Below are 68257 nucleotides of genomic sequence, written 5' to 3' on the forward strand. Positions count from 1 at the left end.
GCTTCCTCGCCGAACTCCTTTTGAAAGAATTCAAAGGGCACCGGTACAAGGCAGATTGGGACCACGTCTCGATCTTGAGAAACCGCCCGCTCAGTTCGTACCATTGAACAAGTCGAGAGCGGAAATTTTCGAACTGCATTCCGATATGTTCGAAAAGCCAAAGCGGATGACGAAATCGGCCGCGCGCCGAAGTCAGGATAATTATTGCTCCTTCCATCAAGACCACGGTCACGATACCGAGGAGTGCCGACATTTGGCTGCAGGTATTGATGTTCTTGTGAAAGCAGGGACGTTAAAAAAATATCAAAGCAAGCAGCCGAAAAAGAACAAGAAGCAGATAGGTGCGAACTGCGCTCCTCAGGATCCGAAAAGGCAACAGGATCCCGAAGACGATGACGAGCCGCAATATGATGGAGTAATCCAGACTATTGACGCTCTCCCAGCCGGGAAGACTAAATCGTCCCTGAAGTCAGAGCGCAGAGGCTTCAATTGAGAGGAGCCAACGCATAAAAGGCTGAAGCAAGACGAAGTGATTACATTTTCAGATGCCGATCCCGTCCCGGCCATCTCTCCTCATCAAGACGCCATTGTCATTCAAGCCGGAGTGGCAAACAAACTGATCCACAGAGTGTTCGTGGATACAGGAGCGTCAGTTAGCATTCTTTTTAAAGAATGTTTCGATAAACTGGAAGTGGATCCAGCTCGGCTCAGTCCGGCTCCGCTTCCTCTGAAAAGTTTCGCCCAGGAGGACACCCGCCCTGAAGGTATTATCAGCCTTCCGATTACGGTGGGAAGAGCGCCTACAAGCTCCAGTACGATGATCGAGTTCTTTGTGGTAAAAGCTCGGTCCCCGTACAACATTATACTGGGAAGAGACTGGCTCAACACAGTTCGGGCCATTTGCTCTACTTATCACCTCACCATCAAGATCCCCACTAAAGGAGGGATAGCGGTCATCCGAGGTGATCAAAAGAGAGCAAAAGAGTGTTTGCAGATTGCGCTATCAAGCATAGCAATCACAGCAGCCGGAGTCAGAGGCAGGCGAAATGACCGAAGTCACACCGGAGCCGAACTCGATGGAAGTTCGGTTATATGAAGATGATCCATCCAGAACGGTGAAGATCGGTTTCGCGGGAACACCTCTACTCCGGGAAAAGACCATCCAGCTCCTCAAAGAGTACAAAGACGTCTTTGCGTGGTCGCCGTTGGACATGACCGGAGTGCCCCCTGAGGTAATTACACATCGGTTAAATATTGATCCTTCAGTCCGGCCTATAAAACAGAAGCAAAGACTCTTTGCGGCAGAAAGAAGTCAAGTCATCCATGACGAAGTCCGCCAATTACTGAAAGCGGATGTGTTATTTGAAGTGAAATATCCTTCTTGGGTGGCCAACCCTGTGATGATCAAGAAAAAAGAGGGAGGATGGCGGATGTGCATAGATTTTACCGATCTAAACAAGCACTGTCCTAAAGATTGCTATCCCCTTCCGAACATAGATAAAAAAGTAGAAGCTTTGATAGGCTTCGAAATTTTTTGTTTTCTTGATTTATACAAAGGATATCACCAAGTTTTAATGGATGAGAGTGATGCTTCAAAAACGGCTTTCATTACTGACTTCGGCATTTTTGCTTACAAAAAGATGCCATTCGGTTTAAAGAATGCCGGAGCCACATATCAAAGGATGGTTGACAAGCTATTTCGGCACCTAATCGGAAAAGAGGTTGAAGTGTATGTTGACGACATAGTCGTTAAAAGCAGAAGCACTTCGGAGTACGAAGACAATCTCAAGTCCACTCTCGACGTGCTCCGAAAAGCCAACCTCAAACTCAATCCCCAAAAATGTACCTTTTTGGTAGATTCGGGAAAGTTTCTAGGTTGTTGGGTTTCAAAGGAAGGACTCAAGGCAAATCCGCTAAAAGTTCAAGTTGTTCAGAACATGGCAACGCCGAAGTCCATACATGATGTGCAAAGGCTAACTGGATGTCTAGCCGCACTGAATAGATTCCTTTCCCAAGCAGCCGAAAAGCAAATGCCGTTCTTCAATGTGTTGAAGAAGGCACCAAAGTTTGAGTGGGGAGTCGAGCAGAAAAAGGCTTTTGACGAGCTCAAAAGTTATTTAGCCGAGCTTCCTATTCTCTCTGCTCCAACAGATGCCGAAGTGATATTCTTATACTTAGCGGCATCAGATCAAACCATTAGCGCGGTGCTTGTACGAGAAGAAGGCCTAAAGCAGCTTCCCATCTACTTTACAAGCCGAGCATTAAGAGGTCCAGAAACAAGGTATCAACCTCTGGAAAAAATTGCTCTGGCATTAGTAAATGCAGCAAGGAGACTGCGGCCATATTTCTATGCTCACAAGGTATGCGTCTTAACCGATCTTCCACTTCGGCAAGTTTTGACTAAGCCTGAAGCATCAGGCAGAATTGCCAAGTGGGCCATAGAGCTGGGAGAACACTCAATAGAATATCTACCTCGGAAAGCCATCAAGGGACAAGCCTTGGCAGATTTTCTTGCAGAGGCAAAGTTCGATCAAGCAATCCCTGTTATTGCCGAACAGAAAAATCCTGCCAATGACGAACTAACACAGCCCCAGGAATCCGAAGTAGAGCCGCCGGACTGCTGGAGTGGATTCGTAGATGGAGCTTCGAATAAGACGGGAAGTGGAGCTGGTATTCTACTTATCGCTCCCGACGGACACGAGGTAACTTATTCACTTCGGTTCTTATTCCCAACTACTAATAACGAAGCCGAATACGAAGCCCTCCTTGCCGGACTTCAATTAGCGCAAAGTCTATTTGTCAAATCTCTCAAAATCCATTGTGATTCACAAGTCATAGTGAATCACATGCTGAGTACAAGTGAAGCCCGAGATGAGAGGATGAAAAAATACTTGGACAAAGCGCAAAGCATTAGCCGAAGTTTCTCTTATTTTCGGATAATCCGCATTCCCAGAGCGGAAAACAGCCGAGCAGATACTTTAAGTAAGTTGGCCTCATATCCGAGCTCAAAGGTGGAGGAATTACTACACCGAAGCATTGATGAAGCTGAGGTACATTCAGTAACCAGCTCGCCGAACTGGATGACGCCGATCTTACAGTATCTAGATCAAGGACAACTGCCCGAGGATAAGAGAGAAGCTCGGAAAATCACATGCCGAGCACTTCGGTATGAACTTCATGAAGGAGTCCTATACAGAAAGTCCTACCTTCAACCGTTATTGCGATGTGTAGGACCAGAAGAGACGGACTACATCCTTAGAGAAGTTCATGAAGGATCTTGCGGTAGCCACATCGGAGCTAGAGCTTTAGCTAAAAAAGTTCTGAGATGGGGATATTATTGGCCAACTTTGGTACAAGAAGCAGTGCAGCTCGTCAAGACATGTACGAAGTGCCAAATCCATGCAAATATCCCAAGGATGCCGCAGACCGATCTATGTGCTATGCAAAGCCCTTGGCCTTTTATGCAATGGGGCATAGACATAGTAGGACCACTACCACAAGCTCCTCGGCAAATGAAATTCCTTATCATTGCCGTGGATTACTTCACGAAGTGGGTGGAGGCTGAACCATTAGCTACGATAACGAGCTCGAAGGCATTGGATTTTGTCTGGAAGAACATAGTTTGCCGATTTGGCATACCCCATATCCTCATTTCGGATAATGGGACTCAGTTCACCGACAAGACATTCAAGAATTGGTGCCAAGAGCTGAATATTCAACAGCGGTTCACTTCGGTCTCTCACCCACAAGCAAACGGACAAACGGAAGTAACAAACCGTATTCTGGTGAAAGGTTTAAAAGCTCGGTTAGAACAAGCCAAAGGACAATGGGTAGAAAATCTTCCTCAAGTCCTATGGTCTTACCGAACTACACCAAAAACCTCAAACGGTGAAACTCCGTACAGTCTGGTGTACGGCACTGAAGCCGTGATTCCGGTTGAGATCGGCATACCCAGTCCCCGAACTCTTAATTTCTCAGCAGAACTGAATGAGGACGGACTGAGAGCCGAACTAGATCTTGCCGAAGAAAAAAGAGAATTGGCCTGCATAAAAGCAGCCAAGTACAAGGAGCAAGTAGCCCGGTATTATAACCAAAGGGTGAAAAAGCTGCAATTTCAAGTGGGAGATCTCGTCTTGAGAAACAATGAAGTAAGCCGAGCAGAAAAGCTGGGCAAACTCGAACCCACATGGGAAGGTCCATATCGGGTGTCAGAAGTCCTCGGCAAAGGGTCTTATAAATTGACTCACATGTCAGGAGAACAAGTACCCCGAACATGGCACATTTCCAACCTCAAGAAGTTCCATTTGTAAGAGACAGTCCGGTCAGTCAGTCTTGTGTCTAGTTCGGTCCTAGGGGTATGTGCTTTCTTTGTTTTTTACTTGTTTTTCATGCTTGTCGTTTTATAAAAGTTTAAAACCTTTTTCGTCTTTTTTATTTGTCTTTATGTGCGTTGTCTCTCTATGTGCGTGTCGTCTCTTACAAATGTTACTGAGGTATCTTGTTCTTTAAAGGCTGATCCCCTTTTTAGAACATGTATTAAAGACAATTGTGAGTCCAAGCTTCTCAGGAAGATACAAGACTCCACAATTCAGCTTAAGAAACAAGCAGTTCGTCTGAAACGAACTGCAAAAAGGGAAAGTCCGATCCGAGCGATAAAACTCGCCAAATTAGGACAAAGGGAAAGTCCGATCCGAGCGATAAAACTCGCCAAATTAGGACACAAACCAAGTCCGGTCAAAGAAGATTTTACTTCATAAGACCACTTCGGTTAACAAAGGGAAAGTCCGATCCGAGCGATAAAACTCGCCAAATTAGGACACAAACCAAGTCCGGTCAAAGAAGATTTTACTTCATAAGACCACTTCGGTTAACAAAGGGAAAGTCCGATCCAAGCGATAAAACTCGCCAAATTAGGACACAAACCAAGTCCGGTCAAAGAAGTTTATTTCATAAGACCGAGGACTAAGTCCGGTCAAGGAAGTTTACTTCATAAGACCAAGGACGAGTTCGGTCAAAGAAGTTCACTTCATAAGACCAAAGACGAGTCCGGTCAAAGAAGTTTACTTCATAAGACCGAGGACGAGTCCGGTCAAAGAAGTTTACTTCATAAGACCGAGGACGAGTGCAATAAATGAAATAAAAAATCGCTGAACTGTAAGTACGCAGTGATAGAAGCGAAATAAAATCGCTGAACTGTAAGTACGCAGTGATAGAAGCGAAATGAAAAAAATTTCATTTATTAAGTCTTGTTCGGCATACAACTCCGCTGCCCTACGAGAAGGCGTTACGCTATTACAAAGGACTATTCTACGTCAGCCTCCCCCTTACACTCATCCAAAATGCCGAAGTGATTCACTTCGCTTTTCGGGGGGGTAGTGATGGGGTACGAACTAAACAACTAAACCCTAATGGCGAGCCCAATAGCAGTGACGGCCCATTAGCCCAAAACCCAAGAAAGAGTATCAGTTCGGCACGACCAAAGAGTTCAGTTCGGTTCGGCACAACCAAAGAGTTCGCTCGCAGCCTACAGCTCGGTAAAAGCCAACCAATCAAGCTCTACTCTCAGATCGGCAAAAGAACCAATCAAGCTCTACTCTCAGATCGGCAAAAGCTGATCGGCAAAGTTCAGCAGTTCGGTCTCAGTATTCGACCGAACAAGGAGATAGTGGACCCATGCAGGACCTCCACGACCTCCACTACACCCACGATCTATCTAGTGGTATGAAGCAGTTGTCAACCTGCAAGCCACGATCTTGGTTCAAATGTATAAATAGAACTTAGATCAGATAGACAAGGGTTAAGCTCTCTAGATATCGAATCTCATATAGCAAGTCAGTATTGTAAGCTGTAATCCAGATCAAGCAATACAAATTTGCCCTCCTTTCTTCCCGTGGACGTAGATTTACCTCAGTAAATCGAACCACGTAACTTTCTGTGTCGTGATCTATATTTATTACCTGCATTTATTACCATCAAAAATTCGCCAATCATCATAGAACTCTTCAACTTTTTCATTGCAAACATACAAAATATGTTTAATCTTTCCTACTGCAACATATGAGTGATATATTTAAAGAAATTGTGTTCTTAAAAGGTGTTAACTTCAAAAGCAACACAGATTCCTACATGACCTTTGAGTTGCCAAAATATTAGGGTTTATGGTTAATATTGGGCTTAAACAATACTGGATATGCATACTTAATAACAAAATTGCAAAAGTGGAATATTGAGATAAATAGACTGTGATCTATTTCTGTGAATGATAACAAAATTTAGGTGCTTATATGGAAATGTTTGTGACTGTTAGTTTCAGAACCTTTATTGAAGAGAATATCTGTTGGAAAATATGTCGAAGATGAGTAATGAAAAGAATTACATATTTAATATAAGGAACAGAGGAGTGTATTCTTGCCTTCCAAAGAGATACATAAATTTGTAAATAAATACTACTCATGCAACATGTAAAGTGAAAGTATTGGATATTGATTAAGAATTGTGGATCCATCTAAGTAGATTTACCTCAAATAACTTCTGAATTTGAAACTATGGCTGTTTAAGTTAATATCATCATAAGCTTAACCTGATTTATCTGAAGTCATTGGTTTCAATGAATGCTTATTTGTAATGTTGTATATACATTTATCAAAATATCATCAAGTAGAGTTTTAGATAGAATCACCATCTATCTAAAATCATGAATTCAGATGTCTATTTGGATAACTATATGAAGATATAGCAACTAAAATCAGTTTTAAAATATTACTAAAATAATTACTTGACTTGTAAAACAGAAACATAGTTTGTGATCTGATTTAATTTGAGTTAGAAAAATCCAGTAAAAAAGTCTAAAAAGAAACAGTACAGATAAGTCTAGCAAAAAAATAGAATCAGTAAGACTTTACAAAACTTATTAAGAGTAAGGCATCAGTTTTTATCTTACTTAGAATTTAAGTATGTCCAAACATGATTCTGCTAAACCATCTCCTTAATTCTCAAGATATATATCAAAAATCAGGAATTCAGATGTCTATGAATATAACAGAAAATGAGTTAGTAAAAAAACCTTTATTGAATAGAATAATGCAGTAGGAAATATTATAAAGAAAGAGTGCAAAAGAGCCTAGCAAAAACAACAAAATCAATAAGCCTTTTACTACATACTAACTGGAATGCATCACATTTTACCTTACTAAAGATTTAACTATATCCAAGAATGATTATGCTAAATAATAGAAAACCCAAAAAAATACATAAAACACATAAATGTTAAGCCAAATAATTAATTCAATAAAAAAAGGCATTAGCCATCATTACAAAAAAATTCATCTTAGAGGTGTTTACTAATACCAAAATAGTAAATGACAAAAATCAAAATCCAGAACTGTTAACTGATGTGACATAGACCATCAACTAAACCTCCAAAGAACTAAAATGAAAGTTATGATAAGTTCAAAAAAGTTGAGCAAAAAATAAAAAACAGATAAACACTTAGGATTCTCCAAAGCTAATCTGCACCAAATAAATCCTGAGTGTAGCTGACAGATGCCTCATCATCATCTTCAATGACATTCACTTTCTTCATCTTCTTCTTGATCTTACCAAAACACACATCATCACAACTATCAAACTCATCTTCCTAGCATCGCTTCACACTTTCTTCAGCAATCCATTCAATCTCATTTTGTTTAGTAAAAACTGATAAATCAGGTGTGACAAAACCCTTGCCAGAAACCTGAAAAAAATACAAAGATGAGAATTTCAGTTAACCAAAAGCATATATAACAGAGGTCAGTTTAATTTTCTTAAAAAAATACCTCTACAATATCAGATCCAAAGGGTAAATCAACCAACTTGGCATCAGTATGACATCAGTATTCAGAACTTGTGAAGCAATGTTCTCAGGAACAAATTTCTCAACAACTTTTGGAATATTACAAATTTTGTTAACTGTATATGGATATCTACGGTATTATTCCTTGCTATTCCTGCTTTGTATCTTAAACAACACTTCTTGACCCAATAGCAACTCCTCAATTTTCCTAGGAACATACTCCATAGCAGAATTCTAAAACAACAAAAAAACACATTAAAATAGAAAATATAACTACTACTGAAATTAAATTATTTTTTTAACAGTGAGATTACCTCCATATTACTCCCTATCAAGTCAGTGACCCTTTTTTCCAATTAGTTGAACCACTTCTCTATCCCACAACAAAAGAGATGCATTACTTGAGTCATCAACAATGTTCACAACAAACCTAAACCTAAAAAAGAGGAAAAGGTTATTGAATTTAATAACTTTACAAAAATGAACAAAAGAAACCAAGTTATTCAAAAAAAAAGAAGAGGCAGATTAATACCTTTTAACAACAACATCAAAAATTCTTAATACAGAAATCACACCTAAACTTCTTGTCATCCAACACTCTGACTTTCTTGACACAAGTCTTACATGCTAAATAATACCATTCTCCAAAATGAGGCTCAATTGATTCCACTTTACCAAAAACCCAATATGATCCATCGTGATGATCAAAATCAGAAATAAACTATTCCAACATTAAAAAAATATAGTCTGGATTCTAAATGACTATATGCATTTAAAAATGATATGTATATAAAAAAATAATTTACAAAGAACATAATATACCTCCAAACAAACAACATCACCAAGAGACTTGACATCAAGGTCATCAAACTCTCTACTAACCCTTACTCCAGTTTGATCCACAATCCCTTGTTCAAGGAAAGTATCATCATGTTTAATCCTACACATTACAATTCACATTTGTTAGAATCAATCACCCTTAAAAAATTAACAATATAGTCTTAACTCATAGGTAACAATACATGTTCCTAAATTCCTTCAGTACATCAATATCAGCATTATCAAAATCTTGAATGCTTGATAATGAGTGGACACACCAACCTCACCTAAAAATATAATAAAGAAACATTAAGACAAATACATGACATCCACAAAACTATAGATAAATAAGATAGAAACACAACCTCTGAAAACATTAGGCTTACAAAACTGCACTATGATTATAGGAACAATCCCTTCAGCCTTGGTCAATTGAGACAGATAAGATTCCACATCGGAATCCCAAATTGTACAGAAAATTTTATTATGGATGTTAAAAAAGTAGCAGAGTTAGTTTCAAAAAGAGAATAATAAAAATAAGTATGAAACATAAAGGTTTAAAATTAGTATGAAACTTACCGCTCATCACTGATTTCAACTTCAATCAACATGTATCTACTTTGCTTGACAACACTTCCAGGGGAAGTAATGACCCCAATGATATCTGCCAAAAAAATGAGATCAATGTACCAATAGATTGAAAAATAAGGTCTGCAATGAATAATATATCAAAACTCTTATACCAAAAAAGGATGTCTGGTCATCATTCTCATTACTTGCTATATCACCTAATGGTTTAAATGAAAACACCATGGGTGGAAATTCATTATCTCTGACTTCATACATCTCAGTCCTGTAATTCATAAAGATTCTATATGGATGATTAGTGGCTTTGATTCTAACGGTGTTGTCCCTAAAAAAGAAGTTTTTTATATAATAGATGCCTCATTCTCTAAGTTTGTGTTCCTGAAGAGCATTTTTTTGGGAATGTGGCTTGAATGTATGTCCCCTAAAAATAAATTAAATAAGATCTTAGGTATTAGATATATATCAGACCTGAAAAATGAAAGAATATATTAGATATATATCAGAAAGCTAAAATATACACTAAGTTATATGTGTATTCTTTTGCAGGTGCAGAATATTACAATGCAAATTCCATACTGCAGATTCCATATAAGATAGAGGATGATGACATAGAGGATCAAATGCAAAACTTATAAATGACAGAAAGTTGGTAATTATTTCTTAACCTATTCAGTTATAAAGAATGTCAAACTTTATAACTTCATAATCTATTTTATACAGTTGAGCCTAATAACTGTTGAATAGGTACATGGCAAAGTAGATTCAAGGGATTATAAAAAGATGGAGAGCATAAAAAAATGAACAGAAAAAAAATTAACTCAGAGGTCAGTTACACTATATTGAACTACAGGCAGCTTGAAATGAGTATGATAAATGAGGTAATAAAGAAGAGTTGCAGAAAAAGAATAATAAAACAGCTAAAGAGAACAGATATAAGTTTAGAATGAACTTTAATATGATTAAAGATTGAATATACCTTAGAATCATGAAAAACAGATTATGTATTGATATCTCTATTGTCATCAGGAAGACCTCCAAAGACACGGACACAACGGACCTTGACAACAGAGTTAGTAATGGCAGTATGAAGATTCTTCAGCAAGGTAACATAGGGCGCCATAGTGGAGACTGTTATACCATTGTGAGATAAAAAAAATAGAGTTCAATAAGATGTCCAGATAGACTCATTTTGATGTTTAATCTTTAGAGGTGCATAATATCACAATTCCATTAGATGACAAATGGAAAACAGGGCAATTGGTGACACATGGCAAAGATGATTCAATGCAATGGAAAAAGTTGAGGACCGAGAAAAAAAGAAAGTACATCATAAAGAAAAAGATCAAAGGTTAGATGTATTAAACTACTCCAGATCTTTCAGTTAAGCACACATTATTTTGAATATTTATGTTTATTCTTTTCAGTTGCAAAAATCAAAATTCTATTAAAGATAAAAGATGTTGACAATGAAGATCAAAAGAAAAAAGGCGAAGACCAAAAAAAAGGAAAAGAACAGAAGATGGCAAATCATCAGAGGTGAGATATACTAAACTAAACTACAGAAACTTCATTATAGTATATGAAGATTGACGTAGTAAAGTAGAGGAAAGTAGAGTTGCAATATAAGAACAAATAATAACTAAAGATACTGCATATATGATTAGGCAGAATAGTTGAGGAGTAGGATAAATAGACAATGGAAGTAACATATACCAAAAGAAGGGAATTCTAAGATAGTGAGGAAGATATTGCAGGGTGAGGAAAAGAGAAGTACAAGAGTGTATTTATAGATGAGACCTTTCAAATAACACAAATAAATTATAATAAAAGAAAATCAGGTATTTAGTACTAACTTTCGAATAAAAAATACATGCAGGAAATATAAAATAAGTTAGTTAATAGAACTACTTAATATATATTCAATCAATGTGGATTTTTATGCATGCTCTATTAATTATAGGGCCCATTAATTGGGTCACCTGATAGCCTCATTAATGACTAATGACAGAAGAGCCACCTCTAATCTTCAAGAAGGAAGAGAGAGAAAGACTGCTGCAACCAATAAAAAAGGATACAGATACAGGCACGCCTATAAGCCTCTTTATATTGTACACTCTACAATGTGGAAAAGAGAAAAGGAAGAAGAAAGAACACAAAATAGGTAACTACTTCCATTTATTAGCTTGAATAAATATATTATTGCCAGATTAACCAAGTAATTCATAATTTATTTTGTTTACAGTAAACCTTAACCAAATAACCAAATAACGCACATACCTTTAATATTTCATAATCTACATTGTGGAAAAGAAAGAAGATGAAGAAGAATTTCCAATTATTTGGTAAGACATTTAGTTTAAACAGCTTTAAGAAGTATATTATATAGACTAACATAATCATCAACATCTGATTTGATCTGCAGGTTATATTAACAAATAATTACATTCAAGCTTGAAGACTTTAACATTACACACAAAACTGTGCAAAATAGAAGAGGAAGAAAGAGCAAAAAATAGGTAACAATATGAATGTATCCCACTTTAAGAACTATATTATTTTCAGATTAAGATACTAATCAACAAATGATTACATTTACAGGATATCTGAATCTTAATCTTAATGGAAAAATATGCAAAACCAAAAACAGGTACTATTCTTATTTATTAGATTTGCAAACTTGGATATTGAAATCAGGACACTCAAAGAATATGAATTCAAGGTCTAGGTTCTTCAATTATATGATTTTAATGCACTACAGATCTATTACACATAACATTAAATGATACATTTTTTATTATGCAGCTTGAAATTCGTAAATTATCACTGAGATACATGTATTAATCACCAGATTTGATACCAAAAATAATTCCATAGAATATATATATATATATCCTAGCAAAGTCCGTACTAATTAATTGTGTTCATCTTATATTGAATATATGCACATCCTACTGATTATATCTTTGCAATTTCTCTTATTCCAACATTCAACATTGAATACATTTTACATAGTTAGTATAAAAAAAAAGTTATAACATTTTTTCTTATTCAAATTTTTTAATGTTGTAAATATATGAAAACTAATATATCTTTTATACTTGTTCAGGTAAGTGAAGCATTGGAATTTGCAGAAGATACTTATCTCAATCACCTTTAAAAGGTGTGATATATTTGTGTTTTTTTACAAAATAGGATTGGGGTTTAATAGTTCAAAAAATAGTGAACTGCACAAGCCAATCAAACTAAAGCTAAAAAAATTCAAATGACAAAAACAGGACAGCAGCATTGGAACCATGAATGAATGACAGAAACAATATTCATAAAAAATGCAATAAAAAAACAAAAAAAGCAGAATTTCATTGTCCCGCCAAAATGCTGTCAGGTGGCAGTCCAAAAAACTCTCACTTTAGATATTGATAGATTCCCAAATACATTCGATTCAAAATAGTTAAATTTCAGGGTAGATTTATGTTTTAATTATGACAAATCGAAAATCGATTGGATTTTATTGACATACAGTTTTTATTTGTCATAAAGAGGCAATAATGATATTACTAATTACAAAGAGGCCAATAAATAGCCATCTTTTATCATATCGTATACACAAACTACCTCTCCAAAATTCAATGTAGAATCATCGAATCACACACATATATACTGATGCTGACAGTGGATACTAATGAAAAGATTAAATTCCAAAGTGAAAAGCATTAAAGAGTAGAACATGATAAAATGAGGATGTTTCTTTACAATTTGGATAATACTTTTCTTATTGATGCTCACCAATTTTAGCCTCCTGAATTCCATTTAATTTTCTTATTGATGCTCACCAATTTAATTTTCTAGAAAAGTTGTTATTCCATTTACTTTTCATTTTTCCCACGCCCTTTTTATGTCATCTTAAATTTACTTGCTTTTCCACATTTGTTTTAAGGGCCTCTCAAGCTAGAAGAACAAGCCATTAGCTAGCATGGAAATACTAGTGTTGTTTCTTTTGGTCTCCACACTCTCAACTGCAGCTGCTGAAGGTACAAATTGCAACATCTTCTAATATACTCCTAGTATATAAAAACAAATATTTTCCAATATTATACACGATTCTTAAATAACAAATTTGAAATTTTGTCAATTTTTTCAATCTTGGCGCCCAGTTACATGCGACAATATTATAAGCGCATGGCCGGAACTAGGGTGGGCTCGAGCCACCCTCATTTTTAAAATATTGTATTTGTATAGACTATTAAATTTGACATTTTTTCTTGAAAAATTTATCTTGCACCCTTACTACATGTGACAATATTATCACTGTATGATCGGATCTAGGGTGGGCTCGAGCCCCCCCTTTTGGGGTTTTCAAAACTCTTACATTTGAAATATTTTCATTAAAAAAAGTTGATCTTCACACCTTTATAAAGGGATAATAGTCGGTTTAGCCCCTCCACACAAGAATTCTTGATCAATCACAGCATTAACAAAACGGTCTCTCTTTGACAGACGTGTTTGTGGGCGTCAACATCGGAGCAAATACCTCGTCGATGCTACACCCGACGGATGTGGCGGCTCTCCTCGAGTCCCACCAAATCAACCACGTTCACCTCTACGACGCGGACCCCGCCATGCTCCTAGCGCTTGCAAACACAAGCATCGCAGTCTCAGTCTCCGTCCCCAACGACGAAATCCCCGACATATCCCAATCCAACTCCACCGCCGCAAAATGGCTCTCCCAAAACGTCCTACCACACTACCCTCACACAAACATCACAACTATCTGCATCGGCACCGACGCCGCCCTAAACGCCCCTTCTCCCCAACGCCCTCAAGCACGTGCACTCTGCTCTCTCATCCGCAAATCTCGAAAAACAGATCAAAATATCAGCACCCCTCCCCTACACAACCATCCTCAACCCCTTCCCTCCCTCCCAAGCCCACTTCAATAAATCCCTAAACCCAATCCTCATCCCCCTCCTCAAATTCCTTCAATCCACAAACTCCCACTTCATGATCTCCATATACCCCTACCTCGAACACGCGCGATCCAACGCCTCGGTCTCGTTAGACTACGCGCTTTTCAAGCCTCTCCCGCCAAACAAACAAGCCGTCGATGCAAACACTAGCCTCCGCTATGACAACGCATTCGACGCGATGGTGGACGCCGCCTACTCTGCGATGGCTAGCCTCAACTTCAGTGACGTCCCTATTACCGCGGCAGAGACTGGCTGGCCGTCGTCCCAAGGCGGCCGGGACGCTGATGCCACGTCAGACAATGCGAGGACCTACAATACGAATCTAGTCCAGCATTTGATGAAGAACAAAAGTGGGACCCCCGGGCATCCCGGTGTCGCGGTCAGCGCCTACATCTACGAGCTCTACGACCTAGCTTCCAAACCCGAATCACAGAATTGGGGATTGTTTGAAGCAAATGGAGAAGCTGTTTATACCATGGAATTCGTGGGCTCGAATGAGACATACTGCGCGGCCAAAGCGGGGGCCGATGAGGAGGACGTGCAGGCGGCGCTGGACTGGGCGTGTGGGGCAGGGGGGGTAGACTGCTCGGCGCTGATGGAGGGGCAGCCCTGCTTTGAGCCGGACACGCTGTCCGCGCACGCCACGTATGCTTTCGACTCGTATTATCAGGCGATGGGGAGGGCTGAGGGGAGCTGCGACTTCAATGGAGTGGCCACCATCACTTCCACAACTCCCAGTAAAATCATACTACTACAAATTAATTTTTTTTAGCAAGATAGTAATTAATTATTATCCTAATCGTTGATGCAGGTCATGGTTCCTGCATAGTTTCTGAAGCTGCCAGGTTTGTATAACTAGTAATCTTCGGATTTAAAAGGTTCATTTGGTTGAATGAATAATTTGTTTGTGCAGTGATAAAAATGGGAGTAGGGTTAACAGCACAGCTCCGGCGGCGGCTATGGATTCGGAGAGCTCTTACTCTTCTGCTAGCTTGGCGAATTATGGTTATGCGTTTTCAGCTACTAGATTTGCGGTTGGATTTATTGCTCTTCTGTTTTGAGGATTTAGTAGTGAAGTTACGTAGAGAGGTGATGCAAAGATACTGTGGTTTTATTTTAAGATTGATTGATTTTGTGGGAATAAAAGTTGTAATTTCAATTTCTGTTTGTGAAATCTCAACGGGCTTTTTACTATCGTTTCATTAGAGAATGAACTATACGATGAATGTAAAGAAATTAGAAGGTACTGTACTAATATATTCTACTCTGCTTTTTTCTTTATTTCATTAGAAAAGGAATGATTCTAGTTAATGTTTCTATTTTCATGGCATTCACGTTTGCTTTGACTATTATAATTTATGGAGTTCAATTTCTTGTTTTTGGTTTGCTTTTTTAGGTAATTCAAGTTTTCTCTTTTTTTAAACAACCTACTCTTGTTTTGTAACATGCCAAATTTGAGTAGTTAGCATAACTAAAAGAATGACCTTTAATTAGGCGGGCCAGAGCAATTAATGTGGGCCTTGCAGAAATGTTAAGAGGCAAACCAAAATGATAGAAATAGATTGTATTGATGCATTTAATCTTCCTAAGGCAAACTGTATGCTTTTCAATGGAGTTCGATAAAGTTCGTGTCTTGTACTGCTTCACAAATAAATAGGTATAGTGTGGCTAAGGACTAATTAGTTTTAGATTTGTTACCTCTTATGTCTATAATATTTTTGCCATTTTATAGATATTTTGAATTTCCATAAAAACAATTGATAGAGTGTACATAGGAATAAGAGTCGCAATTTAAATGCGTGATGAATATTGCAAGTTATTTAAAAACTTTCATGTACAAAGTCATAGTCATAGTCACTCATAGAAAGAATATGATTTATATTTGGGGTGTATGGAATAAAATGGTCGATTTATCATTATTTGTATTGGTGGAAAATTATAAAAAATGTGAAATTTGGTCAAGTTATTTTGTCCCACAATTTTGACTCACTCCGTCCTCAAAGAATATGCACTTTAGGTACGACACGAGTTTTAATGCCAGATTGGTAAAGTAAGAGAGAAGTAGAGAGAAAAAATAATTAAGAGCATCTCCAATGGCGGACGTCCGGTCCGACATCCGCGACGGGCGACCGGGACGTCCGCCATTGTGGCGTGGCAAGTCGGATACAGACGTCCCGTAAGGACGTCGGATGTCCTCGGACGTGCGGGCGACGAGCGGGTGGACGTCCGCCATTGTGGCGTGGGTCGGACGTCCGATATTAATTTTTTTTTTTAAAACTCTATATATATGTAAATTTTTCCCGTTCGTATTCGTGTGAAATTTTATTTCCGTAAACGTAAATTGCTTTATTTGTGAATTTGTGATTTTTTTTATTGCGGGAAGTCCTAGTGGGAAGGGCGGATTGTGCAGGAGAAGTCCTTGTGACGTGGCAGTGGGATGGGAAGTCCTAGTGACGTGGCAGGAAGTGTTTTTGAGAAGTCCTAGTGGATGTCCGAGTGGAACATCCGGGCATTGGAGATGCTCTAAAGTATTGTTAGTGAGGAATGAGTCCCACCACATCAGAGAGAAAATAATTTTTAAAATTGAAAAGTGCACATTTTTGTGGAACTGACTAAAAAGGAAAGAGTGCATATTCTTATGTGACGGATGGAGTATTAGCCTATGGCATAAAGAGTACTATAAATGAACGATTGAAACGGGCTTGCAAAAAATGGACTCATTCGAATCTAAAAAAAGCCCAAACCCAATTCTCATTAAAAACCCTAATTATTGTCCACGTCTCCCACTGCCCAATATAAAATGCTCATTTCCAATATAAAATGCTCATTTCCTCAGCTTATCTTTCATGGATTTCTTTTTATTTTCCTCAATAGTTTGCATCTTCTACGATTTTCTCTGATTTAGAATAAATTCACAGAGATCCTTCGAAAAGATGCCATATAATCGATACCTATGGACTCGCAGTTCCAATTTTCGCAGTGGTTCCTTCGTTTTCTCGTTAGGTTCCACATTGAGGATTTCTTTCAAATCATTTTCCTGCTTTTTTATTTTATTTTATTTTATTTTGGTTTTGGAATTGGCTCGATGATGATTCACTTGCTTTAACCACACCGAAGAGAGGCTGGTTGGTCTGCACATTTTCGATTTGATTTTAGTCAAAAGGAAATTTCTGCCGTTTCACTTTGGATCTGATTGGCGGCGGCTTTATGAATCTTTTATCTATTGATTTAAGATGAGAGCTCTATCGATCTGTTTAAAGTGGGAGGGCAGATCTTTGTGATGAACTACTTCCTTTCGATTATAATCTTATCGGAATTACCGATCAGTTTTCTGATGTGGAAAAACCGTGGCCTTTTACTGAGAGCTTGCTTTTAAATTGTTACTCTCTATTATTTTGAGTGTTGCCTTCTTGTTTTGATATGCTTTCCTTTGGATTTGTTTGCCTCTATTTCTTAAGTTTATTCTTTTTTTTGTGGAGTGAGCTTCTATTACTTAATTTTATGGTGAGCATACATTCAAAGTAGCTACAATTGTTAATATATTTACCAGCTAACCTTTCAAATAAGTATGTGTAATGCTATAAAATTTACAATATGTCACATTTGCTAGCTCATTCCCAATTCGATCAATTGAACAATTAGGCAACAAGGCCTTAATTTACAAAACCATTTGCTGTTAACATTGAAAAATAATTAGTAAATCCACTATCTGCACTAATAAAATAAACAGGAAATTATGTCAAACCATTAAATTTACATGAAGTGATACCCCAAATTCTTGAAACAGCTCTTACGAGATGCACAGTTTGTTAGCTAACCTTACTGTAAAGGAAAATAGTCTATGGAAACGCAATACTAGAAACCAATTAGTTTGATTTGTTTCCAACATGGGATGAACTGATTATTCACATGGTAGATGGAAGAGTAATGTCTTTTTTTTTAATGAAAAATGAAATGGTGATTCATGATTGAGCACAGCTAAGTTGGGAAACAAAAGGACAAAAAGATTGATATTTTGGTTACATGATGGACTTGTTAAATACTACTTATATGTTGGGTTTTTGGACCAATATATCAAACGGGTGTCATGTCAATTTTTGCAAAAAATAGTCAAGGGGGTGCTTCCGGTTAAGCCACTTGTGGAAGATGTGAAAGAACATGAGTATATTTTTTTTGGGATGTTTTCAGTGAGGGGGGAAGCTCCAGATTCGATGCCTTCCTTTTCTCATTCCGGCGCGATTATATTCCAAAATCAACATGAAACTAGTTATTCAATCGAATGAAAGTTACGTTCTTTGGATCGATACAAAGCTATTGAAAGATGGGGGTCATGTTGTCATACTTAATCCACTCTTCCTATTATATTTATTTCTAGATAAATGTATTTCAATCAAATGAGATTTAATATGTATATAATTTATAGTATGCTTAAAATTAAGCTGATAATTTGTATATTTGATTTATGGGTCATGTTAAAATGCATTAACTGCCACATTTACTTTTCTGCACTTGTTTTGTAAAAATGATACTCCCTCTGTCCCACGTTACTTGAGTCGTATTCCTTTTTGGATTGTCCCAAATTACTTGAGTCATTTCCTTTTTAGGTAAAAATTAGGAAATTTTAATAAATAATTAGCTCTAATTAATCTAGCCCTTATTGTAATTAACTAATTAATCTCACCCACCCACCACTCACCCGTAACATTCATTTTTCACCTCCTTTCTCACTCTTCACTCATCCTCTCCAGTTTCTCTCTCTATTCCAATATTGAATCCCTAAATTTCACCTCATCTATGCTAAAAATCTCTACATTGCAGAGGTGAACTCCTATTTTTCACATCCATCTTCGCGACTCTCTATGGCTGAGAGGTGAAACTCTAAATTTTCATTGGGTTCTCTCTTTATTCTCTCCCTTCCGCCTACTCTGCCCTCTTGGTTCTCTCGGATCTACCATGCTCGGCCCGGCTAGAGGATTTGTCAGGGTGGATGGATTAATTCGTGTCTCCCACGCACGCCGATTATAAAAAATTGCATCTAGACGTTTGGTGGTATTTTTGGTGAGATTCTAAAAATTTGGTGAGATTCTAAAAATTTGCAACTAGACTTGTGGTGAAATCTTTAAAATCCAGCATAGATTGACATAATTGTTGGGATGGATACTAGTGTTAGATTTTGTTTGGTTATGTTCTTATGTTATTTGTGCTTGGATTGGATTATGTTATAAGCTTGGGTAGAATTGTGCATTCATCACAAATCTGCATTCCTTAAATTGGGTAGAACTGTGCTTGCATTCCTTACAAAAAGAGCATCAAGCTTCTTTACAAAAACCAATATGCATTCATCACAAATCTGCATCTTTGCAAAATACCATATGCATGTTTTAAAAAAACCATTATATCTCCTTTCTAAAACAACTCCAAAAAGCTCATCTGCCTCATTAAACTTCAATACCCAAAGCTCTGGCAATCATTTCAAGTCCATCAATGCATCCATGGTCTTTCAAATATGAAATGCATTCAATGGCAAGCTCCTTTGGGACTTCTAAGTTATGAGGGAGTTGTGCTACTCTTCTTAAAGCTTCCTTTCCCATATGGGGAAGTTTGTAGCTGTTATGTCCTCTAGCCTTCATGATCTCAACCATGCAACCTTGTAGTGATAGAAACACATTGTCTAATGTTACAGCAGACAGGTCCTCAAATGATTTCTCAACCGCCTTAACCAAATCATCAAGTGTCTTGCATGCAGTCTGCAATTGTAGTGATTGTATTGCTCTAAACCATCCTAAATCATTCACATTAGTGTCGGGTGAGTTTGGAGGTTGCTGCACAAGTTTCATAGTGAAACCATTTTGATTTGCAGCAGCCCTAAAATCAGGATCATCGTCCAGAATGTGTGGCTTTGCATTGTCTTGTTGGATATATATGCACTTACTTGCACCTTCTGGCCATTTTTCAATTATTGCTGGTATGATCTGAATGCATGCATAACATTAGTCTATCATTAAGATATTGATCAAATGCATGTATGTAGTGCGAAAATTAAAGGCATAAAAGTAATGCACATAGTATTACCTTATTGATCAAGATTTCCTTCGTCACAGCCTTTGTTATGCTTTCGATAGGCTTAGTCTCTATAGTTCTTGCACTTCTATTTTTGCTTTTTCTCTTGGCTGGAACTTGTTTTGTGAAAGGAAAAATTCCAATCTTTCCGTCAAACAAAACCTCTCCATTTTCTGAAATTAGTGGTCTAGTAACAGCACACATGAACATAATTTTTGAAATGAACTTTTTGTTTTGACATGTCCTATGTGGCTCAACCTCTCCCGGTGCCAAGTAATATCGTTGAGATCCTTTCGTAATATAGAACCATTTTTCATCTATGTGGACAGTGTTGTGCATGTTCCTAAACTTGATTGTGTTTAATGGAATACTACTATAATATGCATATAGGATTTTTTCTTCTCTCTTGAATTCACATTGGCCCTTTGAAATTTCAAAATCCGATTTCGCCTTTTTTTTTCGCGTTTTTTGTTCTTGTTTTTTCCTTTCATCTTCTCCGTTTGAGTCTTAGAAGTTGTTCTACCGTTTTAGTTTTAATCATCGTCGTGTTTTTGGTCGTTTTCCGGCCACTTTTTATTTTCGTCTCTTTCTCTCTCTAGAACCCCGTCATCTTCTTCGTCTGTTTACGGCGGATCTAGCCGCCTCTTCGTCGTTTTGAGTCTAGTCGTGGTGTTGGTGAGGTCCAAGGAGTCTTTATACCGAATCTGAGCTGTTTTGGTTGAGGTCGGAAAAGCTTCGCCATTTCGTCGTCAATGGCGGATCGGCCGCCAAGGCCGCTACCAACCTCCATCCAACGCTTGGTTTCTGTGTTTGAAAGTGAAATGGATGTAGTGCCTGACCATGCTTCTTCTGAGTCGCGAAATGTGGGGCTCCAGCCTGACGGGAATATTTTGGAAGTCGCCGACGGGAATGTCTCGGAAGCTGCCTATCTCTCCATGACTGAGGAAGAGATTGATGAAGATGATTTGCTTGATTATGATGAGGAATACCAAAAAGAAATGGAAGAACAGAGATTAATTGATGTAAAAAATGGTCATTTTGAGGAAGATTATCTTCCGACGAACATGCCGACGATGACGGCTGAGGAGGCTGCGGCGTTCATCGAACGGTCGTCTAATGCTGAGACGTTGTCCCTTGACACGTACGCCGGTGAGGAGAACGACCAGTCTTCCGAGAATCCGGGGATGAGAGGCAGCGTATCATCGAGAGATGGAGGAGCCGACGCCTTTTCAGGCGAGATGGTACAGCCTCCATGCAGGCCTATTGTTTTTATCATGAGTACCTCTAGCATGGGGAATGAACAAGCCTCTACTGTAAAGGCTACACAAACTACAACAAATCCCATGATTCAAGGTAACTACTCTACTTTTTTGGGCATGGAGCGGCTACTGACAGACGACGTGCATGGAAGATTGAATGGAGAAGCTGCTGCTCTTCTTGATCTCACCGAGAATCGATCCTTGGTGCTGCTGAACACCTCGCTGGATCGTCAAACTGGGCCTCAGCTTCTGGGCTCCGCTCCTCTCTCGCTGGACCAGGTTTGTCTTCCTTCTGGGCCTTCTCTTCCTCTTTTAATTTCGGCCCACTCAAACCCCTCCACTCAGCCCAACACAAACCCCACTTCTTCTTTTCCTCCTTCAACCCAAATCCCCCAACAGCCCAAACCCCCACTCCTGTCAACCAAACCCACATCCCAGCAGCCCAAATACTCACCATCCCCACCCCAAACACGATCCCAAACTCGTTCCCAGCAGCCCAAAGTGTTGCAGCAGCAACAAAAATTTAAATTATCCAAACCCACAGCCCGTTTCAACGTCAACACAGCCCCTGCCTCAAAAAAGAAAACCAAAAAATCAAGCCGTTTATCAACATCCCAGCCAGCTTCGGTCTTAGCCGCAAAAGAGATCACGGCAACCCTCTTTGCCGGAAGTTCCACATCCCAATCTGCCCGGAAACACGCCAGTATGCAACCTTCGGTTTCAGCCTAGAAAAATCCGAGACAACGTTCTTTCGGCCCAGATTTTAATGATGAAGAAATGTTAGAGTTTCCTCCTCTTGAACACACGGGATTGATTCACACGGGGGTCACCGGAGGTAGCTCTTTGCAAGGCAGTCCAGCGGCTGCTTCGAAGCCCTCTTTGCAGCCCCAAAATGCCAACAATCCATGGAAAAATCTAAAGGAAAAGGGACCGACAGAAGAGGCTGCCACTTCGGCACCAAATTTTCACTCCGAGAAACCAAATGAAGGGCAGCCTAACGTCCATTTTGGCCGATCCATGGCAGATGTTCTTCGGTTGGGGCAGCCGGCGGAGGGCCCGATTCTTTTGGACCGAGAAAAGGCGGATAAAAGAGGCGAAGTCCGCATTGTAGACGGTAAACCATGTTTATTTTTTTCGGCTAATGAAACTTCCCTTCTTGCAGGCCGTTTAGGTCCCGCCATCGTCGGGAAATTTTCACACTCCATCCCCCCTGCCCATCAAATCCAAAAGGCACTAGGTAATATGAAATTTATCGGTTCTATGTCGTGGAATTTTTTGAATGCGAAGCATATTTTTATTCAATTATCTGATATGTCTGATTATGTGAAACTTTTGAATGGGCCTAACAACTCCCCTGTTTGGTATGTAGACCATCACCCAATGCGTGTTTTCAAATGGACTCCGGATTTCGATCCTTTTTTTGAGATCCCTATTGTTGCAATTTGGTGTAACATACTTGCTTTGCCTGTTCATTTATTTGAAGAGTCGTCTCTTATTGCGATTGGTGAGATGTTAGGCAAACCTGTACAAGTAGATAGGGCCACTATCACTAGATCCCGTGTCTCATTTGCTCGCATTTGTGTTGAAGTAGATTTGTCACGCCCTATTCTTGATGAGATTGATATTGATATTGCCGGAAAACATGTGACACTGAAAGTGAAATGGGACAAGATCCCTCTTTATTGCTCCGAATGCAAGCACGTTGGTCATTCGGCGACGACGTGTTATGCTTCTGGGAGGCGGCCTATGCCTCCCAAGAGGGACTATTCCCACAGGCCGACCCCACAGAACCGGCCTCCTCCCGACAGACAGGGAGAACCGCATCAGGCAGGCCCTAGTAGCTAGCCTCGGGGCCCGAGGTACCAGCCTTCTGCTAGCCAGCCTACAGAGAGGCCACCCCCAGAGGTTGGACAGCCACGGCGCCAGGACAGGCGCAACCAGGGCGTGGTGATCACAGAGCCGGCACCTGGCCCCGTCTCACACCCTGGGCCTTCTTCAGCAGCCGCAGAGGGTGCACAGGCTGCATGGGACGACGGCTTCGTCGTGCCTAAGAAGAAGTATAAGGGCAAGAAGAAGAATAAGGGCAAGAAGAAACAGGCGAACACCACCTCGACGAGGACATTGTCAGACGGCGAGGGATATCAGGGTATGGAGGGGGATGTTTCCTCGTCAGAAAGGGAGCGGGCCTCTAGATCCAGATCGCCTTCCATCACACGAGGCTTTGGATACGGCCCGTTAGCCATGGTGTTGCACGGAGATAACATGTTCGGGGCTTTGGAGGATTTTCCCTCGGATGAGGTGGACAGTGATGGCCACCAGGATCATATGATTACGGAGGTCTCGAGGATGACGCTTGATGTCACAGATCCAGTGCTGCAGTACATTGGATACACTTCCCCTCCCGCAGAGGGTTCATCAAAGAAGGCGAGGCTTTCGGCCTCGGGAGCCTACTGAGTTTCCCATGTCTTCTCACTTCATGATCTGGAATGCCCAGGGGATAGCGAACGCTACTACCCAGGGCACTTTCAAAAATATGATCGATATGTACAGTGTTTTGTTTGCCGCGGTGCTTGAGCCCCAGACGGATCCTCAGCCTTCCTTCTTTAGTAGGCGTTTTGGGTTGCAGTTTAGGTGTTCGAACACGAACGGCAAGATATGGATTTTTTCTCACAGGGACTGGCAGGTCGAGGTCATTGATGACTCTGAGCAGGTCCTTCACGTCCGAGTTTCTGCTGCAATATTCCCTTTCTCAATCTATCTCTCCGTAGTGTACGCTAAGTGCTCGAGGGAGGGGAGATACGATCTGTGGAATAAGCTCAGGGACATCTCTCTAGCTACTGACGGGGCCCCTTGGCTTGTTGGTGGTGACTTCAACATCTTCTTGTTGGAGGAAGAGAGACAGGGAAGCACGACAGACAGGCATGGGGAGATGATGGACTTCGCCGACGCCGTTGCAGACTGCCAGCTACTGGACCCAGGTTTTGATGGCCCGCCATTCACTTGGACGAGGAGCGGGCTCTGGGAGAGATTAGACAGAGTTCTTCTTGGAGAGCACTGGACGACCGCCTTTGCGGCTACTAGGGTGACTCATTTGCCCAGGATCTCTTCAGATCATGCCCCTTTGCTCGTGCGGTGCCGGCTCACGACTCAGATTCCGAGGCCTTCGTTTAGGTTTCAGAACATGTGGGTTCGGCATCACACTTTCAGGGATGAGATTGCCAGAGTTTGGGCGGCGGAGACGGGCTTCTTCGGCATGCTTAATCTTCAGTTCAAGCTCAGCAGAGTTAAGGGTTTTCTCAAGGGATGGAACAGGGAGGTCTTTGGGAACATCTTTGACAAGCTGAGGGAGGCAGAGGAGGCGGTTGCCGATGCGCAGGCGGCTTACGACGGGGACCCGACAGGGGCCCACAGAAGTGAGCTTAGCCGATGCACCGCTCTCTACGTACTCCGCACTAAGATGGAGGAGGATTTCTGGAAGCAGAAGGCTGCCATTCGGTGGGCGGCAGAAGGCGAAAGGAACTCCAAATTCTTCCATGGGTGGGTGCGACAGAAGCGGGTGAAGTCCCGGATTCACGTCATTCAGGCAGGAGGACAGACTCTCACGTCAGAGGAGGACATCAGACAGTCGGCGGTTGACTACTTCCAGCGGCTTCTCACGTCAGACGTTGAGCACTTGGAGCAGCCGGACCTTGATCTCTTGCGCAGTCTCCCAGAGACCGTGGACCGCGAGGGCCTTTGTGCAGTTCCAGACTACGATGAGGTGAGAGGGGCGGTCTTTGGCATCAGTGGGGACAGCGCCTCGGGACCGGATGACTTCTCGTCTCTTTTCTTCCAGCACTGTTGGGACATCGTTGGAGCAGAGGTGGTGGCAGCAGTGGCGGACTTCTTCTTAGGAGCTCCTATGCCCCGCAGCTTCACAGCCACGACCATCATACTCTTGCCGAAGAAGGCAAGCCCGGCGACCTGGGCAGAATACAGGCCGATTAGCCTTTGCAACGTGACCAACAAGATCATCACAAAGATCTTGACATCGCGTTTGGCGCCGCTGCTTCCTCAAGTTTTGGCGCCGAACCAGAGCGGTTTTGTAAAGGGTCGCTTGCTTAGTGATAATGTGCTCTTGGCTCAGGAATTGATTCACGATATCGGCAGGTCGCTCATTCAGAAAGCAAACTCGCCTAATCTGGCCCTCAAGCTAGATATGGCTAAGGCCTATGATCGAGTGCAGTGGCCTTTCCTCCTCCTGGTGCTTGAGAGGATGGGATTCCCGCCGGGGTGGGTGAGTATGGTCGATCGATGCATCTCTTCATGCTGGTTCTCAGTGCTTGTGAACGGGGCTCCGGCAGGTTTCTTCCAGTCTAAGAGGGGACTTCGCCAGGGAGACCCGTTATCGCCGTCGCTGTTCGTGCTTGCTGCTGATTATCTTTCGAGGAGCTTGAATAGGCTCGTGGACACACATCCCGATATGGAGTATAGATGTGCTAGGCGCGCGCCGGCCATATCCCATCTGTCTTATGCCGATGACGTTATCATTTTTGTCAGGGCGCACAGACAGTCCGTGGAGAGGCTGGTTCATTGTCTCGAGCACTATTCTGCCGTGTCGGGTCAGATGGTGAACAGGGAAAAGAGTCATTTCTACCTCTTTGAGAAGTTCGACGCTTGGGCGGCTGAGGTGGCAGAGGCGAGTGGATTCCAGCAGGGATTCCTCCCCTTCACTTACCTTGGTGTCCCTATCTATAAGGGGGGGCTGAAGGCCCAATACCTTTTAGATATCCGACAGAAGATGGTGGACCGAATTCACAGCTGGTCTCACAGACATCTTTCTCTTGGAGGGCGCCTCGCTCTGATCAAGAGCACCCTTGTCACCATCCCTCTTCACATCTTCCAGGTCCTGAAGCCGTATGAGTATTGGATGAGGGAGTTGGAGCAGATCTTGGCCCGGTTCTTTTGGGGCACGGTTGGGGAACAGAGGAAGATTCACTGGGTTAGCTGGAAGAAGAAGATTTGCCTGCCGTTAGATGAGGGAGGCCTCGGCATCCGTCGTTTCAGCGAGGTCGTCAAAGCTTTCAGCATTAAGCTCTGGTGGAGATTTCTCGCACAGGATTCTTTATGGGCGTAGTTCACTATGCGCAAGTATTGTTACCATGCTAGGCGCGCTTTTATTTCCCCTTACTCTGTGCATGATAGCTCTATTTGGCGTCGCCTCACTCGTATTAGGGGTCAGGTTCATGGTCTCATTAGATGGTCCCTAGGAGAAGGGCAAATTAGTTTCTGGGATGACGTGTGGGTCGGGGATCGCCCCCTTAGGACCTATTGTCCGCCCGGGACTAATTTTCCTGCTGCTGAGGTTTCTAGGTTCTGGCATGATCATACTTGGCATTCTGAAAATCTGCATGATTATTTGGCTTTGTATGGTGTGCCTTTGTATGTGTTGGATCTTATCAGGGCTGTACCGATTGAGGTGGGCAGGCGGGATGTGATGCGATGGAGCCTCACTGGCGATGGCGAGTTCTCGACGGCCTCAGCTTGGGAGCTCATCCGGACACGGTCCCCTAGACATGTCGGACTTCGCATGGTTTGGAATGCTGGGCTGACCCCTACCATCTCTGTCTTCATCTGGCGCCTCCTCCTCCACAGGCTCCCTGTTGATTGTTATGTTCAGGCCCGTGGTATCTCTCTCGCTTCCAAGTGTCTGTGTTGTGTCTCTTCTTTTTCAGTCGAGTCTTTTCAGCATTTGTTTGTGTCGAGTCCTCTGGCGAGATCGGTTTGGGATTACTTTGATGGCTGGTTCCCTTACATTAGCACACACATTCACACGTGCACTGATTTTGCACTTAGATTAGGTTTTTGGTGGAGATCCTCTCACAGGGCCATCGCCTTGCACATCAGCTTCATTATTCCCTGTTTGGTATACTGGTTCATTTGGACGGAGAGGAATAGTTGCAAGCACCGCGGCATTTCTTTTCGTTCTTCCCATGTTATTTGGCAGGTTGTTCGGCATTTGCGGACGTTGGTGGCGGCGGGCGTGCTTCTGCCCATTCATTGGCGCGGTTGCTCTCCGGCTGTCGACTTCATGCCTTCGGTTCCTCCTCGCAGGCGAGTTCTGAGGTCCCTGCAAGTGCTTTGGCATCCACCCGACGATCCTTGGGTGAAGCTGAACACCGACGGGGCCTTTTCTAGCTCGTCGGGACAGGCAGGCGGTGGGGGAGTGGTTCGTGGTTCAGACGGTTCCCTCCTGGGGGCCTTTTGCACGCCCCTCGTAGCTGGGTCGGCCTTCGAGGCGGAGCTCTTAGCTCTTCTTCACGGGCTGACTTTGGCTATTTAGTTCTCATCGCAGGTTTGGGTCGAGATGGATGCGGCAGCAGTGGTCGCGGTGTTCACTTCAGGACGCGGAGGTGCAGCGGATGTGAGACATCACATGGCTCGCATTCGCACTTTGCTCGCTCAGATACAGTTTATGTTCTCTCACATCTTTCGAGAGGGCAACCGGCCAGCAGATTTTTTGGCAGGTAGGGGGGTCCAGACCCCTGCCATCAGCTTCTTTGATGCGGATTCAGCGCCTCGGTATTTGAAGTCGCTCGTGAGGATGGACCAGTTGGGCTATCCGAACTTCAGATTCAGATATCGAGATGGATGACTACTTCACATGGTTCGTGATTTTTATTTATGGTTTTTTTTTTTTTCCTTTGGATTTGGCCTGCTTTTGGCCATCATCCTTGGTATTATTTTGATGTGTAGCTTTGTTATGTTTGTTTTCTAGTTAGTTAGAAGGTTAGTACCCGGTCTGTGGGGATACCATAGTAGCTTTGTTAGCTCTTGTAATTTGTATCTCTCGTGCGGACCGAGTCATTTTTGGGCTTGGTTGATGTATGTTCCTTTGATGGTTTTTGATATATACAGGTTGGGGGTCCGCCTTAACCCCCCACCGTGATGGTGTTTTTTTTTAAAAAAAAAAAAAAAAAAAACCTTAATCTTAGCAGCTTGTTAGGGGCGGTTAAATCAGGGCGTATAGCTGAAGTGTGAGTTCTGATCAACCCTGCTTTCACCCATCTCCAAACTGTTGATTTACTGCATCCTAGTCCAATAGCTATACTTCTAATATTGCATCTTTTAGAAAAGTTCAGACCTTGAAATAGAGTAAGATCAAAGTGAATGACTTTTGAGTATTGTCTAGACTTCTTACCACTTACTAACTGGATTGCTTTTCCACTTTCTCGTTGCTTCTTTGCAGCATTCCAATATCTTGTGCATGTCTGCCTTGATATCGAGAACTTAAGTTGAGCTTCCTTGAGTGTACCTCGTGGTGGTTTTCCTTTGATGCAACGTTCGAGGATGAATTGAACCACTTGGTTTCGTTGTTCCAAGGAGTATTCACGAGGCCTCATCCTCTCTTTTGTTTCTGTTTTGATCTTTCCAGTTTGACAGGATGTGTGAATATCAGATTATGTATTTATAGGCAGTAAATGCTTAAATTAGGCGCCAAGTCTGTAATTGTTTTGCTCTTTCTTTTGGTTCTGCCGCCATTTACAGAATTTGGGAGGTGGATTTGTGCCGCCATATACAGAATTTGGAAGGTGGATTTGTAATCTATTTTTGGTATCACCGCCAAGTAATGAAACTTTATTAGACTTGATTCAACTTTTGGTTCAAATATAAATTGAGTTGTAATCACTGATTTCAAAAACGGGGCATAGAAATTAAATCAATATTATATTTGAAACATCTAATCAACTAATCTACTTAATTAGACAACCACTTAAAACACTAATTACCTATTTCTTAATCTCCGTGCCCAAAAGATATGACTCAAGTAACTTGGGACGGAGGGAGTAGTAAATAGTTAAAGTTGATAAATAGTAAAATAAGAGAGAAGGTATTTTTATAAAATGAGTGCAGAAAAGTAAATGTGACAGTTAATGTGGGATATTTGGATTATAACCCTTTGATTTAATATTTATCTTTATGATTTACTTAATACTAGCTATTAATGTTGATATGATTTATTTCCCTTTTCTGTGCTGGGCGACTCATTGAGCGCGACATGACACGGTATCCACCCTTTTCCTTTTATTTTCTCAATTCAATTCTGAGTTAATTATAAATAGTAGGACATCACATTTTTTTATTCTACCAGTGAAATTTTACACTTTTTCTTCGGGACTCTCACTCTCACTCTCACTATTCCCGCAACAGTGCCCCCACCGGAATCTGCACGATTTCTACTGCCATTTCTTAGCACTGTCCAAAAATCGACTCGTAATCTGGTGGCAGCACGGTTTCAGCCGCCCATCTTCGATTATAGGGCATATGAGGGGATCTTCCCTTCCCCTCCACTCATCGTCTTGCTCGTTGGTAAGCTCAATCTTCTCAACTCTGGGTTTGGGATAAGCAATTTTAAGATCATCCGATTTGGGAGCAGCAGGAATATGAGAGGAATTCTTCTATACATCTCTGTTGATGAAAAATCCACTTCTACTTTCTAGTATCAATAGGGGAATTAAACTCAATTTGTCATTTTGAATGCAAGCAATCAAATTCCATAGAAAGATACTGTGAAATCAAAAAAGAGAATGGAGGACACAATACAAAATTCTGTAACGTGAATAGAGTTCCCGGAGGAATAAATAGAAAGATAGAAAAAAAAAGAAAAAAGAAAAAAGAAAGGAAAGAAACCGAAGCAGAAAAAAGGTTACCGAAATTCATAAAAAGAAATTGCTAAAAAACCGGGGAGTGAATCCTACGTGGAACACTAGTAGCTCACAGCTGCTTAATGAGCCTCCACAATGGGACGGATGTCGCGGCGGACGTCCCGACGGACTTCTCAAAAACACCTTCTGTCACGTCATAAGGATATCCCACTATATAATGACGGACATCCCTAAGGACATCCCGACGGACATCCACAAAAAACAATAAAAAAATCGGGACGTCCGTCGTGTCAACGCAATGGCGAACGTCCCGGAAAGCCGCGGAACTCTCGTGTCCGCAGCGACGTCCGTATCTGTATGTATACTGCCTAATGGCGGACGTCCGACACGCCGATCTGACGTCCATCAGGACATCCACCATTGTGGATGCTCTTATGCATCATATCTTTTCTCATCTTTTTATATCTCTACATATTATAAATAAGTGTAGTATTTGATTATGAGTATATTTTTTGTGGATGTGTGGAATATTATTTTCTCTCTCTTCTCACGATTCTCTTTCCGTCCTTCCTTCCCTATTTCATACTCATGTATTAAAATCACTATTTGATTCAATCCTTCTTTCAATCATACTAAGGATGGTCTTATTTTCTTTATACAGTTCTACATGATCCTTTTGTGCTTTAACTTTTTTAAAAAATTATTATTTATTGGATACAGAAACTCATCTGTTACATTGGGGTGTATGACTGGACTAGAAAATTTTTGTTCAGCATACTTGCATAAAAAATTATTAATGTGATACACCAACTACTCGGTCACTTTATTTAAATAAAATTAATGTTTGATGGAACAAAAAACCCATTTCATTGTTCAAACCTCAAGGCCTAAAAGAACACGCAAGTTAACTTTCAGAATGAACAAATAATAATTTCAGGAATTTCACCTCAAAATCACATTGAATTAATTCTGCGATTAATAAACTGTGAAATAAAGATAAACATTTCATTTAATACTAGAAAAAGCAGGTTAACAAATTCACGCCACTATTTGACTAACATCCAGCTACAGAGCAAAATATAATCCAAACCATCATCAAAAGATAACCACTCAGCAGTTGTGAGCACACCCAGATTGTACAGCTAAACATCTCTTAACAGGTGAATATAAAGACCATCTCTAAGACTGCATTGCCTCCGCATGGTAGCTGTCGAGTTCCTTATCAAGGTCATCTGCAGATTTCTCAACCTTCTTTCTCCATTGTGCTCCTCCACGACCACGGCCCCCGCCACGACCACCACCTCCACGTCCTGTGTTCAAACCTCCACGTCCTCTTTGTCTGGAAAATCATTGACATTTTATTCAAAACATATCATGGAAATTAATCCTATTGCACACAAAACAGCTTGAACTTTTACAGCAATTGGAACACAAGATCAAACAACCAAGAAAAGAACTGTCAACTGGCAGCTTACCCAGTGCCACGATTTGCCGGTGTAAAACCACCTCTTGAACGAGCAGGTCCAGACCTAAAGAACACAGCAAGAATCTGGTTAGTAAACACAAAAAAAATCTTAAACAGGGTAACAGAGAAGAAAATACAAGGAAATATCTAATTTAAAAAGTTTTTAGTCACATACGCCATGACAACTGTCCTCTTCTTTCCATTTGCTCCTCCCACTACATTAACACGAGCTGACATTGGAATCCCTGCATTGGCACCAACTATCTCTATCTTCATGGGCTTTCCATCCAACTGGACATTGTTATAACGTTTGAGTGCTTGAAATGCATCACTCAGCCTTGCAAAAACCACTTCAGCTGAACCCTGTTTGACAATTCATAAAATTATTATTTGGGAGGAGAAATAAAATTATATAATACACAACAGTATCCTATAGAGAAAGTCAACCGTTCTCTAAGCTGGGCTCAAGAAATATGCTTTATGATAAATGTATATAGCCATTCTAATATTAGCAGAACATTATAAGTGACTCAGTGTAACAAGTACTACAACACATATATCGACAAAAATCAACTTACACTTGGGCGTCCATTTTTGTCGAAGTGAATAGCATACCGAATCAACTCTCCAATCTCAGAAAAGAGCTCCTGTGCAGAAGTCTTCTTCAGCATATTTCCAAAAGAGACCATTCAAATATATATAAAATGGCAAATGACAGACAAAACTTATACCCTTATATCTTCATTGGAAACCCCAACATCCAAGTTTGAAATAAATAACTTCGTACCAGCTTCCAACCCTGACAGCCCAACTGACTTCAGACTTTCTTCAACCAGACCACTATGCCATGGTAAGTTCTTGGTTCTGCGGAATGACTGATGCAAGCAAACCAAAACATATTCGAAGTGGAAGTAAATGTCAGCACATGACCGGAAAATATATTTACCGCTCTTGAAGATAAAGTAGGTATCATCAAAGATCCAGGAAGGAGTCAGATGGAAAAGCTCAAAGAAGATTGATTATCTAAGTCCATTGAAAATTGAGATGAATATTAGTCAATATGGGGATGAAGATTTGACGCACATCATGCCAGTGCCATAGAAAAGTGAGAGCTCCAGTTCTCAAGTTCAGCGAAGGAAGCCATCTTTGCAAGATTCCATAAACTGATATTACAGAAATTTCGCCCAAGAGTATTCCACAGTATGGTACGCATCACAAACTCCCCCTCTTATGATTGGCAATACTAACTAAAGAGATCTCGATTTAACAATTATAACAAAAAGTTCAAGCCTCAAAATGTTAGGATTTTAAATGGAAGAACGGCCTTATGTTATCACATAAGATGCTCCTCTAAGTAAGATGATCAGTAGACATCCACTGAATCTCCCACTTTTAACAAACATCTTGCACAGGTGCTGGAAAAAATCCATAGGAACAGAACCATCATGAACTTAGAGCATTCACTAGAATATGATAGCTGTTTCCTTCCAAGGAGCTGTGGGCATCACCAGTGACCAAATATGTCCCAAACCTCTCAAATTTGAATTTATAAAACTAGAGAAGCTTCATTGAGGTACTACATCATAGGAGATTTGTCTATGTAATGCATAAGACATCGAGCTTGCCTTGGCAATACTGTGAGCTGAAGGTCGAGCATTGAGTCCAAGAGGATTTCTGCGAGGAGCACCAAATGGTGTCCTTCCACCACGGGATGGCCCTCCTGGCCCTCCTCTTCCACGCCGTGGCCTGCCTTGCCCTCTGCCTCCTTTAACAGTACTTTTTCTACTCTTTATCATGTCATCCAGAGACATATCCAAAGAGGCCATAGAGAACAAATATGGAGAGTCTTGTCTGAATTTAACGAAAACTGCAAAGCAAAAACAGCAAAGGCGCAACAAATCAGCACGACTTTCAGGCACAATTTTTTTCCTTCTTAAAGTATGCATCAATGAAGTAATGATCAGCCAGAACAAGATCCAGACTCATTAAGTCATAGTTAACACACGCAAAGTTAACAAATTTAGAATCACGCAGAAAATCCGTAGATATCGAGGATTGGTGGGATCAGCACAACAACTAAGGCAGATCAAGGTTGACAACGAAATAAAAACAGGTTTTTGGTTATTTTGTTCAACTAAAACGAAAAGAATGTATATTCCATAAATTAAAATGCAAATCATGAACAAAAACAGATTCCAATTTAGGGTAAATGGAAATAAAATTTGATATTGCAATCAATCTCTACATCAAGATGCAGATCGATAGAAAAAACAGCGAAATCAGAAAAACAAAATTAGTACCTAAAATCAGATCGTAGAAGGCTCCGTCGATTCGTTGGGTTTCAGAAGATCCTCGGCAAGAAAAGTACAAGCACTGGAAGGAAAATCGAGAAATAGGGAGATATGAGGTGAGATGTGAATTCGTGAAGGAATTCGCAGATGAAATTGAGAGAGTTTATGAAGAGAAGCTACTGCTAGGGTTTCAAAGGATGAGAAAAGGGATGCAATACAGAAATTTCTTCGAAATCTGATTTTATAAATAAATCTATTGGGCACTTTCAGTGGGCGATAAGTTTTTGGTATTAATAATTTATGTGTGTAGTCTAAATTTATTCTTGTTCTATGCATATACTCCGTATAATCAATTTAATCTCAAGTATGAAACTTATGTGAATTAATTTTATGATACTCCTATTTAGGCATAGATGAGGCTAATAGATTCAATTGTTATCACAAATGCTATTAGTACACGATTAAAATAATATTTTTTAGAAATATGTACTAACAAATGTACACTACTATATTTTATATTGGTATATTGTAAGAATCATTTAAGTTTACTACTCCTTGTTTGTTTTATTTTATTTTTATTTGATTTATTATCAATATTATTATTATAAAGTCTAAAAATATTATTATAATAATATTATGTAAAAATTCATTTTTATTTTATTTTAATTTAATTTGATTTCATTGGTAAGGTAGTACAAATCTTGATAGACTCTCTTATTAAGTGATCATCCTATTCCATCCGTTACATCAAATATGAGTCATTTTTCTTTTTTGTTTATTCCAATCAAGATGACTAGTTATTAGCAGCTTTATCTATACTTTATTCTCTACATTTAACACACAAAATAAAGTTGCATTGATATTTCTTAGAAATGAGGGAATATAAAAAAAAACTATACTGACATCATCTTAGTTGCAGTCCGAAAATTCTATTTTTTGTTTATTTGACTAAGCGTATTCACCAACGAGCCTAGTAACTATTTTTTCGTACTGATTTGTAGGCATTTCGAAGGATGGAACAACTGATTTGTAGGCATCTCCATCCAAGGGTGATCGATCCCGTGATCATTTGGTCAAAGACGAATGAGTCTCATACCACTTGACCACATGTTCATACCCCTTGGGTTTCAAAAATTCTAATACCTCCATCCCACAATAAGAGTTCCTTTTTGCAATTTTAGTCCGTCCCACGTTAAGAGTCCACTTCATTTTTACTATAAATGGTAAGTAGACCCTACATTCCACTAACTCATTCTACCCACATTTTATTATAAAACTAGTATATAATTTTTTCAACTCATTTTCTTTTACATTTCTTAAAAATCCGTACCGAGTCAAATGTGGACATTTAATGTGGGACGAAGGTAGTAATTTTTTTGTTTGACCATAGGTGTACCGAACCCGCCTTTAGTGAGATCCGATTAATCCTACACGATCTGGTTTACGGACTAAAGCTGAAAGTTTCGGGGTTTGAACCCGCGCTGCTAAGTACGTTATGGGTTTCTATTTTAATTATGATGCTATATCTAACCAATGAAATCAACGTACCTGTTGATACAGAAGTATAGTAGTAATTGGAACTTATAAAAATTAAAATAGAAGCAGGTTTAAAAATGTGAATAACTGACATTAAATACCTCTCCAATATTTTTAGAATAATTCCTAATTGTATCGTTCAATTTTCTACCGCGAAACCGCTGGTCGAAGAAACACACAGAGAATGCGAACGAGAAGCAAGTCGAAGCGGCCGAATTCACCAGGTAATTCCCCCATTTTCAACACACTACATTTCTGAATTTTATTCGGAAGCGGCACTAATAAGATTTAGAGTAATTAATTTTTCCAAACCTGCTATATTTCCGAATCAATTACTCTCCAATGGTGTAGATGAACCCGAAGCAACCAAGGGCAACCGCACTGATGATAATGGTTTGTTCATTCAGTTCATTAAACTAATACTGCTATGTATTATGAACTCAAGTTTCCATTTTAATTTGTGCAACTTTAATGCTTAATTGTATTGCTGCCATATCAGAGACTCTCCCTAATATTTCTAGAGCTGCTGTGGGAAAACTTTTGAAAAGAGCTGAGAAAGGGTTTTTCAAAGAAGATGTTGGTTATCTGCGTCACTGTGAACCAGTTTCACCGGTGAGTTCAGTTATTTTTCTTGTTTCCTTTTCACCTACTTCATCATTCCTGTTTCCCTAAACCCTCTAATTTTATTGGAGTTTGGTCCACAAAAGCAGAACGATTGTAGTAATTACTGTTGGTGTTTCAGTTGAATGCTATTTGACATTATCAAACTGTTGATTTCTGAGAAACAAAACCAATTCTTGACATCAGTGATCAAAACTTGTTAGCTTTTCTATGTTGTTAGGGGAAGCTTGACTCAATTAACAAGTTTTTATGTGTTCTATGATTACTTGAACGTCTTTCAGATGGAGAGATCATCAGAGGAATTTGAGAAAAGACTTATCGGTACAACTGGTGGAGATGATACACCTCAGCCTGAATCTCACGAGTGTGTATCTGACCATCAAACGGATGATGAGGACTATGGTTCTGAATGGGAAGATGGTTCGCTTCATTCATTTCCAGAGGATTTAGTGAATGGAGTTTCTGTTGAGTTTGATGTTTTGCCTGGGTCGGCAAAGCGGAAGCTCATCCGGCGAGCCACTGCAGAAGAAAAGGTAGACTCCATTATTTGGTTAAGCATTCATGACTACTTTTGGATAAGGCACTTTTTGCTGGCTGCATTCTGATACAAATTTTGTTTTGTGACAGGAACTCGCCGAGCTTGTGCACAAAGCTCATTTGCTTTGCCTACTCGGAAGGGGAAGGTTGATTGATAGTGCTTGTAATGACCCTCTCATTCAAGTAATTAGCTTTTCTCTTCATCGCACACAGACATACTTTCGCACAGCATCCACCTGTAGTGTCAAAATGTTATAAGATCTGATTTTTTTTTTCTTTTACTTTTATTTTTCCGGTTTTCTTTTGGTATCGACAAGATAGAGCTACATGTACAAAATTCCCTTGATCAAGAATTCTTTATCATGGCAGGCTTCCCTTCTTTCTCTTGTTCCAAAACATTTACTGAAGATAGCAGATGCACCATATCTTACTGCTAAATGTTTGTCCCCCCTTGTCGATTGGGTATGAACTTTGCTGTGTGATTTCTTTGTCCTTTTTAAAACTGATAATTGAGTTTTGACTTTGCTTTTTTGGCCCTGCTTTGGTGACAGGTCCACAATAATTTCCGTGTTAGAAGCGCAACTTTGGATGAAAAATCATGTGATTTAGCGATGACATCTACGTTGGAAAGCCAAGAGGGGACACCAGAAGTGGTATGGTCTACCATCATGTTTCAGAATTTTTATGCTATCACACGTTTGGAGAAAATGTACATTGAAGGGATGCTTGGGGGCTTATGCAGTCCGGATTCTAGTCTGTCTGTGATCCAAATTAACAATGAAACAAGTTTTAATGCTCTAGAATTCAGATAATTTCTAGATTTGCTTTAGATAGTGAAAGCATCATTAGGTTGTCATCACTTTACTTTTTCCATGCAAACATTCACCATGGATGGGGACGATGTTCTTGAAAATCTAACACATGACGTTTCAGTTCTTTGCTTCACTCTGGTTTTTAGTAAATATGGATATTCTCTGGTTTTTAGTAATAATGGATATTCTCTGGTTTTTAGTAAATGTGGATATTCCTGAAGGATGGAACACTTAGTATTCAAAACCAATATCATGTCAAGAGTGGGTGGCACATGCATTAAATTGGGATGTATTAGATTGTATCCTAACTGAAGGCTTTCATGGGTTATTTCTTCTGCAGGTTACAGCGTTATCCGTGGCGCTTTTTATGGCCTTGAATCTGACCACTAGGTATAGAATTCTGCTTACATGAAGAACTGACTGCTTCGGTTTCTGACTGCAGTCCATTTTGATGAGAGTGGACCTGCTCGCCTTTTTCTTCCCTAATGTTTCTGATTTTACTTCTTGTTTGCCTTTTTGCTTAAATTAATGATGATATTATGAATAATCTTTACTAGAAGGATCAGTTATCTAATTTCCTCACTTTTTGGTTTAGTACATGATCTCTCATGCCTCTTCGAATACATTTTGGCAGTGTCCACTCTTTTATGTTATACTCCAATGGATCATTGCTTTTCTAGATAAAATGGTGCTAGAATGTAAAGGAATTATGCTTCTAGAGTGGTATAATCAGTTTCTTCTTAATCTTCATATTTCAGGTTTGTCTCCATTTTGGATGTGGTCTCCTTGAAGCATGGTGCTGACAAATCAGAGCATCAGTTGGAATTTGGTAGCAAGAGGGAGAGAAATGTATTTAACTCTGCAACTCCAATGGTTGCTGGACCCAGCAATTCTTCCGCTTCTACTGTCAAATCATCTCCTGATGTTGGGCCAAGCTGCAGTCAGACTGCTGGGAGTGGTTCTGGCAGGCGGAAGGCTAATAAATCAAGAAAGGATGGAATTCAACCTCAAGATGCTTCAAGTACCGATAAGCCTAAAGAGAATATGTCAGAGTTGTCAGTATCTGAGACCACAACTGATACTTCTGAACAATGCCCCGTGAAATATGCGAAATTGAAAAGGAAAGGAGATCTGGAATTTGAGATGCAGCTGAAAATGGCTCTTGCAGCTACAGCAATTGGAAGTTCTACCAGTGATGCTGAGGCGTCTAATGTGGTAGAACCATCCAGTACATCTATGATTCTCACTCCGCCTTCTAAAAGGATGAAAAAAATTATAAAAGCTGAACCTGGAACATCCTCGAGTGGAATATCTACAGCTATTGGATCGAAAAAGGTGGGAGCCCCACTTTATTGGGCGGAAGTTTTCTGCAGTGGAGAAAACTTGACAGGGAAATGGGTGCATGTTGATGCCATCAATGCAGTTATAGATGGAGAGGATAAAGTAGAAGCTGCAGCTGCTGCATGCAGAAAATCTTTGAGATATGTGGTTGCTTTTGCTGGAAATGGTGCTAAGGATGTGACACGCAGGTCCAAAATCTTTCATGTTTTTGTTGCTTTGGTAATTTAGTTACATCTCCTCTGTTGCATTATATGTCCCCTCCTAAATTATTTTAACTTGATGAGAAGATATTGTTGCAGGTATTGCACAAAATGGTACAAGGTAGCATCTCGCAGAATCAGCTCAACCTGGTGGGATGCAGTGTTGGCACCTTTAAAGGAGTTGGAGTCAGCAGCTACTGCTGGTATCAGCAATTTGGAATCTGAAGCATCAGGGCTTGAGAAGGTCGAGTATTCTCAAGTAGCAAATGCAGATCATGGAAGCCTACCTCATGCAATCGGAATAGTCGGAGCATCCAGAGAGCTATGTGACATAAAAGTTTCAAAGTCACCTAGGAAGAACAAATGTCCTTCTAACCGGAGCTCCCTAGAAGACATGGAACTAGAAACTAGAGCACTTACCGAACCCCTTCCTACCAATCAACAAGTATGATAGGTTTTTCATCCTTTATTTTCAGTTTACTCAAGTTATCATAATCTGTATTGCTATTTATATAGTAAGATTCTTTGAAATATTCAGGCTTACAGAACTCATCCCTTGTATGTGATTGAAAGATGGCTTAAGAAGCATGAAATTTTACACCCCAAGAGGCCTGTCTTGGGGTTTATTTCTGGCCATGCTGTATATCCACGCACTTGTGTCCAAACTCTTCACACTAAGGAGAGATGGCTGCGCGAAGCACTGCAAGTGAAGACTGGTGAAGTTCCTGCTAAGGTTCGATGTTTTAGGGAGTTTCATGTTTAGATAAATCTGTCAATTTGATCAGCACGAAAAGTTTATGAAATTTACATTTTTATTCCATTTCAATTAGGTACTTAATCGCTGTTTAAAGTCTATCAAAGAAGAAGCTCTGGATGATAATCACTATGCAGCTGTGGATCATCTAGAGACTACCACCGCTCTTTACGGGAAGTGGCAGACTGAACCACTGTGTGTTCCTCGAGCTGTTAATGGGATTGTGCCAAAGGTCAATTTGTTTTTCTGTTTTGAAGTTATGCTAAGCTTTTAGAGATTGGCACCCCTTTACATATGTTCTTAGATTCAATCATTCCTCAATAATTGGCTTGCCTATATGAAATTCATGCTCAAACTGCGATTAACAGTGACCTCAGTTGCAAAATTTGTCCTGCAAGTTTAACCTGCTTAAGTGAAATTGCAGTATTTGTATTTTATCCTTATTGTTTTCCCTCAGTAATCAGATTGGTTGTTAGGGCTTATTTCTCAACTTCAATTTCTAGAATGAGCGTGGTCGAGTGGATGTCTGGTCTGAGAAATGCCTCCCACCGGGCACAGTCCATCTGCGCTTGCCAAGGGTGGCGCAGGTTGCAAAAAGGCTAGATATTAACTATGCTTCTGCTATGGTTGGATTCGAGTTCAGAAATGGCAGGTGTGTTCCATCATTCGAGGGTATCGTGGTTTGTGAGGAGTTCAAGGATGCTGTTCTAGCGGTGAGTGCACACTATCCACTTTTATACTTTGATTGAACTGGTTGTAAAAACTGTCAACACCTGCACACATGTCTCCTCTGTTGTCTGCATTGTCTCAGCGTTTGATTGTAGCAACTGTTTGCTGCATTTGATGGGAAGTTTGTTTAATTGCCAGGCATATGTAGAAGAAGAAGAGAGAAGAGAGGCTGATGAGAAGAAAAGGAAAGAGGCACAAGCGCTTTCGAGGTGGTATCAGCTTCTTTCCTCCATTATTACGCGACAGAGATTGAACACACTCTACGGAAACGGAGGAGCATCATCGCAGTCCATCGATGAGATCCCAAAACCGAGTGATAAATGCCCTAAAACAGCTACAGCTACAGCTACCCAGAAAAGGAAGGCATCTCCAATACAACAAGTGAACCTGACACCCACAGAAGACCACGAGCACGAGTTTGTTGTGGAAGAGCAGGCAACCAGCGATGGTCTGATGCAAATAAAACGATGCCATTGTGGGTTCTTATTACAGTTTGAGGAGTTGTAGAAAGTTGTTGGCCCCGTGCAATTTTTCACTGAACATGGTGGCTAATGTTGTAACAGCTGGTGTGCCAATGCTGATTTAGTAACATAAGTATTCGGAGATAATATATTTTTTTGGTTTGATGATAACAGATGTTTGTGATTGTGATTGTGATTGTGTGTTAAATTTCTAACAGCAGCCATATCGCAATCAAGAGAACCAATCATCACAGTGATTACAAGAAAGGATAAAGAAGTTGATGAGTTTTTCAACCTCTAATCAGATTTAAGCCAGAACAATTCCAAGACATTAACGGATTGCATTTCATAACTAAATCTGCAAGATTTTCTGTACAGCTACTGTGTTATCATTGTCCCCATGTCATTGAATGGCAATAACAGGGACATAGAGATGCATCTGGTCGATTAGTGGGTGACGGCGTCCCCACCAATCCGAATTTCACACACACACACAGAGATTGAGAGAGAGAGAGAGAGAGAGATGCTGCATCTATGCACACTTCCTTATCAATGACACTCGAATCTAATCTCACAAGAACATAATCAAATCAAATCAAATCAAATAGGCTAAAAGGGCACTAGCCTAAGGCTTCTAAAATTACATTTCACTTTTCACCACTACTCACACAGCAAAGTGTTGACAGATCAAGATTCTATGGTGGGCCTAAGTCTTCTAGATAAGGACATGATTGATTGTATATGTGCCACAATCTAAGGATAAATGATCAAACCCAAACAGCATCTTATGTCCAAGAAAACTAGCACCACACAAGTGTCGTACCTAACAAATCTGAGATCTTTGACCCTTCACTATTAGCTGCAGATTAGCTTCGCTTCCTCATCACAGCCGTTCATATTGGTTGACAACCATAATCCGATGTCGAATCAGTGAATCACACTATGGTACATCAGCATATATACCCAAATCACATATCACAATATCTACTTAGACATTCACATAATACAGATATCACACACTAGATATATGCCAATGTCGTGTACTTAACAAATTCAAAGAAGGACCACACCCACATGGTAATAATCAACAAATGCCCAGCAGCCAGCAAAGAATCAACAGCAGTAGATTTCTTAGAATAGCCCACCTTTTCAAGAGAAAATGAACTACTTCATGGTTACACAGAGGATCCACATGCAATACCAACGGTTGTCGGAGAATGCATGTGAGTAAATGTAACAGTACACACAACCACCAGAAAATTCAAGTGAACCCTATCGAAACAGCAAGTTCTACCAGAACGAGACAATCACTAACCAAATATACATCGAGGCTACACTACACACAAACACTAAAAGTTAAAAAGCACAATTTCACCTCTAAGATAAACTTGAGCCACCATCTCAGACCTCAACACCAGTCTGAAATGGCTGCGGATTCACCTTTCTCGGCCTTCCCCTAGGCCTGCCAGTTTTGGAGATGCTCGGGGCAGCTGATGGGGGCTTGGGGTTCTTGGGGACAGGTGGTGCATTAGGGTCCTTCCTCGGCCGACCCCTAGGCCTAGGAGAGGCCGGGGTGGCGCCCGGAGGAAGGGGCTCCTTTGGCTTCGGGGGTCGGCCTCTACCACGCTTGAGAGGTGCATCGGGGCCGGGCTTTAGATAGTTGTTCTTGATGAACAGAAGCTCCCCACTGTCCTTCATTCTAGTCAAGTGATTCGATAACAACTCAGCATGCCTCGGAGGCATTTCTCCGTACTTGGATTCCATGTATTTGGAGATCGATGACTTGTTAGCACCCTCCGCTTGTTTCAGTGCATCAATTGCCTCCATAATCATCTGAGAGCAAAATACAGCTGAGAAAACTGGAAAGAGGGGAACTTTTTTTCAAAATATATGATTTTAACTCTTTTGTAGAAGTTCAATTTCACTCAAACCACCATCAAGACTCAATTTTTTGTAAATAACAATGAATTTACGGCAGTCTTGGAGTAAAATTCTAGGATCTATAAACAAATGGAAGAAAAAAAAAATTAAAAATGCATGCCACAAATACACATGTTAAAAGCTACTAAAAGAAAAATAATGAGGGTTTCCGAAATAAATGCAACAGGTTGTTATAATTGTGCAACACAAAGCGAACTAAATTCTGAAATCGCATGCATCAGCAGTAAAAAAGTAAACGGCTAAGAGAATTATGTGTTTGGAACACAGAAAATGCGAAATGAAAACGACAATAGAGAATTTGTAAATTGTTGTGGAGAGGTGAATTTTGACCTGGGGATATGGAGGGAGCGAAGGAGATATGTTGAGTTCTTGGGTCGCCATTGAAGCTAGCTGGGTGTGGTGGTGCGAGCTTAGAGAGAGAGAATAGAGAGAGAAATGGCCACAGCAAGTGACAAGTCAGGATCAGCTGCACATCACGGAGACGACATGTCGGATAAATGTTTTTCTTTTCCAATTAAAAGGAAAAAAGTTTTTTACTGAAAGCTTATTTTGTGCATATAAAAATTTTCATTTTCTGCTACCTGATGAGTGTGAAAAAACTGATTAAAATATTATTATATTATTAGTGAAAATTGACTCGCTCGGCGTCTAAGACCATCCACAACGCTGTTCCTATACCGTTCCTAAACCGTTCCTTAAACCACTATTTGAGGGCCCCACTGTACTTTTTTACTCCATTCCTTAACTAAGGAACGGAACCTGCAACCCTCGTTCCTTAACCGTTCCTTAACCGTTCCTTAAATTACTATTCATTCAATTTCATTTTTTTTTAATTTCAACTCAATTCAATTAAAAAAACAAACACATTTTATTAAAAAACACACAACATTAAAACAAAGTTACAACTTAAACTTAAAAAAATAAAAACCACACAATTAAAATCATAAAAAAATAAAAGTACACAATTTTAATAATTTCATCCGCCAAAGTTTGCCCAAATGTGCTCAATTAGATCATGTTGGAGTTGGGTGTGGGCGCTAGAGTCGCGTGTCCTTGCACGAATAGATAACCGTTCTTGTATAGACGGATGCGCTCCACTTCGAGGCGGACTACTTGCGGTTGAGCTTCCGGGGGATTCGGGGTCGAACCAATTTCCCGCCTCGGGTCCTTCGTCTTGGACAATCATGTTGTGCAAGATTATGCACGTATACATGATGTCGACCATGTTCTCCATGAACCACGTACGAGCCGGGGCTTTGATGATGTTGAAGCGCGCTTGGAGAACCCCGAACGCCCTCTCCACATCCTTGCAAGCAGCCTCCTGCTTCTGCGCAAAAAGAGCCTGCTTTGGGTTCGCAGACCCACTGCACGTCTTCACGAAGGTAGGCCACTTCGGGTAGATGCCATCGGCGAGATAGTACCCCATTTTATAAAGCCGATTGTTGGCGACGAAGTTGATGGCCGGCGCTTTACCATCCAAAACTTCGGTCAAGAGGTCGGACTGGTTGAGCACGTTTACGTCGTTGTTCGACCCGGGGACCCCGAAGTACGCGTGCCAGATCCAAAGGCGGTAGTCGGCAACGGCCTCGAGTATAACGGTTGGGTGGGTACCTTTGTGGCCGCTCGTGTAGGACCCCTTCCACGCCGTTAATAAAAAAAACCAAACGGCTATAAAATTAACGGTCTCATTACCGTTAATAAAAAAAAATTTTATTTTTTTTTATTAAATTCGAAATTTTTTTTAAAAAAAATGAATTATTGCGTCATCGGGACGAAGCCCACTCGCGGGGCAGCGAGTGGGCTTCACGCGTCGAATGGGAGTCCGCCACGTCGCCTCGGCGCGTGGCGGAACGTTTCGTTCCGCGTTCCGGAGGAACGAAACGCGGCACGGCATGGGAACGGTGGCGGCACGGAATGGCGACGGAACGCACGCTGCAACGCGTGCCGCCGCGAAACCGTTCCTCCGGAACGGCATAGGAACGGCGACGGCACCGCGTTGCGGGTGCTCTAAGCCCCGCCACAACATGCCACGCCGGGGGGAGGGATGTGCGTGACCCGATGGAACTGGTTCCTCCCTCCACACCCGGAGGCCATTTGAACGGATCACCTGCCCGAACTAGTTAAGGGATGATGTTGTGGATACTCTTAATATGAAATTGGTATAGCATGAAAGGAATTGAAAAGTAATTAAAATAATATACTTGGATAGTGAGACTCATCTTATTTTATTATTATGAAAAAGATTTCAAAAATAGTACTCCCTCTATTCCTTGTTAATTGAGGCGTTTCTTTTCTGTATGAAGATTAAGAATAATGTGCTAAGTGGATGGTGAATACAATAAAAGACATGGTTACTTTTAATCTTCATAGTAAAATGGCATTTTTTAAATATAGTAAAATGACTTTATTAACATGGAACACGGAGGAAATACTCCATTTAAGTAAATTAATTTTGTTAGATAAATTAAAATAGGAAAATGAGACTATTTTTTAGGAATGAGTATATGAAACAGAGGGGTGGCAAATCGTGCGTGTCGGGTCGTTATCGTGTCGACATTTAGGGGTTCGGGCCTGCCATGACCCCTTCCTGGGCTGGATTTTGTTCACATTTATTTTAAAGAGTTTAGGAATAGAGAGAAAAGTTATTGGATATTTTAAAGTAGGAAAATGGAATAAAGGTAATAGAGAGAAAAAATTATTTTTAAAGAGTTTAAGAATAGAGAGAAAAGTTATTGGATATTTTAAGGTAGGAAAATGGAATAAAGGTAATAGAGAGAAAAGATTATTGAGTGTTTTAAAGTAGGAGAGAAGAATAAATTAAGAAAGAGAAAATGTTGTTGGGTATTTAAAACTAGGTGAGATGAATAAAACAAGAGAGAAAGGTAATTAAAATTTAAATTATTTTTAAAATAAATAAAAGGTCATCTTTACTGAGATAAATGAAAAATGAAAGTGGATATTTTTTGGTGGGCCGAAGGGAGTAAGTCTGAATTGTACTGTTATATGGTGAAAGTCCACTGGCAACTTTATAGGAATAGATCAACTGCAAGCACCAATATACTATCAAGAAAGCTGAAAATATAAAATTTTACAAATTTTGAGAAATTTATTGGGTTGTCCTTATATGATATTTCAATGGTAAGAAATTAGTGCATAACAGAGAGGATTCAGAACCCAGTCAAAGTGCAAAAATTGATCTCATTTTGAGGTTTAAATCGATAAAATGGGTATCAAATCTCTTAAGAAGACATCAAATCATCCTAAAGTAGACCTGGTAACTTCATACGCCAAGAAGCATGCTGCATTTGCAGGAATGCTGCGGGCCATGGCAGGCCCGAACCCCTTGTATAGGCCTTTAACTCCTTCAGCCTTCAAGATCTTTTTGAATGCATCAATGGAACCTGAAAACTTGGGATTCTTATAGTCATCCACCTGAATACTGCTCTTCACAACATCCGTTGGGTACACAGCGAGCCAGAACGCGCCTCCGGCTAGACCTCCGGCCAGCATCAGCGAGCCTCTTCCCAGACCCGAAGTGTCTCTCCCACCAGCCATATACTGCTTCAGTCCTTCATACACACCAAACATGGCAGCATTGCCTGGTATCTCTCGTGCCATCGTTGGAACCAAGCCCTTGAACAAGCCCCTCGCGCCTCCTTCTGACTGAAGGACTTGTCTCGCAACATCCATTGGGCCACCATACTTCGGAGCAGTTGCTCCTGCGCCAACAGTTGCTAGGGCACTCTGGGCTTGTAGTCTGCATCAGAGCACACTATGATTTCGCGTATAGACATTAAACTAATAATAAATAACTAGTTCAGTTGTCTAACTCTTGTACATTCTCCATAACTGAACATTCCATAGATATATTACACATTATCATTTTACTTCCATCAGAGCTGATTCAGTCACATAATGATATGCTGCTTAACCATTAGTTAGTGATCCTAGCTCAGGGAAAAGATGAACTGGGCACCTAAGCATTAGGTCACACGGTAATTATGTTACTGGATACGAGTTCTACCCCATATGTCACTTTATCTTTCTTTTACAAAACTTTTACTGATGAAACAGCAGTTTATTGAAAACAACTGCATAATAAAGGAGTTTAGTCTTGCAGCTAAAAACTGACCTGCATTTGATCAACTCAGTAGGGCAGGCGAGAAGGGAAACAGCAACTCCAGCTCCAGCCCCACAAACGACCTGCTGGTTCACTGTGAGAGGAGCACCAGGTTCAGACCTCAGTAACACTTCCATCTGACCTCGGACTGTAAAGAGCACTGCATTAAGAGCTGCCACAGTGGCAAGAGGGGCTCCCATGCCCTTGTACAGACCCCCCGCACCTTCAGCAGATATTGTTTTTTTTACAGCATCTATAGCACCGGCATATTTCGGCAGCTGTCCAGGAAGGGGAACAGGCTGACTTTGGAGCTTGACCTTGATGGTATCGAATGGATGTCCGCATACCAGTTGTGCAGCCCCTCCAATGGTACCAGCGGTAAGATCTTTAGCTACGTCACCCATCTACACAAGTCTTGTAACAAGAAAGTGAGAAACACACATGTTTATACAAACATACTCTTTTAAACCACCATAGGCATGGATAATTTTGTACAACTATTTAACTGTCCACCAACTCTCTAGCAAACAAATCCACAACTCCACTGACAGAGAAATCATCAAAACAGAAATATTTGCATATTCAACAATTCATGTTTATGGATAAGAACAACATTTTCACAAACATCACAAAATTTGGCTTACCAACATTTCAACTTGTATTACAAATGTTGGGAAACAAACTCAAATAATCACAAATATAACAGAGATGAACACATGAACTGTTTACCTAGTTCGATACTATGTTTATCTACTTCGGGGAGCGATCCAGTTCAATAATATGTTTATCTATGCCAAGCCACAGATTTTCAGTGTATAATTTGTGGCCGCCCAATTTACGATGAGAGAATAGCTTTAAGAAGTTTATAATCTAATAAACTCATAGAAAATCAAACTTAGCCCACTTGTAAAAGAAAATATAAACTATATTGCAAAAATCATCCAGATCTCGAACATGAAAAGCATCATAACAGAATCCAGATTCCGATTTAACTAGGACTGTGCGTCAAATTCTAGTCAAACATGAGATGCAGTCATCTTCCAGAATCCAAAAATACTGTGATGAAACGGTCTATACAAAGTGGAAAATTATAAACGGAGCTCCTAATAAAAATGAATTACAGTGATTACAGTGAATCTAAGAGATGTAGGACTAGTTGAATCACAAATAAACTAATTATTCAAAAAAGCACCTTGTTGGAAATCGCAGATGACGATGACCTAGAGCGAATGAATACCCAAACAAATCACATAAACGGAAGATTTAGAATCACAACATCATACATTCATGTGTATATACTGATACAAATATGCAGCGAATCTCTTAAATTAGGGAATTATATGGAATAAGTTAAGAATAATAAGACGCCGGCAGCAGCTAATTGCCGTGGAACTAAGCAATTTTTTTTTATTATTAATGGGTAAATAAAATCTCTCTGTACAAATATAAAAGCCGTGTTTGTGAATTTTATAGGCACAAATTTGAATACTTATAAATTTTATGCAAGATTTTCAATAAATCTAAATATTTGGTTGATTAGGATAATTAAATATGATTAAGGAATTTATTACCCAAAATTTGTAACCGGTACTAACGATCACTCAATCTTCAAATCGGGCAAATGACAACAATTTCGCCTATTGTACAATTGAAATCAATGGCTAAATTTTTAAACTACCTAATTTCATTAAATTTAATCAAATAGTGGTATTAAAAATCTCAATAAATACTCTTTGCAAAAATTCTGTAAATCAAAATTCCAAAATTTCTTGACGACGAAAGGGTGTTTCAGAAAAAAATTCACAAAAATGTCATTTTAGAACATCAAATGAATAATCAACTTTATCTAAATAATTAGGAAAGCTGTAACGTTTTTTTCCCATCAATTACCATACGAATTTAGTCCAATTTTAAACCGAATAATTGGAATGTAATCCAATTGAATTTAATTCTAACAGTTTTTCATGACAAAAAAAAGAGTGTTAGCATGATTTTCATGTGTCAAACGTGAAGCATTTTGTACTACACATCTATCGACAACCGAGTAAACTACTCATTGTCCTAAACTTCTAGCGTCTGTTGACGGAAGTAGACTGAGAATCGTGCAAGAGATAGTGATAAGAGCGTACAGGATGTGATGGTAAATAGAGGAGGCAGAGCAAATATCAACGGAAAAGTTTCAAAGTAGGAGTGTGACAAATAAAGAGAGGCACACAACTCTTCTAACAAGGGTTTACAAATATAATAGAAATTCAGATATATAAATTACATCTTCCTAAATTGTAAAAATATCCTGTCAATTGTATAAAAATACAAAAATACGCTTATTTCATTACATCCATATTATGCATAAATATGGTATAGATTTTCTATGGCTTTTCCTATTTTGGCTCTGATTACTCATTTCTACTAATTTTGTTTAGGCCCAATAATACATAGTCACATTAATTTCATATCTTTAGGAGTCGTTTGGTTGTTAACATGGGTTACGAAGATGTTCGGGCCACCATTTGGTTTATAATCAAAGCATGTTATTAATCATAGCATTACTGGTGTTTGGTTGCACATTTATTAAAATGAGACAATGTCCATCCAGCTGTTTGGTTGATTGAATTATATACTGACATACCGTGTGATTACTTTTTTACCCCTAAGGTTTTCTCATTAATCCACCAAATATTAATACCACGCCTCCATCCTTTGTTTTTTCATTCCCACGCAGTTTTCCTCCTTCGGACTCGTCATCAGCACCACCTCCGTCGTTCTGTTTGGAGATTTCTACTTAGTTGATGCGTGAAAAATTAACAAAAAATAACAACATATGGTGAGAGAATTACGAGTTTCTTGTTGTAAGCCTCGAGTGTTACTTCATAATCGCTTTTCCTTTTCTCCGCCTTTGCAACGTATGGAGCTTTCTCCTGTAAACTGAAGATCATGAACTCAATTGAATAAATCAATTGAAATTTGAAGATTGCGATAATCATATTTCAGAGCAACGTGAGGCTTACAGCTTCAGTCATGGATTTCCATTTCTCACCACCAGCCTTTCCAACCTACGAAGAATTTGTTTATATGATTCGTCAAAATTTCATAGAAACAACTAAAACTATACTAAATTTTGGATCTAAACTAGGTAAAACTACTCACAGCGGAGACCGATTTTTTGTTCGGGTGCTTCTCTTTGTAAGTCTTCCGGAAGTCCTCCCTGCGAATTAAACAGGTAACAAATCAGAAAAACAAATTCATATAAATAGACGAAAAATTAACATGTACAGATCCATACATGAAGACGAAGAAGGCACTAGCAGGCCTCTTAGGCTTGTTTGGATCCTTAGCCGCCTTCCCCTTCTTCGCCGCCGACTTTTTACCGCTCGCGGCTCCTTTCTTCACCGAAAGCCTATTCAAAGCAAATAATCAATTAGGCTCGGAAACAAACTCACATACCATAAATCACGGATCTAAACCAAAACCGATCGGGAAAACCTACTTCGCATCCGCTTTCTTCGACTCCACCTTGGATCTTCCTCCTTTCATGTCGAACCTGCCTACAGTAAGGGCAAGAATGGAAAATGGAGGACTTAACATACTCGTACATCGAGACATGTTTATAATCGGCACCCCAATGGTGAGATAGATATCTTGTGCAACTCGTGTCTACAGTGCGGGCCGACCGGGCCATCTGCGGGCCAAACATGAAAACCAAACACTCGGAAAATGATTCCTGGGAAAATGAATCTTGGAAATATGATTCCTAATAACTTTACTTTCCTATGTTTGGAAAATATCAAGATTTTAAATTTTATACTATTTTATTTAAACACCAAACTAAAAATATACTCCTTCTTATTGCTATTTTTATTTATAAAAAAGAATAAAAAAATAAAATTTTAATAAATTATTAATTACAAATGATAATAATTATATTGTTATATTTATTATTAGTTTAAATATAGACTATCCATCATAATATATAATAATACAATTGTAATTATAGTTACGTGGAGTATTATAATCATAAATGATTATAATAATAAATATGATTATTATAATTATAATTATAATATTTACGGATAATATAATTGAATAAATTTTACAATTTAAAATTTCACTATGACTTTATTGATTAATTATTTATTTATAAAATAATAATTATTAATTATTATCATATAATTTATACTAGTTTATAGTTATATTTTAATTATTTAATAAATTATTAATTATTATTATGATAATTACAAATATATAAATATTATAATAATATAGTTATGATTAGGATAATTTTAATTATAGTTATTTATTATACCGAAATTAAGTATAATTTATAATTTTATGTCATTTTTAATACATTGTAGTAGTAGTAGTAATAATAATAATAATAATATAATAGTAATAAATAATTGTAATAATAAAATTATACTTATATTGCATTAAATATGTAAGAATCCTAAAACTGGGAAAAAGAATACCTCAGAAAAGTTAGGATTCAGAATCCTGGAAAGTTGTACTAACTTTCCTTGTTCTTGGGATTCTGATTATTTTCCCAGTTTGATTAAAAATCGAAACAAACACAAGAATTTAAAATTTAAGGAATCAGATTACTTTCCCAGACAGAATCCTGGCAACCAAACATGGCCCAAAGGTCAACGAAAAGGCAAATTAAGAAACCACATAAGTTGTCTATCTAAAATACACTTGAAATAATATTTTGCATATTCGTCTCCAACTTCGTCATTTCCATATTTTCCATGCCAACAAAACACCCCAAGTCAACGAAAAGGCAAAAGGAAGCAAAAAGAGAAAGAGCATAAAATACACATTGTTTTTCCGCACATTATATACTACTCCCTCTACAGTGGTGGACGCAAAATTTTGATATTGTGGGGGGAGGGGGGTCCAAATTACTAGTATTTTCCTTCATCCACAAAAGATTGTTTCATCTTTCCATTTTCGTCCATCCACTAAAATTAGTCTTATACTAAAATGGAAGTCATTCCTAATTTATACACACTTTATTTATTACGAATTAAAACTCGTATCGTATCTAATGAGAATATTTTTCACAGATGTGGGAGTATTAACAATTGTTGTATATTTTTAGTGTCAACGACGTCCTAAACAGCCCGACAAGAACATTATAGAGCTATGAGATAGAGATGATGATGAGAGAATTAATTTTAGAACGAGCAATATAAATTAAAGATATACATAGTATTACTTTAGAATCTTACTATATTTTCATAAAAAAAGTAATATCAAATTAGTAGTATGAGAAAATTAAAAATATATATAAATTAATTGATTAATAGAGAAATGAAGTAGCATAAGAAAATTTATATAAATAAAAACTGCCAATCAAAAGAAAGTGCTGTTGAGGAAGTTCGATCCATAGCCACCTGGTTCCAAGGCAACTCAACTAACCAACTGAGCTACATAATAGTGAATATATTCTATGGTATGCGTCTGTATAATATAGTAAAACTTCAAATTGCTGGGGGTTCCAAGGATCCCCACTCTTACATGTAGGTACACCTCTGTCCCTCGTCCCACAAATAATGTCATACTTGTGGGACGGCACGAGATTTTAGGTGGTTTTGTTTTGTGTGTTAGTCGAAAAGAGAAAATAAAATATTTATTTTATTGTGAGAGAAAACTTTTTCTGAAAATGAAAATGTGATATCTTTAGCGGGACAAACTAAAAAGGAAAGTGAAACATCTTTTATGAGAGAGATGGATTACTATTTTTTTTGCTATTTTTATTGTTATAATGTTACGGTGGTTTACAAATAAGTCTTTTCATAACTTACAAACTATTGTTTTAATGTTCTAATTTGAAGTTTTATGAGTAATATCTATATCTGTGTTTTTTCAACATACGGTTAGTATATAATTTTTTTTTATTTTTTAATCTTATGTGATCTTGTTGTTATTTATGTTATTAGATTTAATCACAATGTCAAATTAATAGAATGAATTTATTTTATGCGCGCGGGGTTAGCACTAATTTATATAGAAATGCAAAACAAATAACTTCATTGGAATTGTAGCTGTGATGTGGATAAATTAAACTACATATTAGGGCATATGCTAGAGATCGTAAATCGAGCAAATGAGTAAAAAATTAATTGATTATTTTATTTCTTGAAGCACCAAATTCGATACAATATCTTTTGATGGACAAGATTCTGCGTAATTAAATTAGTGATTTTTAAAATCTGTTTGTATTCAATTATTTTTGGTTAATAGATTACAGTTCATTGATTGAAGAATCAAAATTAAAACCGATTCGATTTCAGTTATTGGAACGAGGTAATTTTCGGTTCGGTTAATCGATCAAATCTGTTGGTTATGACAGAATAGATCGAATATTCACCTCTAATGTAAACAGTAAATTAGTTGGTTCTAAGAAATTCAAAGGCAAAAGTCATCCAATAAATGTTGGGCTTTGGTGTGGCTGGACCAACCATCGGCCCAAGTCATTATTGAGGGCCGAGCTCGATTAAGCTCGGCTAACACCGAACTCGATTAAGCTTCTCCAACACCGAGCTCGATTAAGCTCGGCTAACAACCGTTGTATTTGAACAGCTCGTTCAGTTACAACAATAAGTTTCTTCAGTTTTCAGTTTCACATCTGGTTTTTCTCCATATTCGTGCGATTCAAGAAACTAGATAGAGAAGTGAATACACTTTGTGATTCTTGAGCTAGCTAGGTGAGTGATCCACAATCGAGTTGTATTCTCCGATTGAGTAGCGAGCTAAGTGATAGTGTGTTGTAATCACCTTCGTTTGTTTTGTATTCGTAATAATATCGTCTCACATTTGTTCGTGAATCTCGCGTCGATTCTGTTTTTGACTCTTCAAATTGGCGCCGTCTGTGGGAAAAGGAAAGAAATCGGCGCGATGTCTACGGCGAAATTCGAATTGGAGAAGTTTACGGGCAAGAATGACTTCGGTCTATGGAGATTGAAGATGAAGGCCGTGATGATGCAACAAGGGCTTTGGGAAATCGTCAAAAATGGGGAGGCCGACACCGCCAAGGGTGCGGATGAAAAGGTCGATCCAAAGGCTCAAGAACTTCAACAAAAGGCGTATAGCACTCTGATCCTGAGTCTCAGCGATCGAGTCCTGAGGGAGGTTTCGAAGGAGGAGACCGCTGCGGCAGTGTGGAGGAAGCTTGAGTCCATCTATATGACGAAGTCTCTTGCAAATCGCCTTCATCTGAAACAGAAGCTTTTCACCTTCCAGCTATCAGAGGCGAAGAGCATCTTGGAGCAGCTCGAAGATTTTGGTAAATGCGTGGATGATCTGGAGAACATCGATGAGCAGATCAAGGATGAAGATAAAGCACTTATGCTTCTCAATTCATTACCGAAGAGCTTCGAACAATTCAAGGACGCTATACTCCTTGGAAGAGGCTTCAAGATCACCTATGAAGAGGTGTATTCGGCCCTGAAATTGAAGGATTTCAGAGTTCTTCAACAAGACTGCGTGATCAGGCTGGGGAAAGCTTGAACGTGAAAGCCAATATCAAGAAACCTGAAAAATGGAAGAGGCAGGGTTCTGAAAAATGGAAAGGAAAAGGCCAAAGGGAGTGGGATCAGAAGGAGTCCAGGTCTTGCAACTATTGCAAGAAACCTGGGCACATCAAGAAAAATTGCTGGGCCTTAAAGAAGAAGCAAGCTAATGGCGACTCTGATCAGAACACTGCTGACTGTGCAGCAGATTTGGAGCCGGCTCAGGTCATGAATGTGACTGAGAAGCCCATTGCAGACTCTTGGATCGTGGACTCCGGGTGCTCTTTCCACATATGCAGCCACAAGAAATGGTTTGAGAACCTGACTGAAGCACAGGGATCAGTCTTGCTCGGCAACAACCAGGTGTGTGTTGTTAAAGGCATTGGTAATATTCGTTTTAAGGTGCATGATGGTTCTATTAAATTGCTGACTGAAGTAAGGTATATACCTACTATTAAGAGGAACCTTGTATCTGTTGGTGTGCTTGAAATGAAAGGATTTTCTTGTGTATTTTCTGGTGGGAGTATGAGGATTATGAATGGTGGTGCTATTGTTATGTCAGCCTCTAGGATAAATAGATTATATTATCTGGAGGCTGAGGTCATTGTGGGAGATTCCTATGTTGCTGAGGAACAGAATCTGGTGTTGTGGCACAAGAGATTAGGCCATGTGGGTGATAAAGGGCTTAAAGAATTGATCAAGAAGGGCGTTTTTGCATGTGATGATAGGGAGAGTGTAAAAATGTGTGAGTCTTGCTTGCTGGGAAAAGGAAAGAAATTGCCTTTTGGCTCAGGAAAGCACAACTCCACAAGACCTCTGGATTATTGTCACAGTGATCTATGGGGTCCTAGCCCGGTTAATTCCATAGGTGGTGGAAGGTACTTCTTGAGTGTAGTAGATGACTATAGCAGGAAGGTTTGGGTATGGATCCTCAAGGAGAAATCAGACACATTCAGCAAGTTCAGTGTATGGTACAAGGCAGTTGAAGTTGAGAAAGGGTATGGCTTGAAGTGTCTGAGGACAGACAACGGGCTTGAGTTCCTATCAAGGGAATTTGATAACTTCTGTGTGCAAAGGGGAGTGAAGAGACATAGGACAGCTCCGGGGAATCCACAACAAAATGGAACCGCGGAGAGAATGAATAGGACTCTCCTTGAGAGAGTAAGATGCATGATTTTTGAATCTGGAGTGCCTAAGAAATTCTGGGCAGAAGCTGTCTCCACAGCAGCCAAATTGATCAATAAATGTCCATGCTCAGCCATTGGTTTTGATACTCCAGATGGCAGATGGTATGGAAGCCTAGGAGGTTATGAGAAGCTTAGGATTTTTGGTTGTAGAGCCTTTGCTCACACAAGGCAAGGAAAGCTAGAACCTAGAGCACTAAAATGCATTTTCCTTGGCTACCAAGATGGTGCTAAGGCATATAGACTTTGGTGCACAGAAGAAGGAAATCAAAAGGTCATCATCAGTCGAGATGTCATTTTTGATGAGTCAACTATGCCATTCAAGCCTACTCTGCAGACAGAGACAACTCCAGAACCTGCTGGGGTCAGTTTTGATCAACTTGAACCAGAACATAGAGCCTCAGATGCTGCTGATTTCCAAGAGCCAATGATGTCCTCAGATGAGGAGAATGAGCAGCCTACTGATAATACTCCAGATGTCTCTGATCCAGAGCCACAAGTTCAGCAATATGCTCTGGCCAGAGACAGAACCAGAAGGGAAATCAGACCACCAGCAAGGTTCAGAGATGCAGATTTTGTATACTATGCCTTGTGTGTTGCAGAGGAGTTGGAGATCTCAGAACCAAGCACCTATAAGGAAGCTATTGGCAGCAAAGACAAAGAGAAATGGAAAATGGCTATGAAGGATGAGATAGACTCTCTCATCAAAAACAAAACTTGGATCCTAGTTCTCAGATCACAGATTCAACAAAGACCTATCTCTTGCAAATGGATTTACAAGAAAAAGGTGGAGGCCTCTGAGAATGATAGTATCAGATACAAGGCTCGCTTGGTTGCAAGGGGTTTCACACAGGAGGAGGGGATAGATTACACCGAGGTCTTCTCTCCTGTGGTGAAACACAGCTCAATAAGGATACTCTTGGCAATTGTGGCTCGGAGAGATTGGGAATTGCAACAACTTGATGTAAAAACAGCTTTTTTGCATGGTGAGTTGGAGGAGACAATCTATATGGAGCAGCCACAAGGATTCATAAGGCCGGGAGATGAGGATAAGGTCTGTTGTTTGAAGAGAAGCCTCTATGGACTGAAACAAAGCAGCCGGCAGTGGTACCTGACTTTTGACAGGCAGATGGAGAGACTTGGCTTCAAGAAATCTGCCTTTGATAGCTGTGTTTACATAAGGTACAAGGGAGGTAAAGCTGTTGCTTACTTGTTACTTTATGTGGATGATATGCTTGTGGCAGGCCCTAGTAAGGCAGATGTGAAGCAAGTGAAGGAGGATTTGGAGGAAGCTTTTGAAATGAAGGACTTGGGAAATGCAAAGAGAATTCTTGGCATGGATATCATAAGAGAGAGAGCTGCTAGGAAGTTATGGTTGATGCAGCATAGCTACATCAAGAAGATGTTAATCAAATTTCAGATGATTGACTCTAGAAAGGTATCAACTCCAACAAGTCCACACTTCAAGCTCTCTGTCAGTCAGAAACCAGCTAATGATCAGGAAAGGAAGTTGATGTCTAAGGTGCCTTATGCAAGTATTGTTGGGAGTATTATGTACATGATGTTGTGTACTCGGCCTGATCTGTCACACGCCATAAGCCTGACCAGCAGATACATGGCAGACCCGGGTAGCACACATTGGCAAGCCTTGAAGTGGATAATGAAGTATTTGGTGGGCACGCAAGATTTGGGATTGTTGTTCTGCACAGCAGACGGTGAGGATGAGCTCATAGGCTACTGTGATGCAGACTATGCTGCAAATATTGATAGCAGAAAATCCCAATCTACCTATATCTTCAAGCTCTTTGGTACAGCAATCAGTTGGAAGTCTAATCTCCAATCTGTGGTTGCGCTCTCTACAACGGAGGCAGAGTATATATCCTTAGCAGAAGCGGTTAAAGAAGCTAAATGGCTAAAGGGAATATTGGGGGATTTTGGTGTGGTGCAAGAGGCTGTAACTATCTTGTGTGACAGCAACAGCGCCATTAGCTTGGCCAAGCACCAGACTTTCCATGAGAGAAGTAAGCACATCGACATCAAACTTCATTTTGTAAGAGATGAGATAAGCAAAGGCGTGGTGGCAGTCAAGAAGGTCCACACCTCTGAAAATGCAGCTGACATGATGACTAAACCCCTACCAAGTGCTAAGTTCGAGCATTGTTTAGACTTGGTTAACTTGACTGCAAGAAGATGAGGGAATTTTGGTGAAGGTGGAGTTTTGGCTGGCCGGATGGTGGATGCAGCCAAGGTGGAGATTTGTTGGGCTTTGGTGTGGCTGGACCAACCATCGGCCCAAGTCATTATTGAGGGCCGAGCTCGATTAAGCTCGGCTAACACCGAACTCGATTAAGCTTCTCCAACACCGAGCTCGATTAAGCTCGGCTAACAACCGTTGTATTTGAACAGCTCGTTCAGTTACAACAATAAGTTTCTTCAGTTTTCAGTTTCACATCTGGTTTTTCTCCATATTCGTGCGATTCAAGAAACTAGATAGAGAAGTGAATACACTTTGTGATTCTTGAGCTAGCTAGGTGAGTGATCCACAATCGAGTTGTATTCTCCGATTGAGTAGCGAGCTAAGTGATAGTGTGTTGTAATCACCTTCGTTTGTTTTGTATTCGTAATAATATCGTCTCACATTTGTTCGTGAATCTCGCGTCGATTCTGTTTTTGACTCTTCAATAAAATCATCATAGATAAAATGAAAAAAAGATGGGTATTAAAAAGTCGATGATGACATAAGTATCATTCAGTCCATTGAAAAAAATCAATGGATAATTGGTGATTTTACTATTTTGTAGATTTTCCTTCTTCAAGTCTTGTTTTTTTTTCACTTCGTCAATTAGAACTTATTTGATACCCTTAGAGCATCCGCAACGGTGGCGACGGTCGCCACCGCCGTCCGCGCCGCTGCGCTCGCGCCGCGCCTGCGAGCAGCTGACGTGGCGGCACGGGATTGGGCAACGGCATAGCCGTTGCCTTCAAATTTTTTTTTACTTAAAAATCGGTATTTAATTGTAAATAATGATAAAAAATAAAAAAAAATATTTTCCGAATCCAAAAAATATGGCTGTTTTTTTCCCGTTTTTCTGAATTTTTTTGAATTTTTTTATTTTTTATTTCCCCAAAATCATCTATAAATACACACATTCATCATCCATTTATCACATAAAATCATCTCTCATTCATCTCTCATTCATAATTCTCATACAAACTATCAACACATTCATCCCTCACTCAAAACCTCAAATGGATTTCACCCATATTATGGCGGAAGCGGAGCGCGAAGAACAAGAATACTACGAACAACATCGTGCCGCTTACGAAGCATATGTCGCGGCGAATACCCCCGCTCCTCCTCCTTAACGAACTAGATCAAATCGCCGCTACATCCATCGTAACCGGGAGGGAGCCCACGAAAGGCTCGTTGCCGACTACTTTGCCGACCAGCCGCGGTTTCCGGCAGATTACTTTAGGCGCCGTTTTCGCATGTCAAAGCGCTTGTTCATGCGAATTGTCAACACATTGTCCGCACGTGTTGAATTCTTCCAAACAGGTCCAGATGCAGCCGGCCGACAAAGTATCACGCCGTTGCAGAAGTGTACGTGTGCCATCCGACAACTCGCTACTGGGCAAACGGTCGACATCTTCGACGAGTATTTGCATATCGGTGAGTCCACTAGAATCCTTTGTCTAAAGAATTTTTGCTAGGGCGTTCGTTCAGCTTTCGGGGATGAATTCCTTCGGGCACCCAGCACCGATGATTGCCAAAGGTTGCTTCGTCTTCACGAATCAGTCCATGGCTTCCCCGGAATGCTTGGCAGCATTGACTGCATGCATTGGAGGTGGAAGAATTGCCCGAATGCTTGGAGGGGGCAACACTTAAGCGGTCACAAAGGCGGCGGCCCAACACTTATCCTTGAGGCGGTCGCCGACTACCGCCTATGGATTTTGGCATGCATATTTTGGCGTTGCCGGAGCCAACAATGACTTGAACGTGCTCTATTCTTTACCACTCTTCAATGATGTGATGAATGGTGTAGCACCGGCGATCGACTTCACCATCAACGTAAATACATACCACATGGGTTACTATCTCGCCGATGGTATCTACCCAAGGTGGTCGACGTTCGTGAAGACGCTCCACAACCCTCACGACCCGAGATGGGTTCTTTTTACACAGCGTCAAGAGTCCACGCGGAAAGACGTCGAAAGAGCCTTCGGGGTCCTTCAAGCCCGATTCAACATAGTGAAGGCCCCGGCTCGGCTGTGGTACGTGAATAATATCGCCGACATCATGTTCACGTGTATTATCTTACACAACATGATTATAGCCGACGAAGGGCCGAGGGCGGCTAGCTTCTACGACGAGGATGAAGCCGGAAGCTCAACAACGAGGTCTCTCCCACGCCGAGGTGAGCATACGACGGTTGGCCAGAGGATCGAGACAAGGCACACAATGCGCGATACCCAAACCCACATTCAGTTACAAGAAGACCTAATCAACCACATGTGGGTGAAATTCGGCAATGAGTAGTGTTATTTTAATTTTTAGTATTTTAATTATGTAATTTTTAATTTTTAGGATTTTAATTATGTCGTTTTTATTTTATTTGTCATTTGTAATTTTATTTAGGTATTTTTAATGAATTTTATTATTATGGAAATGTTATTGTTTAATTGAATTTTAAATTAATTGTGCTCGTCCTTGCGGAAGAGCACAGCTGTGGGTGTTGTGCTCTTGCCAGAGAGCAGACAAAAAAAGTGGGGCCGGGCCCACAACCGTGCCGCTGGCAAGAGCACGGTTGTGGATGCTCTTAATTTCTCTGTCTGACATTTTATTTTCTTGGTCCCCTTCATAGTTGTCTTTCCTATATCACGTTACGTTGTCTTACTTTATTCATCTCTCTCATCCATCTCATTATCTCGCACATAGTTTGTTGTCGACAACGAGATTGCCGCTTACCCGATGTTGTTAGTTCTTTCGACATCGACGACGCTACTTCTACCGACACCCGCTATATGTCAAACATACCATACACACACCTTACCAAATAAGGAGACACTATTAGAGGAACATATTATGTAATTGATAGGGAGCATATTTCCTAGAATTAGGATGATTCTATACCATAAATGTAACACCCGTACCTTAAGTTTGAATTAATCTTATGTAACGGAATAATTGATAAAATTATTTTGAAATGCTATGCTTCTCGATAAGTGTGATATGGAAAAATTATGGTTTATGTGTTTGATGTGAAAAGGAATGTTTTGATGTTTTTAATTGTGATCGTTGGGAGGCACGTTTAAAGGCCTCATTGAAAAATCGACGATGAAATTGCTATTCATTAGCAAAGCGAATGGATTGAATGGAAAGGGAAATATATGTTTTATGGATAACGACGCGCGTAACTTGAGGAACGGTTGAATGAGTATTATATTTGGAACAATACCAAATATAAATTATGTACGTTTTTCCGTACTTAAATTCTTGGTCGTGAAGAATGAGATAACAAAATTTAATAAAGGACCGTGGATTTTAATTAACGAAGGAAAATACGAAAAATATAAAAATGTACGAATTTATTTTGGTTTTTCCAAAATAAATTTGAAGTCCAACTAAGTACAAGATAATTGAATTCTTCTTTTTTTTAAAACCTCCAAGTATTAGTACTTTTTATTTGGGCTTCTCATTTATTTTGAGCCAAACCAAAATATGTTATTTTGAGCCAAACCAAAATGTATTTTCATGGAGCCCAACAACATAGGATTTTTTTTTTCAAAGCCCAAAAGCTTTCTTCTTCCTCTCTCTCCCACAAGTAGGCGACGGTTTCCCCCCCCCCATGATAACCGATCGGTTATCTCCACCCCTCCACTTCCCTCACCAATACCTACACCCTCCACAAACCCCTCTAACACCACTCACCACTTTCACTTAGCAAAAAAAAGAAGAAGAGAGGAGAGAAGGAGAAGCGGGAAGGAAATTGCCGAGAGAGGACAAGCTTGGACCACCATCTTTGTGTTTTTCTTCTATCTTTGTCAACTATCTTGGAGGTAAAATTCTTTTCCACCCTCAAAGCTGAGTTTAATATGGTCTTGCATAATATACACCCTTGTTCCATAGCTTTTCTTCCATAATCAAACTAAGTAGAATTTAACGAAGAACCTTCCAAACGATCGCCGTATGTAATCGAAACTAAGAAAGAACTTAACTTTCTAGTAATAACACGTGTTTCGGGAGGTTTCGGGGTGGTTTCGGGCGTGTTCGGAGCGGCATGGTGGCTGTCCGGCGGCTGGACCTCTCGGCGATGGCAGGCGGGCGGCTGTCCGGCGGCTGGGTCTGCCTCCGCTCCAGGCGCGACGACCGACGGCTCGCAGCCTCCTCGGCGACGACCACGACGCTCCCTTCCCGACGCTGGAGCAGGCGGCGACGGCAATCGCAGCAGCTCGGCGACGGCGAAGCCGGGTTGATGGTGATGGTGAATCAGCGATGGCGACGACCGAGGACGTCCCTCGACGACGGCGCAGTGGTGACGACCCGTCGATGGTGTCGAGCAGGAGAGGAGACGACGGCAGTGTGCCTTCGTCGTGGGGGAGGTGGCGGACGACAGTGGGAAGAAGAAGGAAGGGAAGAGAGAGAGAGAGGGAAGAGAGAGAGAGGGGTTAGAGAGTGAGATGAGATCGGGCCTCATGTTTGTTTTGGTTTGATTTTGGGCCTTAGTTTTTGTTTTTTTTTTGTGGTTGGGCTTTTAATAAAGTTTTGGAAGTCAAATTAATTGTGGACTCTTCTTTTAAATGATGGGCTTCCTAATTAATTATCTTGAGGAATAAAGTGGCTGAGAAATTTAATCTCGGCCGGTAATTAAATTTTGATCTGGGGAAAATATTTGGTTTATTCCCGGAAGTTTTTGGAATGAATAATTTACCTAAGTATAAATTAGTACTTTTTCCAACGGTAAATAATTACGGAATTTTAAGTATGCGCATAAATAATTTTTGGAAAATATTTTCGACGCTAAGGAAAAATACGAGGAGCCAACGAAGGGAAGAACGAGCGTAAGCGGCCGCCGAATAACCGAAAATGCACGGAAATCGAGAAAAAGAATTTAAAAATTGTAATTAGAGTGCATGCATTCTAAATATTGTCGTTACCGAGAATTGATATGATTTTTGTGTATTTTTCCGAAAAGGTGGTTCGCACGCACTCTAACAGTCGGAACGAGGAATTTTACGGAAATCATAAGCTTTTGAGGTGGGCTTTATTCTTAAACGTTTACTCTTGAATTGATATGTTTATGGTGTTATAAGGACGATTTTATAAGTATGTCATGCCGTGTTTATGCTTTGAAACTGCCTATCTGATTGTCTACTAGAATGATACTCTACTAGACTTTGATGGTTAACGAATTCGGGTCTAACTAGGGCTACGCCCTACTTAGACTAGTGCACTGATGGGGATCGTGAGCCGTCCCCTAGGTCGGCCGGTCCAGTGATCGAGATTGTGGCCACAGTCTCGTTTCACATGATGGTTCAGATATGGTATATGATGGAGGATGATGTTAGTCCGCGCGGACACTGTTTTATGGAAATGACTTTTTGTGCTTCTCGGTTCTTTGAAAGTAAAATCCGGGATTCACACGATGATGGCTTGACATATCTTAGCGATGAATGTTTTTGGGGCATGAGTTCACTGGGTGCATCAAGTACTCAGCCCCTGCATATGTTTTCCCTATGTGCAGGTTGAGCGAGGTCAGGAGGCGGAGGATGTTGAGCGATGATCCAAGCACGTAATGGAACACTGTCCCGGTTACTATTATGTCTTCATACATAGTAGTAGCTAAACTCTCAAAGAATTGCTTCCGCTACTCAATGTTTTTTTTCAGAATTTCCGTTATTTCCTTTGAACTGTTGAACTCTGGTATTCCCTTTATTGTCGAACTCTGTTATCTTTCGTTATGAGACTTGGGTTTTTTTTTTGAAACGTTGATTGATTTGAATGAAATTTCCTCTTGAATTGTTAAGTTGTATTGCCTTGAAGTGATTATTCCCTCTTCTTCCCCGCTTCTTAGTTCCCCCACTAGTCACGTTTTTCCCGTGCTTCCTATCCTTAGGGAGTTCGGTCGTGACAATAAATGCCGTGTATCAACTCCTATATTAAGGGGGAGAAATCATTCTAATGAAAAAAACACAACACATTGTCTCCTACTTATACGATCAACATGGTATCACGAGCAGGTTCGGGCTCAGAAAAATTTCATCACCGCCCATAATATACATTTCCTAACCTATTTTTGATTCTGCAACACAGCAAAACAACATGTCAAAATCGTCTGATACAACCGACAACCCAAAAAACACCGAAACCCACCCAAACCCATCACCCTTCCCCGCGGAACTCGCCGCGCAATTCGCAGAGTTCCTGCGGCAGAGCATGAGTTCGGTTCCCAACAAAACACAAGAAAAGACTCATCACCCCGAATCGTTGGGTGAAATCACGGTCAAAACCAAACTGGAAGGGGACAACTACCCCTTTTGGGCCAATCTCATGGACAGGGCAATCGGGGGGAAAGGACTGACGTCTCACATTGATGGAGTTTCTGTCCCTCCGCCCCGAACCGACCCTACCTACCAACAATGGCAGCAACGAGACCACTGCGTCTTCAGTTGGATTATCAACAATATGGCGGCGGATCTTGTGAACGAGGTTTCACAATACGCCACTGCCAAGGAACTCTGGGACGGGCTGGCCATCACCTACGGCAGCGGCGCAGATCCCGTTTAGGTGTACGACTTGCATCGACAGACGAACACCATTAAACAAGATGAAATGTCCCTCGAAAGCCTCTGGAATAAACTCCAAAATTTGTGGATATCGATCGATCGCCGGGAAACAATACCAATGACAAAGGAACGATTACGGCTTTACCAATTTGTTACCGCACTAGATGACAAGTATGAATCTGTAAAAAAGGAACTCATCAGGCTTGACCCGTTACCATCGGCACGCGAAGCCTACGCACGCGTCCGACGGGAATCGGTCAACAACCAAATCCAGGGTATAGGCACATCACAGAATCCAGTCGGCCTCGCCTCTGGACTCGCGACCACCGATCAAAGCCGCTCAAACGTTGGACAGCAAGCGGCGCAACGACCATGGCAGAAACGACCGGAAGAAGACCGAAGCCGCCTCACATGTACCCATTGCGGCGGTAAGAAGCACACCAAAGATGGTTGCTTCTTACTAATCGGATTTCCCGATTGGTGGGATGAGATGAAACGGAACAGAGCAGCACGAGCAGCGAATCGAGGAGGACGGGTCGCCACCGTGGTCAGCGACCGAGCCACCGACGCCGGCGGATCGACGGGCAGCACCAGCGCGACGCACGGCACAGGAACGGAGCAGCGGGGCGGTGAGAATGGAGTGTGTTTGGCGGCTAGGGCATTATCAGATACATCTTTGGGGATTAAATCCCCCATCTTTGAGAAAATGTCAATTGCCCCCAAAATGTTTGGAAAATTTCACCGAAACCCCCACAAAACAAATAACTCCAACAAGTTCCCCACACAAACCCATATATTGCACCAGCCACCCCGCTCCACAAACATATCACAAAACCCACCCCCACAAACCCATATATCACACAGACCAGCCCCCAGCCCCACCAATCGGGAAATCCGATTAGTAAGAAGCAACCATCTTTGGTGTGCTTCTTACCGCCGCAATGGGTACAGGAGAGGTGGCTTCGGTCTTCTTCCGGTCGTTTCTGCCATGGTCGTTGCGCCGCTTGCTGTCCAATGTTTGAGCGGCTTCGGTCGGTGGCCGCGAGTCCAAAGGCGAGGCCGGCTGGATTCTGTGATGTGCCTATACCCTGGATTTGGTTGTTGACCGATTCCTGTCGGACGCGTGCGTAGGCTTCGCGTGCCGATGGTAACGGGTCAAGCCTGATGAGTTCCTTTTTTACAGATTCATACTTGTCATCTAGTGCACTGGCAGGAGGCAATGAAGAAAGAGAAGGATGCACTCATCCGAAATGGCACTTGGGAAGAATGCAATTTGCCAGAAGGAAAGAAACCGGTAGGATGCCGCTGGATATTCACCATCAAGAGACGAGCTGACGGATCGATGGAAAGATACAAGGCCAGACTGGTGGCAAAAGGGTATACCCAGACGTATGGAGTAGATTACGAAGAGACATTCTCTCTAGTGGCAAAAATGAACACAATCAGAACATTGCTCGCAGTGGCTGCATGTAAAGACTGGCCCCTACACCAGTTTGATGTGACCAACGCATTCCTGCATGGAGAGCTGAAAAAAAATGAAGAAGTCTACATGGAGATGCCACCAGGATACTCAGGGGGCAGAAAGGTGTGCAAACTGAAAAAAACGTTGTACGGGCTAAAGCAGTCTCCAAGAGTTTGGTTTAGCAGATTCTCACAAGCAATGCAGAAGTATGGGTACATCCAAAGTCATTCAGATCATACTCTATTTTTAAAGAAGCGAGGAGAGAAAATGACTTGTCTGATAATTTATGTGGACGACATGATCATTTCGGGAGATGATGAAGAGGAAATCAATAATCTGCGAGCAAACTTATTTCAGGAGTTTGAGATGAAGGACCTTGGGCCCCTCAAATATTTTCTGGGAATATAAGTGCTTCGGTCAAGGAAAGGGATATTTTTACGACAGAAGAAGTATGTGCTCGATCTACTGGCAGAAATTGGATTGTTGGACTGCAAACCAGCAGACATTCCAATGATGGTGAATCATGGGTTGAAGTTTGAAGACGACGCCAAGTTAGCAGACCGAGAAGAATATCAACGATTGGTGGGCAAACTCAATTACCTGTCTCACACAAGGCCTGACATTTCATATGTTGTTGGGGTGGTGAGCCAATTCATGCATCGTCCTCAACAAAACCACTTAGATACGGCATTGAGGATTGCACGCTATCTCAAAGGAACCACAGGATATGGAGTGCTGTTCCATAAGAGTAAAGATCTCGAGATAGATGGATACACTGATGCTGACTGGGCCAGTAATCCTATAGATCGGAAGTCCACTGGAGGATATTTCACGTTTGTAGGAGGAAATCTAGTCACTTGGAAAAGCAAGAAGCAGAAAGTTGTGGCTCTATCGAGTGCAGAGGCAGAATTCCGAGGGATCAAGAGTGGTCTAACTGAGATACTTTGTCTTAGGAGACTACTCACTGAGATTGGATTTCCGCCGACGAGGAAAAGTCAGCTTTTATGCGACAACAAATCAGCTATCAGCATTTCAGAGAACCCAGTCCAACATGACAGGACTAAGCATGTGGAGGTTGACCGTCACTTTATTAAGGAAAAGATCGAAGGGGGAGTCATAGAGCTTCCTTTCGTCCGATCAGGAGAACAGCTGGCAGACATTCTCACGAAGGCAGTAAATCCTAAATCCTTCAGTGAGGTTTTGGACAAGTTGAGTATCGGGGATGCCGTTACTCAACTTGAGGGGGAGTGTCAAACATACCATACACACACCTTACCAAATAAGGAGACACTATTAGAGGAGCATATTATATAATTGATAGGGAGCATATTTCCTAGAATTAGGATGTTTCTATACCATAAATGCCGTGTATCAACTCCTATATTAAGGGGGAGAAATCATTCTAATGAAAAAAAACACAACACATTGTCTCCTACTTCTACGATCAATACTATATGTATCTCTAGCTTCCATTGCTCATCCGCTAATTCTCTCTCTCGCGGTATATCTCTTTCATTGTCCCTTAGGGAAACACTCCATTGTTTCAATTGCTTATAGTGATGCTGACATAGAGAAATACTCCATCAATTACCACTGAAATGCAAGTATTGTGTGTTGTATTAATCATTTCTTATAGAAACACTTGAACCTAAGTCTATATGCCATCAAGCAAAACACAACAAATATATTGTTAATAGCACTTCCCATTGTTGCCACTCCAATATTGTTGCTGAGAGCTATAGAAACTTAAAAGAGATGGCCTAGTGCTCAAAAATTGGACAGTCATTATAACGTGAAAGAAGTACAATATCATTTCTAGCCCTGAATTTTGCATCATTTGAGAGTTGAGACATATTTGCATGCTTCAGCTAATCCTTGACTAGATGCGAGTGGGATTCCCATATCCACTTTGAGATCTATGCAAACAAAAGCATAAACTATCAAAATTAACCTCCAGAACATCTTGGTTTATCAGAAAATCTCGATTATACAAAATATTATGGTGCACAATGATGTAGTATATTACGTTTACTTTTACTACCACTGACCAGATTTTAAAAGATTACCACAAAGGACATTCGTCTAAAATGTAATGTATAACCATAGCTATGAGACTACTCAATTGAAATGTAAAATTCATACTTAATTTTATCTGAAAAAGCTCAGTCAAGAGATTGAAATCCCAAATAGCAGGTGGCTTGTCGAGAATCATGTTGTGTCACGGAGTTGATGATTTACCATTCTCAAACAAATAACGCATACCTGGATATAACTGAACCATCACGATGGCTCCTCCCACGCACTTTTGTTTCTGTATTTTGTGTTTATGTTGATTGGCATAC

General features: G+C 40.4%; 8 protein-coding genes and 2 long non-coding RNA genes across 13 annotated transcripts; 4 read left to right on the forward strand and 6 right to left on the reverse strand.

Annotated features, from left to right (window-relative positions):
- Nucleotides 1–7829: 7829 nt before the first annotated feature.
- On the reverse strand, nucleotides 7830–10942 carry LOC121775705. Its single transcript, XR_006045190.1, has 6 exons — nucleotides 10215–10942; nucleotides 9016–9314; nucleotides 8854–8937; nucleotides 8654–8771; nucleotides 8146–8267; nucleotides 7830–8065 (listed from the first exon to the last, which is right to left on the reverse strand). It is a non-coding gene; the product is annotated as an uncharacterized LOC121775705 (long non-coding RNA).
- Nucleotides 10943–11512: 570 nt separating this feature from the next.
- LOC121777154 lies at nucleotides 11513–12391 on the forward strand. The gene is made up of 4 exons (XR_006045390.1): nucleotides 11513–11580; nucleotides 11661–11754; nucleotides 11837–11885; nucleotides 12345–12391. It is a non-coding gene; the product is annotated as an uncharacterized LOC121777154 (long non-coding RNA).
- Nucleotides 12392–13208: 817 nt separating this feature from the next.
- Nucleotides 13209–15263, forward strand: LOC121776675 (glucan endo-1,3-beta-glucosidase 2-like). The gene is given in 5 exon segments (XM_042173858.1): nucleotides 13209–13266; nucleotides 13733–14021; nucleotides 14023–14939; nucleotides 15014–15047; nucleotides 15116–15263. Coding segments are annotated over 5 exon segments (1446 nt in total).
- Nucleotides 15264–19640: 4377 nt separating this feature from the next.
- LOC121776676 lies at nucleotides 19641–21004 on the reverse strand. The gene is made up of 3 exons (XM_042173859.1): nucleotides 20962–21004; nucleotides 20275–20435; nucleotides 19641–20174 (listed from the first exon to the last, which is right to left on the reverse strand). Exons 1-3 carry the CDS (start codon nucleotides 21002–21004, stop codon nucleotides 19641–19643), a joined length of 738 nt encoding a protein of 245 aa, XP_042029793.1.
- Nucleotides 21005–23982: 2978 nt separating this feature from the next.
- On the forward strand, nucleotides 23983–25700 carry LOC121776677. Its single transcript, XM_042173860.1, has 3 exons — nucleotides 23983–24704; nucleotides 25227–25281; nucleotides 25671–25700. Exons 1-3 carry the CDS (start codon nucleotides 23983–23985, stop codon nucleotides 25698–25700), a joined length of 807 nt encoding a protein of 268 aa, XP_042029794.1.
- Nucleotides 25701–31141: 5441 nt separating this feature from the next.
- Nucleotides 31142–34183, reverse strand: LOC121777742 (THO complex subunit 4D-like). The gene is made up of 7 exons (XM_042175089.1): nucleotides 33932–34183; nucleotides 33257–33498; nucleotides 32363–32506; nucleotides 32210–32278; nucleotides 31807–31994; nucleotides 31642–31695; nucleotides 31142–31505 (listed from the first exon to the last, which is right to left on the reverse strand). Exons 2-7 carry the CDS (start codon nucleotides 33455–33457, stop codon nucleotides 31346–31348), a joined length of 816 nt encoding a protein of 271 aa, XP_042031023.1. The 5' UTR covers nucleotides 33458–33498; nucleotides 33932–34183; the 3' UTR covers nucleotides 31142–31345.
- A 1394-nt stretch (nucleotides 34184–35577) lies between these two features.
- LOC121776107 (DNA repair protein RAD4-like) lies at nucleotides 35578–41106 on the forward strand. Of its 3 annotated transcripts, XM_042173242.1 has the most exons (14): nucleotides 35579–35682; nucleotides 35810–35851; nucleotides 35958–36070; nucleotides 36361–36612; nucleotides 36707–36799; nucleotides 36986–37078; nucleotides 37168–37269; nucleotides 37769–37818; nucleotides 38187–38957; nucleotides 39069–39414; nucleotides 39508–39702; nucleotides 39800–39955; nucleotides 40227–40436; nucleotides 40591–41106. In XM_042173242.1, the coding sequence occupies exons 1-14, from the start codon at nucleotides 35643–35645 to the stop codon at nucleotides 40957–40959; spliced, it is 2832 nt and encodes a 943-aa protein (XP_042029176.1). In that variant the 5' UTR covers nucleotides 35579–35642; the 3' UTR covers nucleotides 40960–41106. The 3 variants fall into 3 exon arrangements, with proteins under 3 accessions (XP_042029178.1, XP_042029176.1, XP_042029177.1); XM_042173244.1 differs by lacking the exon at nucleotides 40591–41106 and having other exon boundaries at nucleotides 35578–35682; nucleotides 40200–40355; XM_042173243.1 differs by lacking the exon at nucleotides 35810–35851 and having other exon boundaries at nucleotides 35592–35682.
- Nucleotides 41107–42023: 917 nt separating this feature from the next.
- Nucleotides 42024–43341, reverse strand: LOC121775997 (HMG-Y-related protein A-like). Its single transcript, XM_042173117.1, has 2 exons — nucleotides 43185–43341; nucleotides 42024–42746 (listed from the first exon to the last, which is right to left on the reverse strand). The coding sequence occupies exons 1-2, from the start codon at nucleotides 43233–43235 to the stop codon at nucleotides 42315–42317; spliced, it is 483 nt and encodes a 160-aa protein (XP_042029051.1). The 5' UTR covers nucleotides 43236–43341; the 3' UTR covers nucleotides 42024–42314.
- A 2571-nt stretch (nucleotides 43342–45912) lies between these two features.
- On the reverse strand, nucleotides 45913–48400 carry LOC121777406 (mitochondrial carnitine/acylcarnitine carrier-like protein). Of its 2 annotated transcripts, XM_042174662.1 has the most exons (3): nucleotides 48167–48400; nucleotides 46987–47378; nucleotides 45913–46611 (listed from the first exon to the last, which is right to left on the reverse strand). In XM_042174662.1, exons 2-3 carry the CDS (start codon nucleotides 47376–47378, stop codon nucleotides 46110–46112), a joined length of 894 nt encoding a protein of 297 aa, XP_042030596.1. In that variant the 5' UTR covers nucleotides 48167–48400; the 3' UTR covers nucleotides 45913–46109. The 2 variants fall into 2 exon arrangements, with proteins under 2 accessions (XP_042030596.1, XP_042030597.1); XM_042174663.1 differs by lacking the exon at nucleotides 48167–48400 and having other exon boundaries at nucleotides 46987–48158.
- A 1224-nt stretch (nucleotides 48401–49624) lies between these two features.
- On the reverse strand, nucleotides 49625–50511 carry LOC121776678 (HMG1/2-like protein). Its single transcript, XM_042173861.1, has 6 exons — nucleotides 50462–50511; nucleotides 50258–50371; nucleotides 50122–50179; nucleotides 49983–50027; nucleotides 49812–49892; nucleotides 49625–49738 (listed from the first exon to the last, which is right to left on the reverse strand). The coding sequence occupies exons 1-6, from the start codon at nucleotides 50506–50508 to the stop codon at nucleotides 49625–49627; spliced, it is 459 nt and encodes a 152-aa protein (XP_042029795.1). The 5' UTR covers nucleotides 50509–50511.
- Between the last annotated feature and the right edge of the window lie 17746 nt (nucleotides 50512–68257).

This window comes from Salvia splendens, chromosome 18, assembly GCF_004379255.2.
Source record: "Salvia splendens isolate huo1 chromosome 18, SspV2, whole genome shotgun sequence".
NCBI classification, from domain to species: domain Eukaryota; kingdom Viridiplantae; phylum Streptophyta; class Magnoliopsida; order Lamiales; family Lamiaceae; genus Salvia; species Salvia splendens.

What these genes read in the sequence shown, in the direction of transcription:
- LOC121776676 (XM_042173859.1), bottom strand. Translation starts at nt 21,004, where the DNA reads ATGGCGAAGCTTTTCCGACCTCAACCAAAACAGCTCAGATTCG. An exon ending in ACCAAAACAGCTCAGATTCG is followed by an intron (nt 20,436 to 20,961) that starts GTATAAAGACTC and finishes CACTAATTTCAG; the next exon opens with AAAATGGAGAGGTTTTGTTT. An exon ending in AGGAAATCTTGATCAATAAG is followed by an intron (nt 20,175 to 20,274) that starts GTAATACTATGT and finishes GCATGCATTCAG; the next exon opens with ATCATACCAGCAATAATTGA.
- LOC121776677 (XM_042173860.1), top strand. Translation starts at nt 23,983, where the DNA reads ATGTCTTCTCACTTCATGATCTGGAATGCCCAGGGGATAGCGAACGCT. An exon ending in TCGTTTAGGTTTCAGAACAT is followed by an intron (nt 24,705 to 25,226) that starts GTGGGTTCGGCA and finishes TCTCTTGCGCAG; the next exon opens with TCTCCCAGAGACCGTGGACC. An exon ending in CAGTTCCAGACTACGATGAG is followed by an intron (nt 25,282 to 25,670) that starts GTGAGAGGGGCG and finishes CGATATCGGCAG; the next exon opens with GTCGCTCATTCAGAAAGCAA.
- LOC121777742 (XM_042175089.1), bottom strand. Translation starts at nt 33,457, where the DNA reads ATGGCCTCTTTGGATATGTCTCTGGATGACATGATAAAGAGTAGAAAA. An exon ending in TTTCCAATGAAGATATAAGG is followed by an intron (nt 32,279 to 32,362) that starts GTATAAGTTTTG and finishes ACTTCTGCACAG; the next exon opens with GAGCTCTTTTCTGAGATTGG. An exon ending in AAGAGGACAGTTGTCATGGC is followed by an intron (nt 31,696 to 31,806) that starts GTATGTGACTAA and finishes TGTGTTCTTTAG; the next exon opens with GTCTGGACCTGCTCGTTCAA.
- LOC121776107 (XM_042173242.1), top strand. Translation starts at nt 35,643, where the DNA reads ATGCGAACGAGAAGCAAGTCGAAGCGGCCGAATTCACCAG. An exon ending in TGTCCCCCCTTGTCGATTGG is followed by an intron (nt 37,079 to 37,167) that starts GTATGAACTTTG and finishes CTTTGGTGACAG; the next exon opens with GTCCACAATAATTTCCGTGT. An exon ending in GCTAAGGATGTGACACGCAG is followed by an intron (nt 38,958 to 39,068) that starts GTCCAAAATCTT and finishes ATATTGTTGCAG; the next exon opens with GTATTGCACAAAATGGTACA.
- LOC121775997 (XM_042173117.1), bottom strand. Translation starts at nt 43,235, where the DNA reads ATGGCGACCCAAGAACTCAACATATCTCCTTCGCTCCCTCCATATCCC. An exon ending in CGCTCCCTCCATATCCCCAG is followed by an intron (nt 42,747 to 43,184) that starts GTCAAAATTCAC and finishes TTTTGCTCTCAG; the next exon opens with ATGATTATGGAGGCAATTGA.
- LOC121777406 (XM_042174662.1), bottom strand. Translation starts at nt 47,378, where the DNA reads ATGGGTGACGTAGCTAAAGATCTTACCGCTGGTACCATTGGAGGGGCT. An exon ending in ACTGAGTTGATCAAATGCAG is followed by an intron (nt 46,612 to 46,986) that starts GTCAGTTTTTAG and finishes GCTCTGATGCAG; the next exon opens with ACTACAAGCCCAGAGTGCCC.
- LOC121776678 (XM_042173861.1), bottom strand. Translation starts at nt 50,508, where the DNA reads ATGAAAGGAGGAAGATCCAAGGTGGAGTCGAAGAAAGCGGATGCGAA. An exon ending in AGTGCCTTCTTCGTCTTCAT is followed by an intron (nt 50,180 to 50,257) that starts GTATGGATCTGT and finishes TTTAATTCGCAG; the next exon opens with GGAGGACTTCCGGAAGACTT. An exon ending in AGGCTTACAACAAGAAACTC is followed by an intron (nt 49,739 to 49,811) that starts GTAATTCTCTCA and finishes ATCTCCAAACAG; the next exon opens with AACGACGGAGGTGGTGCTGA.